This window comes from Pyrus communis, chromosome 6 (assembly GCF_963583255.1).
Source record: "Pyrus communis chromosome 6, drPyrComm1.1, whole genome shotgun sequence".
In the NCBI taxonomy this organism is placed as follows: Eukaryota; Viridiplantae; Streptophyta; class Magnoliopsida; order Rosales; family Rosaceae; genus Pyrus; species Pyrus communis.
In genome coordinates this window covers 17,705,030-17,775,871 of record NC_084808.1, presented here as the reverse complement: position 1 = coordinate 17,775,871, position 70,842 = coordinate 17,705,030, and the positions used below count along the sequence as shown (strand labels likewise).

General features: G+C 36.2%; 6 protein-coding genes across 7 annotated transcripts; 1 reads left to right on the top strand and 5 right to left on the bottom strand.

Annotated features, from left to right (window-relative positions):
* Positions 1–386: 386 nt before the first annotated feature.
* Positions 387–3,856, bottom strand: LOC137736146 (uncharacterized). The gene is made up of 7 exons (XM_068475473.1): positions 3,454–3,856; positions 3,268–3,362; positions 1,790–2,964; positions 1,582–1,683; positions 1,376–1,462; positions 1,182–1,287; positions 387–1,079 (listed from the first exon to the last, which is right to left on the bottom strand). The coding sequence occupies exons 1-7, from the start codon at positions 3,854–3,856 to the stop codon at positions 387–389; spliced, it is 2,661 nt and encodes an 886-aa protein (XP_068331574.1).
* Positions 3,857–7,143: 3,287 nt separating this feature from the next.
* Positions 7,144–9,977, bottom strand: LOC137738071 (uncharacterized protein C24B11.05-like). Its single transcript, XM_068477673.1, has 7 exons — positions 9,829–9,977; positions 9,664–9,729; positions 9,478–9,575; positions 9,244–9,369; positions 8,906–9,115; positions 8,722–8,787; positions 7,144–7,902 (listed from the first exon to the last, which is right to left on the bottom strand). Exons 1-7 carry the CDS (start codon positions 9,872–9,874, stop codon positions 7,714–7,716), a joined length of 801 nt encoding a protein of 266 aa, XP_068333774.1. The 5' UTR covers positions 9,875–9,977; the 3' UTR covers positions 7,144–7,713.
* A 10,167-nt stretch (positions 9,978–20,144) lies between these two features.
* Positions 20,145–23,276, bottom strand: LOC137738280 (thermospermine synthase ACAULIS5-like). Its single transcript, XM_068477908.1, has 10 exons — positions 23,038–23,276; positions 22,446–22,512; positions 22,252–22,346; positions 22,026–22,128; positions 21,676–21,764; positions 21,317–21,473; positions 21,133–21,208; positions 20,825–20,883; positions 20,569–20,705; positions 20,145–20,487 (listed from the first exon to the last, which is right to left on the bottom strand). Exons 1-10 carry the CDS (start codon positions 23,211–23,213, stop codon positions 20,400–20,402), a joined length of 1,047 nt encoding a protein of 348 aa, XP_068334009.1. The 5' UTR covers positions 23,214–23,276; the 3' UTR covers positions 20,145–20,399.
* Positions 23,277–41,583: 18,307 nt separating this feature from the next.
* On the top strand, positions 41,584–45,333 carry LOC137737748 (exosome complex component RRP41 homolog). Its single transcript, XM_068477301.1, has 13 exons — positions 41,584–41,654; positions 42,736–42,789; positions 42,887–42,933; positions 43,022–43,082; positions 43,226–43,264; positions 43,389–43,456; positions 43,594–43,672; positions 43,755–43,791; positions 44,254–44,370; positions 44,457–44,542; positions 44,674–44,763; positions 44,930–44,989; positions 45,099–45,333. The coding sequence occupies exons 2-12, from the start codon at positions 42,736–42,738 to the stop codon at positions 44,975–44,977; spliced, it is 726 nt and encodes a 241-aa protein (XP_068333402.1). The 5' UTR covers positions 41,584–41,654; the 3' UTR covers positions 44,978–44,989; positions 45,099–45,333.
* Positions 45,334–47,011: 1,678 nt separating this feature from the next.
* Positions 47,012–61,921, bottom strand: LOC137735988 (primary amine oxidase 1). The gene is made up of 4 exons (XM_068475338.1): positions 60,794–61,921; positions 60,585–60,698; positions 47,708–48,252; positions 47,012–47,430 (listed from the first exon to the last, which is right to left on the bottom strand). The coding sequence occupies exons 1-4, from the start codon at positions 61,919–61,921 to the stop codon at positions 47,277–47,279; spliced, it is 1,941 nt and encodes a 646-aa protein (XP_068331439.1). The 3' UTR covers positions 47,012–47,276.
* Positions 61,922–62,394: 473 nt separating this feature from the next.
* On the bottom strand, positions 62,395–67,343 carry LOC137735986 (uncharacterized). 2 transcript variants are annotated; one of them, XM_068475336.1, is made up of 10 exons: positions 67,131–67,343; positions 66,524–66,935; positions 66,226–66,426; positions 66,066–66,126; positions 65,668–65,715; positions 65,485–65,547; positions 65,073–65,215; positions 64,449–64,637; positions 64,256–64,359; positions 62,395–63,064 (listed from the first exon to the last, which is right to left on the bottom strand). In XM_068475336.1, the coding sequence occupies exons 3-8, from the start codon at positions 66,310–66,312 to the stop codon at positions 64,635–64,637; spliced, it is 405 nt and encodes a 134-aa protein (XP_068331437.1). In that variant the 5' UTR covers positions 66,313–66,426; positions 66,524–66,935; positions 67,131–67,343; the 3' UTR covers positions 62,395–63,064; positions 64,256–64,359; positions 64,449–64,634. The 2 variants fall into 2 exon arrangements, with proteins under 2 accessions (XP_068331437.1, XP_068331438.1); XM_068475337.1 differs by having other exon boundaries at positions 65,118–65,215.
* Positions 67,344–70,842: the final 3,499 nt, after the last annotated feature.

The window sequence follows — 70,842 nt, the reverse complement described above, 5'->3', positions numbered from 1 at the left end:
ATAATTATATATAATTATTATAGTTTTTAGGGGTATAAAACTGTTAAATTAATATATAATTATTATTATTAGGGGTATAAAACTACAAATAATAAAAAATAATCGTCCTTATTTCGCATTAATACATATGATTCACAACAGGTACCTTGCGTCGAAATAGCCTAATATTGCGTCGCATAAAACCGACGTAAGGTTAACATTGCGTCGAAATAGGCTAAGGTTGCGTCGGTTAAAACTGACGCCAAGTCTGACACACATGACATATGCCGTCGATTAAAAGCGACAGGAAACAAGAAAAAAAAAAACAGAAATATAATTTTATGAAACGATATCATAGCATACAAAATGAAACAGAGTCTAATTAATACAAAAAATAATTAATATATTTATTCCCTGTCATCATCTGTTAGCTCATCGTTGGCATTGGCATGATTAACGAACCCGGTAGGCAACGCTAATGATTCAAGAAAGGGAGTCTTTTCCACGCCAACCCTTGTATGAAAATTTTCATTATCAAGAATTCGATCATCCAAGTTCGGCATGGCATAATCATCAATAGCATCACTATCCTCTAATACGTCAAATAAATCTCTTGGTTGAGTTCGAACAACTACGTGCCAATCTTTTTTAATCGTGTCCTCCACGTAAAATGCCTGTAATGCTTGTGATGCTAGTATGAAAGGATCATCTTTAAATCCCAATTGATTGAAATTCACCATAGTAAATCCATATTGATCAGTCTTCATTCCTCGTGGACTTTCACTATTAACCCATTCGCACTTAAATAACATCATAGCTCGACCCCTATCTCCTGCTTCAGTAGGACCATAATATTTGACCTCGAACATATCTACAACTCTGCCATAACAATTCACTTGCCCAATTACTCCAGGAACATTTGCAGGTACAAAGACACCACAATTTTGATTCTTATGCTTATCATCCACAGATTTTATATGAAATCTAAATCCATGAACAATGTGACTTTTGTATCTACTCACAACCCTACTAGGATAATTAGCTAGCCAATGCAAGTCTTGAGATATCAATGTGTCATTAGCATCATATCTTGAATTCATCTGTAATAAGTATGAAGATAAAAATTGACAGAATAACTATAAACATGTTATAATTAAAATGCAAAACAATAAATAAATAATATGATTGTTATATCAACTCACATGTTGCTTGAACCATTCTGGAAATTCTTTCTTGCTTAGCTCCTTAATTTGTTGCATAGTTAACCTTTCTCGACGATGTTTAGTTTTCAAGAATTCTTCATGTTGCCTACACAATTATGTCTAATTTAGATAATTATTTTTTCAAAGTTAAGAAAACCAATAAAACATTAAGATGTATGATTAAACGTTCTTACCTTCTAAATGGGCTAACTTCATCACAATTATTTAGAATGTATCTATGGCACTGATCAAGAACATTAGATCGAGCTCCACATTTTCTCCTGAACCCATATAACATCATTTCGAGTCAAAAATTGATAACCCACCAGATACTCCACGTCCAATACCATCTTCATTTCGGCCTCTACGGGTACGACGAGACTCAACGTCTCTAAGATACATGGAACAAAAGGACAAGCACTCATCCACCAAATATGTTTCAGCAATAGAACCTTCAGGACGACCCTTATTACGAACATAACGCTTCAGTGTTTGCAAATACCTACAATTATAAAACGAAATACAAATTATTATAATTATTAATTAAAGTTATGACTACAATTGTAAAAAATTTATAAAAATTTATTCATTATAGTTCAATTGGATACATCCATCTATATTGAACAGGCCCTGCAAGAGCCGCTTCATCTGCCAAGTGAACTGGGAGGTGCACCATTATATCAAAAAATGCAGGAGGGAATATTTTTTCAAGTTGACATAATGTCAAGGCAATTCTTGAATTCAGTTGCTTAAATCCTTCCTCAGACTCCTTCTTACTACATAACTGTCTGAAAATTGCACTCAACTCTAATAAAACCATAGTAACAGCTTTAGGCAAAACCGGGCGTATTGCAAGCGGGAGTAACTGCTGCATTAAAACATGGTAATCATGACTTTTCAACCCATGTATTTTTCGTTCATTCACGTGCACACATCGTGACAGATTTGATGAATATCCATCGGGGACCCGAATAGTAGACAACACTTTACAAAACGCAGTTTTTTCTTCTCTTTTCAATGTGAACAATGCTGGAGGTCGAAATGTTCTATTTCCTTCTCTACGTGGTTGTTGACTATATCTTATGTTCAAGAATTCAAGATCTGCACGTGCAGCCAATCCATCTTTAGACTTTTCTATATCTAGCAATGTTCCCACCACACTGTCACATATATTCTTCTCGATATGCATAACATCAAGATTGTGTCTAATCAACAGATGCCTCCAATAAGGTAGTTCATAAAAAATAGATTTCTTCTTCCACTGACTGTTACTACTTGTACTGCTCGAAGTTCTTCTTCTGCGTTGCCCAACTGAAGCATCTTTGTTTGGTTTTCCAAAAGTAAATCTCAATGTAGAAAGTTCTTCGAGACATTGTAAACCAGTCCACTGCCTTAGTGCACTACGATGCTCTCGACGACCATTAAAAGTGATGGCTTGCCTTCGAAACCTATGATTATCTTCAAGAAAATGTTGATGCCCCATATAACAAATCTTACGACTCGCTGGCAAGTAAATAGATTCTTTATCATGCATGCAATGTGGACAAGCTTTATAGCCATGTGTACTCCATCCTGACAACATTCCATAAGCCGGAAAATCACTTATAGTCCATAACACGGCAGCCTTCATCGTAAAACTTTGGTTGGAATACGCATCATAAGTGGGAATGCCCACTTCCCACAACTCATTTAGCTCGTCAATCAATGGACGCATGTATACATCAATCTCTTTACCAGGACTGTGCGGTCCTAGTATTAACAGAGACAACAACAAATTTGGTTGCTTCATGCACATCCAAGGTGGCAAATTATAAACAGAAAGCACCACAGGCCATGTGCTATGATCATTCCTCATTTTCCCAAAAGGATTAAATCCATCATTGGCAAACCCTAATCAGACATTTCGAATTTCTGACGCAAAATCCGGATATAAATTATCCAAATGCTTCCATGCTGGAGAATCTGAAGGATGTCTCATAAACTCATCCTTAGGACATTCAGTTGCTTGCCACCTCATATGTTCAACCATATGCTTCGACATAAAAAATCGTTGCAATCGTGGTTTTAAAGGAAAATACCACATAACCTTAGATGCGACCTTTTTCCTCGAGCTATCCTCTGCATTGGTAATTTTATATCTTGATTTACCACAAACCGAGCACACGGTAAAATCTGAAGTATCTTTCCAATAGATCATGCAATCATTAGGACATGCATCAATTTTCACATAAGACAGACCCAAGTCATTTATAAGTTTTTTTTGCCTTATAACAGGATTCAGGCAAACAATCCCCTTCAGGCAACATTCTTTTAATTAACTCCAGTAAAGTGGTGAAGATCTCGTCAGGCATTCCCGATAAACACTTGATCTGATATAGTCTTACAACTGCTTCTAATTTCTTAAACTCCTTACAACCTGGCCACAAATCTTGATCTGCCTCTTCAAGCAACTTAAAAAAAGTCTGCACCTCTTCTGGACGCCCTTCCCCAATAGGGGGTTCAGTAAATGGCCCAACATTTTCTTCTGTTAATGGTTGGACAAATACATCATTAAGAAAATCATGCATGCCAATCACCTCATCTCCTGTTTCTTCTTCTCCAATTGCCACATTTTTCTCTCCAATGTTTTGCTCGCCATGATGTCGCCAACAAGCGTTTTTATAATCTTTATCCATATCATACAATATGAGATGTTCAACAATAGTGTTCCTAACAAAAGTATATCGATTACAACTTCTTTTGCAAGGACATCTAAACTTATCAGGACCAACACCATTTGCAACTGCTTGATCCAAAAACAAATTAATTCCAGTTGTATACGCTTCAAAATTTCAGGGTATTGTCAACCAACTCTTGTCCATGTTTTACCACTTTACGAAGACAAAATATTACGTTGACACTAATATGCCTACAATCTTTCAATCCCTATCAGAATTTTCAATTTCTATCTTTCACCCCTCGAACTCTATCACGATTGCAATTTTTTAATTTTCAACACCTATTATAGTAAAAACAAATTAAAATAACAACAAAAAGTTATCAAAATTATGCTCATCTAATCCATTCTAATAAATAACAACCAAAAGTTATCAAAGTTATCAAAATAACAACAAATTAAAATAACAATTACAGTGCAAAAAAAATTAACTAATATATTCTTATATTCCTAAATATTATAAGTTTAGGTTATATTTAATATCGTTAATTTAACATAAATGCTTATAAATATTATTCATTCCATTTTCTTATAACAATTCAAATTATGCTCATCTAATCCATACTAGTAAATAACAACCAAAAGTTATCAAAATAACAACAAATTAAAATAACAATTAGAGTGCAAAAAAAATTAATTTAACATAATATATTCTTATATTCCTAAATATTATAAGTTTAGGTTATATTTAATATTGTTAACTTAACATAAATGCTTATAAATATCATTCATTCCATTTTCTCATAGCAATTCAAATTATGCTCATCTAATCCATACTAGTAAATAACAACCAAAAGTTATCAAAATAACAATTAGAGTGCAAAAAAAATAATAATTTAACATAATATATTCTTATATTACTAAATATTATAAGTTTATGTTATATTTAATATTGTTAATTTAACATAAATGCTTATAAATATTATTCATTCCATTTTCTCATAACAATTCAAATTATGTTCATCTAATCCATTCTAGTAAATAACAACAAAAAATTATCAAAATAACAACAAATTAAAATAACAATTAGAGTGCAAAAAAAAAAAAAAAAATTTAACATAATATATTCTTATATTACTAAATATTATAAGTTTATGTTATATTTAATATTGTTAATTTAACATAAATGCTTATAAATATTATTCATTCCATTTTCTCATAACAATTCAAATTATGTTCATCTAATCCATTCTAGTAAATAACAACAAAAAATTATCAAAATAACAACAAATTAAAATAACAATTAGAGTGCAAAAAAAAAAAAAATTTAACATAATATATTCTTATATTAATCAATATTATAAGTTTATGTTATATTTAATATTGTTAAGTTAACATAAATGCTTATAAATATTATTCATTCCATTTTCTCATAACAATTCAAGTGACAAAATTAATTAATTCGACTAAATTTTTATTAATTTAACAAAAATAGTAGAATTTTATCTAAGTGCTTAAATTATAATTTTTAAATAAATAAACTTGTGTATTATACAATTTAAAAATTAAAGAAGTTAGTGATACAAACCTGATTTGTTGAAGAATTCCGACGTCAACAATTCTTTATGAACTCAACCAGCTCAAATAAATTTCCTACAAAAATAAATTGTAACTAAAAATTAAACATAAGAGGAGAAAATAAAAATATTATAAGCAAGAAAAACTTACTGTTGTGAAGAAGGAACAAATGAAGTTGGAAAACCAAATAAGAAAGGTGAAAGAGAGAGAACACGGGGAGGCTTTGTAAATTGGAAGAACGAATAAGAAAAGTGCAAGAGAAGAAAAAGAAAACACGGGGGAGAGGATATTTAAAAAACCGACACTGGGTTTCAAAATATTTTAAAAAATAAAATATATGTCGCTCAAAACCGACGCAAGCTTTAAAATATTTAAAAACAAGAATTAGTGTCGCCTAGAAGCGACACCCATAATTTATGTCGCTTTAAAGCGACACTATTTTATTTAAAGCGATGCCAGTACTTAAAAATATTAAAATATGTGTCAGTTATAAGTGACATTAAATTTTTACGTCGGTTTAAAAGCGACATAGAAATTTTATGATGCTTATAAGCGACAGTAAATACGACGTCATCTTCAGTGGGTGTCGCAAGTCTCTTTTTCGCCACTATATTATATTAAACCGACGCAACAACTGACACTATAAAGTCCTTTTGTAGTAGTGATCTACCATTTCTGTGTAGTGGCCACTTGAAACTGTTATATATAGAAGGTGCTGTTTATTCAAGTTGAAGGTAGGCTAGTTCAATACACGATTTCCTTTTAGTACATGTAATTCCCGTAACTTTAAATTGATCGACTTCCTGCTAGACCATCTGTCAAACTGGCCATGGTAACAGTTTAATTCAATTCATGAAAACCCAATTGTTTGATTCTTGGTTATGGTTAGAGTTTCGTCCTCTTATCATTTGACAAGTGATCATTTGATTCAACCTTACTTCTGTTTAAATTTATTTTATCTTCACCATACTGCTAACAATTAGGGTTGTGCAAAAGTGGAGTTGAGGTGGGTTTGAGTAGCTCAACTGTAACGAAGGAATGGGCCTGGTTAACCCGATAAAATTTTAGTCAAGTTGTATCATATTGGATGTTGGAACCTAATCATAATAAAGAAACTTTTGTCATTGAAAAAAAAAATCTATATCAAAGGAAAAGGCATATTGAAAGCGCAAAGTAGTCCAAAAAACTATAAAAAAATGCCCACTTACAAGGGTTGAACAAAAACTATCAAAGTTTATGGGTTGGTTTGAAATTGTTTTTAAAATAGTTGAATCAGCTTTAGATAAAAATATTTTTAGAATCAATCTTTAGTAAAAATACAAGTACATGGAGCACTTCAAGTGCTTTTGGAGCTCGAAATATTTTTGTAAAAACACTTTTAGTTATTATAAAATCACTTTCCAACGAATCATATGCATGTAGAAAGCACAATCAATTTGTTGTCACTAATTTTTTAGGGGAAAGTGATGAAGGCATTACAAAGAAAGAGAAGGAAGCTTAGTCTTCAATTATACTTAAAGGTGGCCATAGCTTTCAAGATGTAATAAACAAAAAAATAAAGTGACTTCATTTGCATCACAAGGGGAAGAAGCTACTTTGTTTATACAAACTTTTGCAAATAATACTTTATATTTGTTATTTATTAACATAAAAAAGTATTTGATGTGACTGACCCAAAATAATATAATGTGACGGTAACATTTTTGAATACGTTTTCTTTGTTATAATAATAGTGCCCAATCACAATGATCAGAATAATGAAATGTTTCTTGAAATATAATGAGGTGGCAAGTTCGATGTTGTAAGTCTAATACACACCATTTTAGCCAGTACAAACTACAAATAGTCTAATGCAAGCTTACACATAATTTCAACATCAACTCATATAATAAAATTGCCACTACAAACTGTCGATCGAATCACAAGCATTTTTATTTTAAATTTCAAAATAATGATTACGTTAAGGACGTGAAACTTGAGGCTGAATAAATTGGAAAAATAAAGGCCGCTCTAATAGTAGAACAACGCAATCCAGCACTCGCATCAATTTTTTTTGCTTAAGGGAACTATTATTTATTGGTACATTGCATAGATACACTTTGGATTTGGGAATATATACGTAAGGATGTGCTCATATGCACAACCATGCTGATATATAATTGACATATTATGCACATCTTGAGACATAACTGAGATAAATATGCACAAAAGCCTATCCCAAGCATAACAGGCTAACACAAATCCAACCAAAGCCAGCAGCAAAAACATCTGGAAAGGTGGATGAGGGAGTCAACTCCGTCAAGCTCCGACAGCTGTGGCAGTGAGGACGGAATCGCGATCGATGTCGCTTCTGGTGCGGCTGATCCGTTGGTTACTACCATCCTTTCCGCCACCTTCTCCTACCCATACCTCCGTTATTACTTGTGCCATGTTGTTCACGTTCTCTAATAAGTAATCTGCTTCCTTGCTTTTCACGGTCTTTCCAACCTAATTCACAAGACAAGATACACTTAGTACCTAATTAATTGACCATTATAAGAAAGCATTACAATATTCCAAGAAGTTACAATTTGACCAAACACAACAAGATATAAATTAGTACCAAATTGACCATTTTAAGAAAATTTTACAATACACCAGTTTAGGAGGATTTTTCTTGCCAAACAATTTACACGTTATTTTATCAAATACAACATTCTTAGCTAAGATGATGGCTTGATAAGGGCATTGACTTTATGAGTAATGTTCTAAAGAGAGCGAGCTGCCGTGTATTGAATCATAGTTTAATTAAACTTGTGATATGTTTCAACTTTAAAGAGGTACTGTTCACTAGATTAAGACAATTAGGCCAAGCATCATTTCATATCATTCTAAAGCAAAAAAAGTTGGAATCTTAATCTTTGTATTCGTTTTTGCTTTCTCATCCACATTTTTGGTAATAACCTTGGACCATATTGCGAGTATCCCATGTTATTAAGTGCCTTTTTGGGAGCATGTTTGCTAAAATGATCGAAAGCAAACTGTTCATAATATTTTTGAACAAAGTGATTAACTATGAAGGTTATCAATTTAATATCAATCAAATATTGAAAACTTACCAAAATTAATCATTTCAGTAATTATAACTTAAAGATTGTTATTTCGAGTAATTTTTGAAGAGTCGTGCTTTCATATGTAGAAGAAAATTCTAATCATAACAAATCAAAATGATGAGCGGGGATCAAAACCCAAATATTATAACAATATTTACACAACTAACAAAAAAAAATTTTATAGAAACAGAAAATTTAAATATTAGTTAATTACCAAAACGGTGCGAAGACCAACAGTCTTTCCCGCAGCGACGTTACGCACATTGTCATCGAGAAACAGCTGCAAGAAAGCAAAACCGCGTTGTCAAAATCTCCCAACAACTTCATAGTGTTCAATTTTATCACGCAACAAATCGACTACCCTCGAACGAAGTTATAATGCGCTTTCGCGGCCTTACCGTGCGGCGAGGATCGACATCCGCGGCCCGAAGTGCGATCTCCATGGCCTCTATGGACGGCTTCAGGACCACCGGGAACTCGTCCGGCCGCGTCGAACTCGGCAGGTTCGGGTTCATCGTCTCGAAACATATGATCTGATCGAAGCACTCCACCACTCCCAGACGTTCCAACACCTTCACTGCGTGCTTCCGGTCGGAATTAGTAAATATCTGCAACATCAATTCATTTTCTGTCATTTTATTTTTCAAACTTCGGTAAATTTTCGTGATTTTTTTTTTGAAGCAAAACGATATAATAATTCCACTAAAAATTATGGTTTTGTGGATTTTAAGCTTACAATTTTTCTCTGGGCGATGCTGCGGAGCAGGTTTCGGAGCTGAGGGTCGGGTTTGATCCGATCGTACGGCAGCCTTCCGTGCACGACACCGTGGTAATCGTCGGCGTCGATGTCGTATCCTAACGCCTACAAACAGAAGCAAAACAATATATTTCAGAAATTCATTTTTTAAAATTACGTGCAGATAAATTAAAATTAAAAAAATTAAAAACAAGGAGATTAATGATGAATTACTCGTAAGCCAGCGAGGGAGCTGCCGTATTTTTTGAAAAGCTCAACGCGGAGGCTGGAGGCCTTGCTCACCGGGAATCCACATTTTTCAACGAGAAAATCTGCAACCAAAGATAAAAATTAAACTAAATATTAAATCATAAGTTTAATGAAATTTGAATTATTGATTTTGTTATTTCTTTTTCGCACCATCGATGTTCTTCTTGCAAGCTTCACCGAGTCCAAGGTTGGAAGAGTACAGAGTGTCGTCCAAATCTGTGGCGTGGAAATTAAACAAATTAAGCGATTGTGATTATGGCCATTAAAGATTGATTAAGAGCTTCAAAAACGAGATGATCATCAATTAATGCGTACCGAAAATGATAGAATCAAAAGGAGAAGAGGAACTGAGGGAATCCATGGGATGCTAAGAGAGACGAGAGCTGAAATCAAATTTAAAAAAAAAAAACAAAAACAAGTATCTCAAGTAATAAAAAATCGTAAAAAATGTTTTAGTCACGAAATAAAATGAGAAGTAATGAGAACTCTTTGAAGAAGAGGGAGGGAAAGGTTTTTATAGGACGCAGAGAGGGAGGGAAAGGTTGGCAGGGACACGTGGGTGGTGCTGATAGGATAATTTTAATTATTTATTTACTTGAAAAAGATGAAGACTGTTGCTGACTGAGACCACCGCGTCCGGTGCCGACACGTCGTGTACACCCAGTAAAGTCGGAGAAACTTTTGTTGACGAATTGCCCTCGCCGTTCATCACGTTGTAAACATACTAGTAAACATTTTTTTTGCAAGAGAAATAGATTACTAAGCATTCATATTGTGATTATGCTACGTTGATCCAACTAAGTGCTAATTGAAATCAAGATACGTGATCTTTAGTTATGTCATGAAATCAATGAGGATAACTTAAAAAAAGAATAGTGACAATAATCTCTTTTTATTGAGAGGGGTTCTTTTGTATTTGACAAAGTTTCTTTTTTCAGTTGATGTCTTTCTTGATTCATAGCATAATCTTGAGTCACAAATCTATTTTCTAGTTCAATTGCTTCATCTATTGTAAACTAAACAAACTTTTAAGATCATGTTACGTACGCCAATGAATCATTTGAGCTTACATACATTTTGGTGTCACCAAACTTGATATTCTAATTGTATCTTTAATGAATAACTTGAGTCTTAATACATTTTAATGTCTGAAGTACAATTTTTTTTCCGCAATCCAGAAAGAGGGATGGTAGCAACCTTCTCACTTGAATCCTCTCGTTCTACATTTAAGCTCTCATTCTCATCATGCAATGTTGATTTGATGATCATAATCATATATTTTATAAATCACCACTTTAAATATCAACTCTACAAAAAATAAAAAATAAAATCAACCAAATCAGAATTGGTTTAACGGTTTATATGGAAAGAAGATTTACTTTATGGTCCGAGATGAAAACCTTAATTAACAATATGAAAAGAAGGACATTCAAGTAACTTTGTATAACACTCTCGCTTGGAAACTTCATCCACGCATGTGGAAAAGAAGGCAGGTTGTTTATTGCAGAACCTATTGGTGGGAGTCAGTCTTATCTAAAGCCAGTGGCCGAAGCATCCTTGGGTAACCAATTTAACACACGCTACTGATTTGTCCAAGTTCCATGTCATCCATGCATGTTTTTTGTTAATATTTATAGGCATCCAATTATTGGGTGCAAATTTAGGTAAAACATAGAACTGTTCAAAGTCCTTGTGATCCATGCAGGGCCGGTCCAAGGATTTTTGAGGTCCGAGACGACATTAAAAATGTTCCCTTGTTTCATATAAAAAACATACTTGTTTTCACACTGTTGACCCTAAAAACTACCAAGCCTACGTGGCACGTAGATCGAGTAATTAATAAGCTAACTACGTCATTTGATTGTGTGCAGGGCATGCCAACTCTTCGGCCAAGCTCAGTTAGGAAGTAAAATGTGTTGGTGTGCGTTGGGCGCGTTGCTGACTTCTTGATATCGTGACCGCGACCGAGGAAGGAACACGTCTCGGCCTTCGGGTTTTAGGGCCTGAAGACAAGACTGCTAGTTCTGCGAAATTCAATATCAAATTTGGCTTTCAATGTGCCGAATGTAGTAACCTGTAACACCTCACTTCACCTAGAAGGCTAATGAGATGATGTCTGCCAATAAGGATTCGGAAATCCTTCTCGACCGACACTTGGATAGATAACCAGTCGGCCTCGACGCAGTGCTGTTTATCCAAACTAAAGGTTCTCCGCGGTCGGCTGATTCTACGGCAACAATGCTATTTATCCAAACGGAAGATGTCAATGGTTGCCTTCACAGTGCTATTTATCCAAACTGAAGATGTGTTGGCAGAAAAAGAAAATAAAAAATCTCAAAGTTGTTGAGAGGTTTCGCGTAGAGCGAGAGTTTGCACAGGATAGTTTCTGTGTTGAATTGGAGAGGTTTTTCTCGTTGCCACTGTGTGACAACCCGTTCCAAATTTTACGTTTTTATTTTATTTTAAAAGCGTGAATTTACGAAAATGCCTTAGAGGCAAAGATTTTGACTTACGTTGACCATCGTCTAGAGAGACGTATGACTTATTCTTTTAACATATTCTCGTAGTACTCGTTGGTGTGAATGCATAGGCGAAAGCCGTTTGCGAGTCCGGATTATAACGGTATAGTTATGGACGTTTGAAAATGGTTATTTAAAGTTTAGTTATAAATTATTTGAATTCCCACCTTGTGGGAAAGTGGCCAATCATATTTTAGGCACAAATAGGAAGGACCAATCAAGTATATGGTCAAGGAACCAATTAGAATTAGAGGGAGAGGGTGAGACCCAATCAAAAAAAGAAAGGAAAAAAAAAAAACAATGGGAAAGCTTCCCCTGCACCCGTGCCCAACCCTGTGTGACCACCCATTTTCCAAGGCCGATTCTGGCCAACTCTGATGGAGTTTTTCGACGCCACCACCACCATCTTGAAGCTCTCATTCCCCTCTACAAAACTCACCCAAGAACCACCTTGATTAACTATGGTATATGGCGGTTGGAGGCCACGAAAGTCGACGAAAATCAACAGTGCTCCGGCCACTCTTTTCAATTTTCCGGCAAATCGGCAAAGCGATGGCCGATGCCACCACTTGGGCTTTGTAGCCCATCATCCCAGAGAAAAACCCAACCGACCTTGAACCCGTTGGACCACTGTAGAAGACAAATCGACACCGAGAAGTTTTAGGCACCCGCCAGCTTTGTGGGCAAAATTGACCATCTTTCATCCACTTTTGGACTTCGTGGCAGTTATGAAAGTTGCTCCACTCACTGAGATCTTCATTTCTGTGAAGTTTGAGAATTTTTGGAAATAGTTGGATTTTCCGGCGAGTCGGGGTGGCCGACCGCCACCCACGGTGGCGCGTGGCCATTGGGCCGCCAATGCTATTTTTAGGTTATGTTGAATGTCTTGAATTCAGTTTTGATATTTGAATGACGTAGGGTGATCGTTGGAACCTAAATTCATTACGATACGGTACTTGATAAAAATGTAAATCGACGATCCGACTGTTGGATCGTCACCAAAATTGGATACATTATAATACGTAATATTTAAAGATCATAGGAATTTATGGATCAGGAATCCGACGTATGGATCTTCCCGAATTGGATTTGTAAGTTAGTAAAATAAATGTTCACGGCCATTTGTTTTGGGCAACTGGCGGAGATCCGACCGTTGGATCGTAATGAAATTTTAATATGTTATTCTAGAAACATATTTTGGATCTTTGGGAGTTGTGGATTGTAAATCTGATATGCGGATCTTCTAGGTCGAGTTATACAGGGTGTAGACATTACCGTTAATCTTTGATCGACGGTTGACTTGTGGTCAATGGGTCTCGAACTATTTTAGAATGTCCTTGAGGATGTTTTTTACGTGAATTACGTATTCTATTGATAAGAGTTCTGAGATGTGATTCGATAATTGGTCACAGGCGCCAATCATTCGGGACGCCTCGATGTGTGCGCTAGGAATCATAGCGTGGACTCCAGGTGAGTGGATCTTTTCCTTTTATCGTACATATTATTGATAGTTCCATCGACACTTTTAAATTGATTAGGTATATTACCTTTATATAATTATTGTGAATGCTTGAAGTACTGTTATGAACTACAAATGGCTTAATCCCTGTTTAGGGCACGTAGGTAGTCTAACGAGACGTTAGATGCAGCCATAATATATTTGAGACAAAAGCCTTATTTGGGAAATTGAGTAATGCGAAGGAAATTGGTAAAGGCAAGTTTTAGTTTTGTGAATTAGTTAGTTAAATTAGTGTTAATTGGGTTTGTCATGGATAATTATCCCTGAAAATAAGTAGTTTGGGAGTAGGGTGTTATTGATTGTACATTTTACACCGTATTGTATATAATTAAAAATGCTACGACATGGTTGAGTATTAGATTGCATCATGGTATATCTATATGTATATTACTTGCCCATAATTATTGGGAATGCCTTCAAGTGCAAAGGTGAAAGCAGGACACCTAGGTAAGTTCAGGTGAGTTTATGGTATTAGTTGAATCGATGGAGTTATAGCATGACTACATTTATGTGTTAGGCAACTCTGATACTATCGTACTGGTTACCATGAGTTGTACATGTTATATTGAGATGTATTGAGAGCTCATAAACCTGCACCCCAGTATTAGTGCTCCTGCCTGTGGCCAGGGCACAGTCTTTCACGTGATGTTCACCTCCCGCACCTCCCGCATGTGGCCAGGGCACAGTCTTTCACGTGATGTTCACCTCCCACACCTTACGCTCACCTTGGACTCAAGGTAGGTGCACAGGCCTATCGTACAGACCACTATAGGTGGTTCCGACTCGTAGATGACCCGCGATTATTCGCCCAGTCTTCACGTGATCGTAGCACTTGAGCGTACTTATTTACACCCAATCCTATCGTACAGACCACTAGAGGTGGTTCCGACTCGTGTGCAGGGATGTTTGATGAGCTATAGATTAAGTCATACATGTCACTATAAGTGACTCCCGACTTGTATGCTAGCATTGATTGATGTGATATGGATACCTGCACCCCGGTGTTAGTGCTCCCGCCCGTGGCCAGGGCACAGTCATTCACGTAATGTTCACCTCCCGCACCTTACGCTCACCTTGGACTCAAGGTAGGTGCACAGGCCTGTCGTACAGAGCACTATAAGTAGTTCCGACTCGTAGGTGACCCGCGATTATTCGCACAGTCTTCACTTGATCATAGCACTTGAGTGTACTTATTTACACCCAGTCCTGTCGTACAGACCACTAGAGGTGGTTCCAACTCGTATACAGGGATGATTAATGAGATATGGATAAGTCGTACAGGTCACTAGAGATGACTCCCGACTTATATGCTAGCATTGATTGATGAGATATGAGTACAGTCGTACGAGTCATGTTAGGTGATTCCGGCTGATGTATCATTTTATATTGATTAAGTTCATTTGGCTTACTTGTTAATGCATTGTAGAGTCTATGGACATGGCATACCCGTGGTTTCGTCCATTTTTGAGCATGGGTGGATATATAGATATATATATATATATATATATGTATATGTGTGTGTGTGTGTGTGTGTGTAGTACTGTCCTATAGAAAATGATAAGGGAATTACAGTGAGGGGTTATTACTGTTAGAAAGGTAATAGTTGTGGGAAGCTTGGTTCTACTACTTACTCACACTTTCTATTTTGTACCCCTTTAGGTTTTAACTGATGAGTTCATATCGACGATGATATATGGCTAATCTTAGTATTGGTGGCTACTTTTAAGGGTATGATTCTTACCCACACTACTGTACTTTACTTATGCTTTGACATCGCGTGTGAAATGGGTTCGCTTCCACTCGTGGCGCATTCTGGTATTTAGACACTTTTAGGTTCAAATTTATTCACATTTTATATACTATCACACTTTATGGCTTCGTCACCTTCCAGGTATCGGCCAACATATCTTGACTTGGGGTCCTAGTGGACATTCCGGATCGAGGTGTGTCACACTGCCTCTGTATTTATAAGGACGTGATAACTTGATTCGATCAGTATTGCATTTGATCTTTAACGCGGTTTGGCATGGATCAAAACCAACTAAATGCATGGTGTTATCATGCAATTGTCCAACCAATTTAAAATCTCCATCATTATCTCTTTTTAATTGGCCACATCTGACCAAACAATGATGGCTTTATCCCATCATCATGTGATCCACGATCAAGAGATCACCACGTCATTATCCTTGTGCTAATTGACTTTCCTAATGTGTCCATAGGCTGGAGCCTACTCATTTGTTCAGATGTCATCCTAATCACATCACCATCTCATAATTTCACCTTTATCCCATGCATGGATTAATTGCACGAAATTAATCCAATAGTAATTGTGTTGCCGCGTGAATCTGTCAATACCAATATGTCGAATATCCCCAATTAATTCTGAATTCTAGATTAGAGATATTATTTGCACCACGTTTATCTTGTACAAGATAAATAATTATTATGATAAAACAAATCATAATAAAATTATCTTCATTTTTTATCTGACGGTGTGGAGCTATGCTTAATCAACGGCCTTGATTGCACAGGCCGATGGTGCAATTTTGTGTCCAAATACACATGTAAGACATCGATAAAATTATATTTAGAAAAACACTTCAAACTCAATAATTTAGAAACACGGAATAATTAATTTATTTTTTATCAAGAGAATAAAACTAAAAAACTTCTGGCTTACAAGTAGATGGATTACGAGTTTTGTTTTCCATCTGAACTTTTAAAGTGTTTTTGAATAAATCGTGAGTTATTTTTTCTTATTTACTAAGCTTGTCAATACAAGACTAAAAAAATAGTAATGTTTTTGAGTCTTTAAGGATATGTATAAGTAATGAATGAACACTAAATTAAACATTTTGATGACATGTAATATTATTTGCAAATTTGGTCTAAAAATTTAGTCTACGCATCACTCTTTGCTGAATATTAGACTTTAATTGGAACGGATATTTAAAAATAGCAACCCACATAACTACTAACTAGTAAATAAATTAACAACTAAACAAAAATTTGTAAAAATTGAAAAAAATAAACATGCACATAGCATTTTGAACTTAGGACCTCTCGTTAATTTAAAACAACAAAAACCATTGTTTCTAATTAAACTTCTTGATCATTTAGCCAAATTTTATAAATTTATACTGTTATGAAAAGAAATTTGTAAAAATTGGAATGTAAATAAGCACACATGGTGTTTTTAACCTAAGACCTCCTCATTCATTTTAAACAACAAAACCACCAGTTCTAGTTAAATTTCTTTGTCATTAAACCAAATTTTACAAATTTATACTTTTATAAAAACATATATAGATATATCACCCTAATAATTTTGGTGCTCCTAATTTTTTTGGACCCTGGATGGTCACCCTGCCCGTACTGAACCTCGGCCGGGCCTGGATCCATGCATGCTTTTCACCGTGTTTGCCTTGGTAAAGTTTGAAAGGGTTTTCGTTTACGCATTCCTCCTCATTTTCTACATTTTACGACTGTAGATAATGAATCCTTACAGTTGTGAAATGGAAAATATTTAGAAAGTATGTTAAATACATACATGTGTGTGAAAGTAGGCTTTCCTGTTTTTTCTCAAGACTAATTAAGGTCCTAAATGAATTGTCTAATTAAGGTCCTAAATGAATTGTCTTTGCACAAGAATATCTCGTTTTTTTGTATAAAATCTGGGTTAGGTTATTTTCGCAACCTAAAATATTGTTGTTGACCTTTACAATTTTGGGCGAGAGGGGCTGGTTACAGGCTGGTTTGGTATTGCTATACTTTGAAAAAAAACTGTTTCTGCTGTGCTGTGAGAATAAGCAGTTGTGAAATAAAGCAGCAGAATGTTTGGTAAACTTTTTTGTAAAAGTGCTTTTGAAAGAAAAAAAAATTGTATTATAGTGTTTGGTAAACTTTTATGTAAAACAGATGTGAAAAAAAAAACCGGTTTTTCAAAGCTGGGTTTTGCAGCTTCTTGTTTTTGGTTTTTTTCACCCAAAACTGTGAAAAAAAGCTGAAGCTGAATGTTTACCAAACACAAAAATAGCTTCCAGCTTTTTTTGATACCAGCTTTTTTCAAAATCACCTCAATACCAAATCAGGTCACGTCTTCTTATCTAAAGTCATCACGAGTAGGGTTCTGTTTGCATGGCTATCGAGATATTACGAAAGTAGACTATAAATTATTGATCAATTTAATATATAATATATTTTTTATCCAGAAAATAAAAGGCATAAATTTAACTACTAGAATTAAAGGCATAACTTTAATCTGATGCCTTTCAAGGTTCCTAAAAGGACATTGTTCATGTTTTGGACCCTCGTTAAAAAAAACTTGGATGCCGTTTTAAACAATAGACAGTAGGGACTTTTTCCTTGATTTCTTTTTGGCGTTCATACCATAATAAACTAGTGGTAAGGCTTCTAACTCTCATGATAAAATATTCTCTCCCTAGTTTTGAATAGAAATATAAGAGAATGGGTGTCACTTAAAAAACTATGGACTTTTCCTTTCCTAAAAATTCTAATGTACAACCCTATCAAGGAAACTGAAAAAAAAAGTTGAGATTCCATTACAAAATTAATTGGTAATATATAAAAAGTAGCTCAAAACTATTTATAAATACATGCAAGGTCCTTCATTTCTCAATGCGAGTTTAATTAATACTCTCAATACGCTTTGAGTGGTAAATTTTCAAACCAAACATGTTGAGTGACCTGGAGCACGTGTGGTCATTGGGCTTCAAACGCGGGATGACTAGCTTTGATATCATAAAAAAAGTTGAGGTTCCACCATAAAATCAATTGGCAATATGCGAAATAGCTCAAAATACTTAAAAACACATGCAAGGTTTTTCATTTTCTCAATGTAGAATTATTATTCTCAATAGAAGCAAACTCGTATTATTTATTTTGACACACTATTTCTGAAGGGAAGAATCAAACACATTCCTTTGAGTGCATGAATAAATGTTCTTGATCATTTGAGAAGCAAGTGATACTACAAACTCAAGTAGTTAAGCATATTCTACATTCACATATTCGAAAAAAGAAGAAAAATTATGAGTTGATAAAAAAAATTGATCGTGATCAGGAAAACTCGATAAGGAGGAGAAAAAAAGAAAAAAAAAAAACAGAAGAGCATCTGATATTTACTCACCAAACACCAATAACAAACAACCAAAAAAGTAGGCAATTAATTAGTTTAATAGGGAAATGATACCGCGGTCTGTGTCACGAGTCATGATCCTTGCAATTGATGAGGGTGGGTTGTGGAACCGGCCACAGTGCATGATGCAACATCGATGATCACCTCATCTAAATTCTATTATTTCAATAAATTAACACAACACAGAAGATAAACAGATTACTCAGCCCAACGTTTAATTCGATAATTGGTTGGAGAAAAGGAAAGTGACATCTGACTCCGCACAGGCCAACAAAATGTTAGTCATATATGCGGTTTAGGTCATTCTTACTGTTAATTATTGCATTGAATAATACTCGTTAAGATAATAATTGGAACTTTATAATTTGTATCGATCAACCTATTGAGCACGACGGATGTGCAACCGTTAGTCATCTACGCGCTCATGTTAATTCTGATTGCTAATGCATTGAGTAATACTTGTTGGGTGTTGTTGACTAGCATCACTTGCACATACACATGTTTATTCTTTCTGCTCGAGTAGAGAAAGAAACTCTAATATTTTAAGGAAAGATACTGTGTGATAAATAATATCTATTAGATGAATGGTGTACATTATGAATACGTAAAAAATATTGGACTTGTAATGCCTCTAAGACAATGTTTGCTTGAGTAGAAGACTTTTTTCCCTTTTTAAAAAAAAAATCTGGGACATTTAAAAAAAAAAAAAAAAATCTGGTATAAGCATGAACTAGAGGTAGAGACCTCAAGCACCAAACATACCAAAATTTTATTAGAAAAACTTAACATGGATTATATCGGTCACTTAATAATATAGTCTAGTGATATTTTTCTTCACTTATAAGTGAAATGTCTTAGGTTCGATTCTCACCAAAGATAAATTTCAACCACATTATTACTAGTTCATTGTAAGGTCGAGCCACCCCTCATTGTAGACATTATCCATTATTCAAAAAATAAAAAATAAATAAACATGGATCATATCATCAGTTTGGGATTGAGTTTTACCGCATCAAGTTAACACATAATTGGGTTACGTAGCCTTAGACAAATGGGCTTCTCAGAACCCTAGAAAACACAAATGGGCTGCACGCCTAATTTGGATTTCTAAATTGAGCACAAAATCAGCCGAAGGTTTTTGAATTTTATTTCCTAGGTAAATTTCGGAATCATGTAAACGTTTCTAGTGTAAAATGGTCTCATGGCAGATTATATAACTGCATGAGAAGTTTTAATCTAAAACAAAGTAGTACCTGAGTAGTTTTCTTGTCAAATTGTGAATCTGGAAATGTTTTATAAAATTATATAAATTATTATGCATATACAATCTGACAAAAGAACATTGCTCTTCAAATTGATAAATTGATAAAGTTTAAAGATAAAAAAACCGCTTATCGTATGAAGTTTTAATTTAGTCTTATAAAGTAGTTGCATCACCATTTTCATATTCATATAAATTCCCATACTTCATAGACATCTCAAGAAAGGCACAAACAAAGATTTATATCATAGTTTTTATAAGTTACTACACAAAAAAGAAAGAAGAAGGAAATACAGCTGAAAAAAAAAGACACAAGATTGTCTTCTACTTGCACTCTCATGTTTCTTGTGTTTTTTGGTCCAGCACTCTCATGTTTCAAAGTGCTAGCTTTTGGTAGTGGTTCTTCACTCTTCCATTTCTTGAAGCTTAATTGAGTTTGTAGGCACTCCCATGGCCATGGCCATATATAAACCTTGCCGTTCCTTCTGTATACACATGAGTTTCATTGACCATCCTGCCAACAACCCATAAACCTGGCTTAAATAAGTAGCTGCTTAATCAAGAGGAAAATCAACATATTAGGCACCCAACTTACGATTTCCGAACAGCTTTGCTCAAGGTAGAAGCTGATGAAAATGTTTTTCCATCTAGGTATCTGTTCTCCCCTGTGATCCTTTGTTTAATTCTGAGGTCTAGTTCCTCGGCACTAAGCTCAAAAGGGGTATCTGAAGCCTGTTATTTTAAACAATTACTAAGCCTCCTTAATGTCGATTAAAAATACAAAATGGTGTCACTTATACAAGTAATTAATTAAGAACAATGATTTTAGTATGTGGTGCTAGATTTTGTACCAGGATCCATCCCCAAGTATCAGCATAAGAAGGAATATGAGCTGAATAAGGCACAACATCTGCAGATGTACAAGTAAGTAATAAGGGCAGAGTTAAAAAGACAAGACACAAAACTGACGACCTCACTAATACAAGTGAGTCTCGCATACAACGATTAGGTCCACCTTTATTAGAGATATGGTTAGCAATGCAATCAGTTTTTTATTTTTGATTTTTGATTTTTGATTTTTTTATATTTTGTCTACTTCGCATTAAAAAAATTAAAAAAACACTAGAGATAAATCATTTTCTTAATCAAGTTCACTTACATTTGAAGACCTGCCTCAAAGTATTGTAAATGCAGGAGAATACTTCTGTGTGGCTGAAAATTCCAGCAGGACCTGCCTGCATGTATAAAAAAGAAAAAAGAAAAAAAGAAAAGAGAATTGGTTAATTCTGTCATTAGGGTTCTGTTTTTGTGGGTGATTGCACGCCTAAGCATGGTTAAGATACCTGTGTGACAAAAATGCCTTCTTTGGTGAGTCTTGGTTTGACAGTAAACTCATAGAAGGATTTGGTGTAGAGTTTATAACATGGGCCTCCTTCTATTGGGTCTGCTAGGTCACCAATGATCACATCGTACTGCTCTTCTCTGTGTTCTAGCTCAGCCCTGCAACACACAATAATTAGTGACAACTATATCAGAATTAAAAAAAATAGTGAAAGCAGTATGTAAATATTAATATATACACACGCACATAATTCTCTGCACACGATGTTTGTCCTTTAACAATTGTTGGATGCTATATCGATAAAGTTATAAACCCGGCATCATTGAGACACACACACAAACATATATATGTAATAATAACCTGGCATCATTGATGATGAGCTCCAGTCTTGGATCACAGAAAGCTTCACTGTTTACAGTCAAATATGACTTGCAGAACTCTACCACCTCCTGCATTAGTATTGCAGCTTCTAGTGAAAATTTTTATATTATGTGCAGTGTGTTGTAACTTGTAAGCCAGTTAAAATCCAAAACAGTGATTTGGAAAAATTGAAAATTTCCCCTTTTTTTTTTTTTTTTTTTTTTTTTTAACTTCCACGACTAATTCTCATTTTTGTCTTTTTTTCAAATAACAAGAGACAAATGAAAAGTACCTTTTGGTAAAAGCAGCTCAAAAACTAGACAAAGTGTGACTTATAGAGGGAAATATACCTCATCAATGTCACACATGACAACCTTCTCCACAGTCCTGTGCCTCAGAAGTTCTCTTGCAGTTGAGCCTTCACCTCCTCCCATGATGAAGATGCTCTTTGGACTGAACTTGACATTAATTACAGAGTTATTAACAACATTGCCCTTAACATCCAATGTATACACATATATATAAACCTCGTCGCAGTACGAGAGAAATTTTTTTGATATGGAAAAGAGAGTTTACTTTGAATGATGGAGAAGTGATGGGTGGACAAGACATTCGTGGTAGATAAATTCATCCGTCTCAGCGCTTTGAAGCTTTCCATCAATTACTAAAGCCTGCCCAATACATAAGGGAAAATTGAATTAATTAGTCATTTGCTGCAGTTTGTCATAATTGATTACTTTACTTAATTAAATAGTAGGATTGATCAAAACCTTTCCAAATGGCTTTGTGTCCAGCAATGCAATGTCTTGAAATGGAGTTGCTCCTGTATGCAATATACTGCAACCAAAATTAATTAATTAAAGAAATCATGACACTAAACTTTATGGTTGGAACACTAACACTATTCTAACATTATTATGTCTTGTCTGACCTTTTCATGACCATGATTTTTGGGGGTAAGGAGGGTGTTTCACTTTTAGGAATTCTTTTATTTTTCTGACGTAGGAATTTTGACACTAAGATTATAAAATAAGTCAGAAAAGGTATTACCATTTCTACGTAAAAAACTCAAGGGGGACGACGAAGACTTTAGAAGAAATGGTGAAAATTTCCTAATGATTTTGTCTGTGGACATTCTCATAAATTTACAATCAAAATGAGAAACCACGAAGTCAGAATTTGGTAGCACATGAGATTGACATATGTAATTAACTGTATAATTAGATGAAATGAGAAATCATCAAATAAAAGAAACAAAAAAACATTGTAGTAAAAAAGTTACAGCGCCCAAAAAGAACTGAAAACATGTTTGAAAATTGAGTTGACAGCAGATGGTAAAAGATAGTGACAGTTAATATGCACCTATTAAGAGCAAAGCTCCATCTCAAATTTTCTTCAATTTCTTCCTCATACCAACAGCTCTTCCTGTATCCATTCAGCACTGAATGGCCCTTGCCATTCACTCCATTTCCATTCACATGCACATTCCCATTCCCATTCCCGTTGTTGGTTCCATTGGAATACGAAATATCACCCATTTTTCTGACCTGGCTATCCAAAAATACTTCACCAAACAGGACAAGTGTCTCTGAGTGTGTGTAGAGAGGGAGGGAGGGAGGTAAGTGATGTAGAAGTGAGGAGGGTTCTCAGAATATAAGAAGGAAAAAGATGGCAGCCAAATCGAAGGGTACCATGATTTAGGGTTGGATTAAAAACTAGAGAAATGATGGCCAAAAAAATATTAAAAAAAGAAAAAGAAAAAAGAAGAAGGGAAATGTTGAAGTGGTTGTGCTTGAGAACAGACACAAAAGCATGCAGCCTCAAGATATCTTCATTGGAATTCGGAAAGTAATGGAAAAATGGGACTAATTTAGATTTTTGTTGCATGGGTTTAATATCTTGTCCGTAAAACAGTATCATCAATTTTTTTTGAAAAATACTAAGGAGATTGCTCAAAAATTATCTACTATCGCAAAGTTTAATGCCAATTCTTATACTAATATTACAAATATTGTGCAAAAAAACAGATGGTAACAAAGAGTACTACTTGTGAAAGAATCTTCTTATCATTTCTCATTGATTGAGGTTTTAGGCATGCAAGTTGTTCCTTGAAACTACTCAATGTGCTTTGACATGTTGCTAACATACTGACACTGTTGTATATGCACATGTTAATGATGTCATGGTCGTCATTGCATGTAAGCATGTATGATAATGATGATATTAATTTTATTTTGTACCCAAATGGTATTCTAAACATCCCAATTTATATTCAAAAACTTTGAGTTCATTTGTAATAAGACGGACTGTCTTAACTAATTGATTTTACTTATAAATGTGTGATGGCATTATTTTAAGAAAAGAAAAAAATGGGTATTGGAGGAGGGAAGAAAGAGGGGATAAGGATAAAAGATGATGATGGAGGAGGTGACAACAAGCGAAAATTCTGGTTATTTTATTTCCTTCAAGAATGTGTGCAAATCTTGGTTGGAATTGAAGAGAGAAGAAGAGAGAAGCAGAGAGAGAGAGGAGCGTGCACTGGAAACCATCATAACATTCTCTTTGCTTCAAAAGATTTAGAGGGCGTGCTATGGCAGGCGCACTCATCATAACTCTCACCATTAACGGATCAATTATCTCCCCCCAAACAGGAAGTATTTAACTTCAACCCCATACCCACCGTACGTAAAATGTATAAGAAATTAAAAATGATAATGAAGGACATTAGTTGTAGCCCTTCACTAGCACTTAGCTATTTAGTTTTTTATTTATTTATTTATTTTCTTTCTTTTGTGACATTCTATTTGAAAATTAGCTTTTAGGTTCTAGCTAGTATTTTCACTTGTCCAGCGTTGCTTGTAAGATCATGGTAATGTGAGTTAAAGAAAGTTAGGATTTCACTATAAAATCAATTGGTAATATGGGAAGTAATTCAACTTACTTATAAGTCCAAGTAAGGTCTCTTCTCTCATCAAATTGAGATTTATTCTCAACACGCCCCCTCATGTGTGGCAAATTTTCAAGCCTAACACGTGAACAAGACATCCTGGGTGGCGTGGGGCGCGTGTGGCCGTTTGGCTTCACAAGTGGGATAACTTGCCCTGATACCATGAAAAAAGTTAGGATTCCACCATAAAATCAATTGGCAATGTGGGGAGTATCAATGTGGGATTCATTCTCAACAGCTACATGTTTGCTGAAAAATGAATTTTTTGTTGATAGTTAAACAAACTATAGTCTTGCATTAGATCTAGTTTGATAATCCTCCTCTTTGTTCGAATAGTTTTATATGTAAAGATCGACTTCAGATGTCCAAGCGTAGGCTTATAGCAATCCAGCTATTACCCAAAAGGCAGTGCAAGGGCTGCCAAATTGCCCTTTAGTCCCAAAAACTCACTTTCATCGGTCCATTTTGTGGAGAGCAATTGGTGGTACAACACAAGCTTGCATCAACGGGCAAGGCTGATGTTAGCATGACATCAGCTACGTGTTTTTTTTTTGTTTTTGGTATGGCGTGCGAATTGGGCGAGTGGGTCGACAAATTCTGCTATCATGGGCTCGCTGCTACAGATTCAAATTTTCTGCCAACTGTCGCTTGAGTGGTAGATGAGAGCTTTTGGATTTCAACAACCTGATGATCCAAATCGTTGGATTTCCAATGGTAAAACAAATTGAAAAATTATTGTTGTGCTACCTGGCACGTTTTGGATCGTTGAATTCAATAATAATAAAATCAAATGGTCAAGATTATTCTAATCATTAAAAAAAAATTTAAAAAGTTTTATTGTATAAATATCCAACCACCTTCTTCATTTGCCTTTTATTTTTGATTAATTATGCTTGTTTGTGATGTTATGCTTTGCTTTGCTTTGTATTTAAAATTAAATTATCGGAGGTAAAAAATGAGTTTTATTTTCAAAGAACAAACTTACAACGTACACAATTTTTTTTTTTTTTTTTAACAAACGATATTATCTACACTAAGGGGAAGGGAGTAAGCTTAGCCTGACAAGGGACTAGCAATAACGTGATTCAAATTTACCTTTGCAAGAATCGAACCTAAGACCTCTCACTTACAAGTGAAAAGGAATATCACTAGACCGTAGTACTAAATGGCCACAAAATATGCACTTAAACACACTTACAAGGCATAAAAAATAAAAATATTTGTTAATAGTAATCGCCCTTACCCTTGCCATACGGATAGACTTGCACAACAATCACTTTTTAGAAGCAATTACATTTCCTTGCCCTCCTAAAACAATTGGACATGCTGTTATAATTGTTTAATTTTGTTTGAGCTATTAACCCCTTTTCAATCAAATCAAAAATATATTTATCTCCAATTTAAAATTTTAAGTGACAGTGGTAGTCATATTTACACACAAAAATCACTCCACATATCATATGCTTTGTTTTGCAAGAGCATGTCAACACATTATCCAATCTATTCAACAAATAATGGATCTAATTAACGGGGTCCAAAGTGTCCATTGGTGGCGTAAGATTGGCATCAGAATGATGCGTGAAATATTAAATATAAGTAACAAAAGAAAGGAAGAACAAGATAAAAATCTATGTGCCCACAGAATTACTATGGTGGAGGAGGGCTAAGAGAGAGGGCCCGAGTATTGGAGAAGTGGTGGCGTTCTATTTGATGCAGGCCAGCTATGAAAACCAAGGAAATCATTCTTGTTACTTGCAGTGTGTTTTGGTTTGGGGGTGATGATGGATTCGCCAAACTCTTGTTTTAGAAAGGTTATGATGACCTCAAAGGCCTGAAGCTCCAACTCGAAGGTCCCCAGGATACTATTGTGTTCCCCTAATCTTTTACTTGCCTCCTTCTCCTTCTCAATGACCTGTAAAAATCATTGCACTGCCCTAAGCTTTGTCACCCAGCAAATCATATGACATGATTTTATAGATTTCTTGCCTTGCTGCACATAAAATGATGTCTCTTCTTCATGTCCCATAATGAATCATGTCATCACAAGGCAATACACTAAGTATCTCATGTCTTTGCTTTGTCGTATTATACTTTTCTTCTTCATCTCTAATCAACTGGAAAGTTTGAACTTAAATGTGACGTTCGGACCCGATCAAAATATAACATTTCCCCCACTCCATGCATCGAAAAGTTAAAACTCATATATAACTTTTGAGGCCAATTAAAAGTCATGTCTTTTTTATAAGTAACTAAACTTATAAATTTGAATTCCAAAAAATGTTTGAGTCTAAGGTGAATGTCGTGACAAAGAGAAAAAACTTCATTAAATAATGTTTGAGTTTTGATTTTGATGTACATACTCACATAATCACATGTAAATTTATAATTTGGAATTTAACATTTGGGCAAAAGGAGAAAATAAGAAAACTCAAACTCACCACTACATTTGAACTCAAATATAAAAATATAGGTATAAATTTTATTTTTTTTAACAAAATATAGGTATAAAATTTTAAGTCTTGCATTTGATCATTTCATTTAGGAGAGGAATAAAACAAGAAAGATGCCCTTTTTGAAATATTTATGGTTGTTATTAATCCAAGAAGATCTCATAAATGGTTACATTTTCTGACAATTAAGAGTCGAATTAACTATTCTTTGATAAAAAAGAATTTAAGTCTTTTTGAATCGTGAAAACACATTTTGAAGAAGCAAATATCAATATTCTTATGATCATAAAGTATCTCTATGTTGTAGGCATAATTTACTATACAATTATGAAGGCCAGAGAGAGAGGGGGTGCAACACATAGAGAAAGAAGAGAAAGATATGTAATTGTGAGATGTGTGTTATCTAATCCTATTATGCCTTTATTTATAGTAGTAGAGATGGTAATTCCTTACGCCAATAGGATTACAAATCTATCAGGATAATATATAGCCTAAGAGATATGGTAGAATTCCATAAGGATATCCTAGATATGATAGGATTTACACGATCACATTCTTAATCTAATAGGACTGCAACACTCCCCCTTGAGTGTGTAAATACTCAAACAAATGACGCATCAGGTCTTCAGCAATGAAGTAAGTTCAGTTGATGAAGTTGTTGGTACAATGAGCGAATGCGAGTCTCAGATTAACAGAAGAATGCATAAAAGGTAAAACTCACAAAACCTCGCTATGGTAAAATCCAAGGTGGGATAAAAACCCACAAGTTAAGGAGAAAAGTAAGAAGTTGCATTAAGTCAAAACTATGTCTTCTGGACTCAAGTAGAAAAGTTCACAAGGGTATGACCAACTCAGGATGACTGCCTCGTCAAAACTTAGTTAGGTAGCAAAAACCCAGTGGGGCTCCTAATCGTAGGAAAAAAAGTACATTAAGATCAAGTGAGTATACTTCTGGATACTCCCCCTGAGTTTGACAAAACTTCCAAATGAGAACTATAAGCATTGCATATGAATAGTTAGGCATACCAATTCCTCGAACTAGCTTTTGGAAGGTTAACTTCGGCAATGACGTTGTGTAGAGGTCGGCAAGGTTGTTTAGGATCGGCTTGCATGACTCCAATCTTCTGATGCTTTGCTGATGTAGACGCAATATGTCTTGGCGTTGACTTCGTTGATGTATCATGTCTTGATCGGGTTGATACATGCTGCATAATCTTCATGGATCGTCAATAGGACTCAACGATAGATGAAAACAGCAAGTACTTCGAATATTTTCACCAAGAGATCTCAACCATGTCTCACGTATGGTGTAGTGAAGTGAGGTGAGTCTTAGAATGATTTGAAGATTTTGCAACTAAGGTCATATCGTTGACCTCCAAGATATTGCGATATCCCTTAACTGTAAAGATATAACCATTCAGAGATTTGCCTTGCGTGGGTTTAATAAGTAACTAACATCAACCTAACAAATAAGGCAAACATCATTCCGAGGATCAAAGGGGTTAGATCCGCTAGGGATGCGTTGATATTAGCCCAAATTTGTAGTACTTTAAGGGTAGCGGAAAAACGTCTTTAATACCAATTCAGTGGATGTACGTAGGCGCGATGCTGCATCTTTACCAATAGATCAATAGCGAATGAGATGTCTTATCTAACGCAATGTGCTAAGTACAACAAAGCACAAAGTTGAACTCAGATATGGTACTTCAGATTCCATAACCTTTTCAAGGGTCTCATTTGTAAATAACGTATGAAAGATCATAGGTATACTCAAAAGGTAACACCTTCGGGGTGTAGTTCGACTGGTAAACCAAAGTACTGTTAGAACAACACTTAAACTTCAGGTCAACATATAAACAAGTTTTCCCAAGATCCATCATCTCAAATTCCATCTTTAGATGCGAGACAGTTTTCTCAAGCTCTTTTAGAGTCTTAGTGAGATGCATGCCATCAACATAAACTGTAACTCTAGCAATTTGGAATAAGAGTTCATAGTTTAACACATAAGAGCATAATTCATATCCCTAATTGATCAAATAATCACTTAGACAGGTATACCACATCCACCAGATTGTTTCAATCCTTAAGTGAACGCCTCAAACAAGTTGAGAGGGTGTTCCATGGTTTGAAACTATTTGAACCAGCCCATGTAATTATTTGGGAACTTATATGTCAATCTTCGTATTAATATCCCCATGGAAAAATACTAACCACATTATAGCTGCAGTCAATCACATGGCATTTAAGAGAAACCTTGCGCCGTAAGGCATGCATCATATTGCACTATTTCATTCATCTTATTACACCTCATTTCCCACTTGTAACACAATAAGGTTACCTTGGGTAGTGTAGGAACTACGAGTCCAAACACATTTTGGTAATGAATTTAACTTGGATTGTGATTTCAATTATCCAATTAGTTCTACGTTGTCACTAATTAACATAACACAGTTCAATATCATCGCTTTTCATTTATATCAGTAGCTTCTATATAAGTGAAAAAATCATTGATGATAATTTCATTCCAATTCCATTATCTCATCCAAACTAGTATACTGGACTAAGAACTTCAAGTCTTGAGAGTAATCTAGATTATTCTCATGAGATGAAAATGATCTGAGACAACAATCAAGTATGGATTCATATTGTGTCGTGACCTTCCTCTTCTAGGGAAGTAAATCATATGAACTGAGTGATCTATCTTATTTTAGGTTGAGACATATTGATTGGCTATTCGCCAGTGTACCGAACCGTCTAACAAAGGCGGCCAAACCAGCCACTAAGGGCGAGCACACCCTTCAGGAATGTTGACTCGACGTCTGTTAAGTACGTTTATCCTTGCAGGTATGTTTGCAGCTGGTATATGGTCTCGTCACTTTAGCTAGATCAGAGGAATGCGTCTGGAGCAACATTTTGAAAGTTAGAATTCATCACACTTGTTTATCACACTTGTGCGGTACAGGGATCAAGATGAGACATAGTGGGCAATGTCCACGGAAATTCACGCGTTCTACAAAAACATTAACGTTTTTATCTCCCCTTAATGGTGGGAAGACTCTCTCATTGAAGTGACAATCCGCAAATAAGTGGTAAAAAGAACATATGCAAGGGCTCTAAGAGAGCTAGTGTGAAGGAGAATCGTAATTAAAAAAGATTCACATCCTTATATGAGGACCCATATTGGTATGTTGCGGCGGCGCAACTTGGCACATGGAATGTACACCCAAATGCGTAAATACCAAACATCAGGTTCGTATCCAGTAACCAACTGTAACGTCGAAATGGTTGGGTGGCAATGGGCCTCAAGACGGACCAACATAGCTGCGTATAAGATTGTATAACCCTAGGCAGAAACTGAAAGCTTAGTGCGTTCATCAAGTTCGGGTGATCATTTAAATTGCGTTTTATGATCACTTTGCAAGGCTATTTTGGGGTGAACATGAGAATTCGATGTCCAATTCTAAAACCAAAAGACATGCAATTCTTTATCAAAAATCGTCGAAATAAACTCTCCAACATTATGAGATAAATAGGGTGGTGAACCCTTAAAATCGGCTAGAAAGTTTAGCAGCAATGTGTCATGTGACCAGTTTGTCGATTCATCAACCAAAACCATAAGTATTTATATGGTCCGCATTTTGGTTGGATTAGTCCACATATATTTCCTTAAATCCACAATGAAAAAAGTCGTTTTGTATCTTTGCTAGGGATGATTTAGAAAATCAATTTCCCCAAAGAGCATGCTTGGTAAAGTGTGCTTGTAAGCAGATGATCTTTACTTAGGGTTAGGAGATATGTCATGGCATCATTATTCGCCCTAAGTGTCCCAAAAGGTCGTGCCAAGGCAAGTAAACTGGTTAATCATCAAGCTATAGGCTGGCCACATGTGGTGTGTTCCCAATTGGGAGGCAGCCCATTAGCCCCAAAACAAAGCTTCATGCTCATTTTTGAAGGTGGTGCAAAGATATTACTATCTATTTTCTTCAGTAGTTTCATTCATGATCATTGTCATCTTGAATATCCTTAAAACTCAACGACATTCTTTTGGAACGAGGAGAATATAAGGTCTCTTAAATGGTAATTTAGTACCATTCATACAATGAGGAGCGTGCCAATGCTCTTAATCATGTTGGATAGACCTGAAGTCGTTGTTATTCATCTAGACGACTAACTTTCCCACATTCATACCTAATCACATGTTTAATTGAATCCCGTCACATGTATACAAAAAACATGATTCAATTAACTCATATTCGAGGACAATATCAATAAAGATTATCCATAACGAAAAACAAACACTAAACTTAAATCCAAGAACATGGAAAAATGTTCACAAAGTAAATGGTTTACTAAGGGGATTCGGCCTACAAGGTCATCCATGTCAAAAGTCTGCTCTTCTAATGGTGTTTGGTAAAGCAAAATTAGTCTCATTTATTAACAACTAGAATGGTACCCATCAATGCCATTGGTAGGGGCACAAACAGGTGCATAACCAATGATCTATTCCATTAAGACGAAAGTAGATTATGCAGGGTTGAGGTTTAGGAACAATATCCCTTATTCTTGAAGCTTTAGGTCTTAGGTGCCAAAGATCACACTTCACATGTGATGCCACTCCTTGGTAGGCCCTTATTCTACCATATGTTGTAAAAACAAACTTGAAATTGGATGTGAGATAAACAGACCCAGACTTGGGTTCAGTAGGCTTCAGCCTAAGCTATAAGAGTTTGTTCGGTAAGCCTTTGCCGAAATAAAGCAATATTATTCAGTGCACCTCTGTCGAAGCAGAGTATGCCCTTCGGTGCATCCATGTCGAAGCAAGGCACCACCATTCATTAGACTATAGCCGAAGTCTGAGTCTATACCTTTTTCTCACATTTATGGTAGTAATCAGATCTGAGAATTTGGTAAACTTCTACTCTCTATATTGCTGCTTCAGGAGCTAGTTAGAAACATGAAAGGACGAGAAAAGTATTCTTTAGTCAAAATTCGATCGGATTTATAAACTTTAGAATGGTACTTATTCATGGAAGTAATCATGGTGTGTTTCAAGCAATATCTTTCATGATTAGACAGTCTGTATGAGCGAGCCAATGAGCTATGAAATCATCGTTAGGGAGGTACTTCTGTTTGTAATGCTTCGGGCATAAGTCTTCAAATGAAGATCATGGCGGAGGCTTATTCAGCTATTCCATGCCATTGTTGGCTACAATGATTTCTCAGCATCTTGATAGTCAAGTGGAGATTCACATCTTGTACCCACATAAAGTGATTTCTGTCAAGAAAAGTCCAAATTAGTGAAATCAAACTTGTTACAGTTCGACAATCCACTGAATGGAGGGAACAAGATTGTGATCGGTGCTTATGGAAATAAGATATCCATAAGCATGAAAGTTAGAACATTCGGGGTTCTAAGACATGGTTTACATGAAAAAACTTTGAGTTTCTGTGGGTGTATTGTTTATGAAAACTTCGGGTTTTAAAGGCACTTAATTTGAAACTACAGGTTCGAGTTTAGTTATGAACTTCCGGTTCATAAAAGGAGGTACCTGTAAGAGCACATAATACAATATATAACTAAGTGTAGTGGATTTGGGTTGCTTCAGGAACTCAAGTATGAGTGCTTCGAGACTATGAAAGGGAGTCAGCGGTTCAAGGAAAAGAAATAAAATAAAATATTGAATCGTTAATATCCAAAAGTGGGCTTCAGGCCAATAATTTTGGATGTCATGTTAGATTAATAAACTGTTGGTCACTTTAATTAATTCAATAAATCAAGACCATTTGGGATTAATCGTAGAAGTAAAATAATATAAAGATTCAGGCTTATGCACAGAAATCATGTCCAATTAGGAGGCAGCCCCAATCGAACTTGGTCCGTGAAAAGAAGCAGCCTATGCTGTTGGTTAGACAACCAGTGTGAGTTGGTATGGGCTTTAGGGAAAAAGCAGCCCAGTTGCAGGTAAGAGGGTTGGATAAAGCAAAGAAAAAATAACAGGCTATTGGGCTCTTGGGGACATGGGCTGCGCAGCAACCTAGATGGCTGCAAGTGGCAGCGGGCCGAGATGGAGCCAGGCCGAGCAACGCAAGCCTACTGGCGATGGGCTAAGGCACGGGACGAAGCCCAGCAGCCACTCGCTTTGGTTTTTGGGCCTCACAGACGACGACCCAATTTTGTTTTGGGAAGACGACGGCAAAGTCGTCGCTCTAGAGGTCTGTTGCTGAGCATTGAAGGCTTGGCTCATATGGCGTGGCTTTAGGCCGCAACTCAGCCATATTTTCCCCTTTTTTTTCTTTTTTTTTATAGATTTTTATTATTTAGGATTTTCAGAACCCATAAAGTTAATAAAATCATACTTCTATTTTATTTTATTTAGATTCTTTGACTCACAAATTCCACATAGCGAATTTCTAATTACGTTATGCATGAACACACACATATATATATATATATATATTGACAAATATATGAACATATACAATATATATATCGGTAGGAAAATATAAATCTAGGAGGTTCATGTATCATGGGGAATGTTTTCATGCTTTATGGTCATTTCAAATATCTTAATTTATTTTAAAAGAACATGATTGGCAGAAAACAATTGAGCATTTGAATTTGTAAAAGATCTTTCTAGGAAAGCCAGAATTGCATATCCAATGAATTGTATCATGTTTAACAAGAAAAATTAAATTGAATCAATAACATGCAGATCAATGTAATAAAATAATAAATTAATCATTAAAAATGATTAAAATGTAATACTCCCTTTAATGCAAGATGTCACATCCCGGCCCGGACCCCACCACATTCCAGGCTCAACTCCACTGTAGTACGATATTGTCCGCTTTGGGCCCCTATTATGCCCTCACAGTTTTGTTTCTGGGAACTCATGAGCAACTTCTCAATGGGTCACCCATTATGGGAGTGCTCTCGCATGAACTAGCTTAACTTCGGAGTTCGGATAGAACCCGAAACCAGTGAGTTCCCAAAAGGCCTCGTGCTAGGTAGAGATGGGAATATATGTATAAGGCTTATAGGATCCACTCCCCAGGATGATGTGGGATGTAACAATCCATCCCCCTTAGGGGCCCAACGTCCTTGTTGGCACACTACCGGCCAGGGATTGGCTCTGATACCAAATTGTCACACCCGACCTGAGCCCCACCACATCCCGGGCTCGACTCCGCTGTAACATGATATTGTCCCCTTTGGGCCCTAACCACGCCCTCACGATTTTGTTTCTAGGAACTCACGAGCAACTTCTCAGTGGATCACCCATCATAGGAGTGCTCTCGCACGAACTCGCTTAACTTTGAAGTTCCGATAGAATCCGAAGCCAGTGAGCTCCTAAAAGGTCTTGTGCTAGGTAGAGATGAGAATATACGTATAAGGCTTACAGGATCCACTCCCCTGGACGATGTGGGATGTAACACAAGAGCGTGCTAATAACACATAGAGAGTCTCACTTTTGACGTCGGCCACCGCTGCTATCGTCGGATTCTGGGAAAATTTCAAACCTTGATATCTCATCCATTTCTCAACCACAATTCATGAAATTTGTACCAAAATGAAGCTTAGGATGAAAGGAACACATCCTTACCACTTTTAGGACCTAAAACCAAAGTAATCTGGCCAGAAAAATTCGTGAAAACCAGCCAAACCCTGGAACTCGATAAACCCAACTGTTCCTACATCAAAACTATTCTAAAATTGATCCAAAGTGCTAGAAAAGCAAGAATAGAACCTTCTTAAGTCTCAAAACTACCTGAAACCTTCGCGATCACGTCGGAGAAATTTTCACCCTTCACTGGAGATCGGATAACTCGAGTTCTACAAGTCCTCACGTCCAATCAAAACTATAGCTCGACTCTTGAGCTTGCAAGGAGCATGAAAACGACTTCCACAACTTTGATCCGTGAGTGATGAAGTTGGTTGAGAGGTTGTTTGTACAGTTGTACGGAAATGGAAGAAAAATCTGAGAAGGAGAAAGAGAAAAAGGGTCAACAGGTGTGTGTGTGGTCCAAGTTGGCAACCAAACAAAACAAACCAAAATCTTAACTTCCAATTGGGTCCAAATATTTAGGAAGGGAATTGGTCCTAAACCTAAGCTCCATTACACCATCATAACTTAACGTTCAAGGGCATACTAATTATTCCATGCTATCAAGGATAAAATATTCCATATATCGGGACGGGTTGTCATAAATTAGATATTTTAAATTGGTTAGTTCAGCAATTAGATATTGTAGAATCACTAAAACAACTATTTTATTTTAGTATGTGGTATGTATTTTATTTTACCTAATATTTTGCATGCAATTTAATGTTTAGGGTCTAGTTGAATAACCATTTTGTTTTTATTTTGTAGTTTTTATTATATTGTTTGAAATAACGGGGACATAGAAGAAACGAGAGCTTTAGAAGAGTGAAGAAAGATGGAGGGAGAGCTGAAGACAAAAATGTACAAGGAATATAAGAAAATACATACAAAATGAAAACTAAAAACAAAATGCTTTTTAGCCAAAATGGTCCCTAAGATTTGCATAACACATCACTTTGGTCTCTGAGATTGAAAATCAATAGAGATGGTTCCTGAGATTGTCCACCATCCATTATTTTGGTCATTCCGTTAAAAAGTCCGTTAAGTGTCTTGGAGCTCTTAGTCAGAAGTTTGGGCAATTTTCAAAGCTTCATAACTCAATCGTTTCTTAACCAAATTTAACGCATAATATATCAAAATGAAGATAATAACAAGATTATACCTATTTGGAAGCCCAATGGTTGCCAGAGATGGTCGGAAAATAGCCTGAAAGGTGGCTGGTCCGTGGGAAAACTAGAAAACTCGCCGAAAACTAGGTAAACTTTAAATGTTCATAACTTCTTCAATACTCAACGAAGTTTTTAACAGAATGATCAAAATAATGGATGGTGGACAATCTCGAGGACCATTTCTATTGATTTTCAATCTTAGGGACCAAAGTGATGTGTTATGCAAATCTAAAGGACCATTTTAGCTAAAAAGGCAAAACAAAAAAAAATCATTTTAAGGTGTTTTCACTTTCAATATTTTCTTTTTCATTTTTTTTTTTGTCCTTCTCTCCCACCATTCTTCTCATATCACAAGTAAAAAATGTAAAAACCAAAAACTAAAAGCTAAAAGGTTGTCAAACGTGCTCTCATATTTCTTAGGTGTTTTTTTTTGCTTCAAGAGGTGCTAATTTTTAGAGTTGAAATTAGGGGTGATTTTTAGAAAGATTGGACCATAGATGCATTAAGGGACTTGGGTGGTTCTAGGACCACCTAGAAGCTTGGATAAATGGTGTGAGGACCTCTGGATCGTCCAAATTTGGGCATATGGTAGAGGAGAAGAATGCAACGGCAAATTGCCAGTCACATGGTCTGCAAATGATTAACAAATGAGAAGAAAATATTTTGTTTTTAAAAGACTTGGCCAAAACGACTTCATTTTGAGCCAAGTCATTTCAAATAAATTATTTAAAAGCAAGTCTTTTTATTAAGCCATGTGAGAGAGTCACTTTTTAATTATAAATAAATAAAGAGAATCTATTATCTTTCTTCCTACCCGAGATCTCCACCTATTCACATTTTGCATTCACTTTTTCCAATTGCATTATGGATAATGTTAGGGAGGCCAAAATTTTAAACCAAATTTGCAAACCAAATGATGCGTCACTAATTGGAAATAAGCATGTTAATCGACATTTAATTAATAATTCAACCATCTACAACCACATCATTTATTTTACACAGTTTGATTTAAAAATTTGGTCTCTCTACAATTCTCAATTCCAATTCCCTTTTTGCTCTAACCCCCACCCAACTAATCCCTAGGGCACCACCAGTTGCTCCATGCCATCACCTGTTTCACCTCCATTACCACCATCTCGTTCACTTCTCTTAATTTCCACCACCACCTAATCCCCTAAATTTCTGAATTTAAGTAATTTTTCTATTTTAGCCTAAACTAATCATATACGATGTTAAAATCGATGTGCACTGCATGGAAAATTTAATTTCATAATAGATTATAGTTATTGTTAATTAGTTATGATTTGACTTCATAATTGATTTCTTGGACAAATTTAGTCTTTGTAGTTTATAATGTTGTTTGTACAAAGATTATGAATGAAAAGTTTTGTACAAAGATTATGAATGAAAAGTTTATAGTTTATCGTTTAAATTTTTAATGTTATTTTTGTCTAATTTGTTTGGGAGCTTTTATATTGGGATCACCCGATGTTAAAATCTTGAACCTGCCACTGATTGGGGGCATGTTTATTAATAAAGAATGCATGGAATGAAAGTCATTCACATTCTAGATTACCCCCTTGTTTACTAACTTAAGGGGGAATTATAATATGCGTGGGTTTCGCATGAAATGAGAACTAGATTCCTAGTTTTGGAGGAACGACATTTTTCATGGAGAGATGGGATTGGAGAATGGGGAATGAAGAAAGTGGAGGTTCCATTATAAAATCAATTAGCAATATGGGGAGTAGTTCAACTTACTTATAAGCTCATGCAAGGTCCCTCCTCCCATCAAGGGATTTATTCTCAGTACTCCCCCTCACGTGTGTCAAATTCTCAAGCCTAGTATTTGGACAACACAACGGGGTGGGGTGGAGTGCATGTGGCCATTGAGTTTCACACGTATGACAACCTAGCTCTGATATCACGAAGAAAGTTAAGGTTCCACTATAATGAAGAAAGTTAGGATTTTACTATAAAACCAATTGGCAATATAAGAGTACACATGCAAGGTTCCTCCTCCCATTAATATGGGATTTATTCTAAAAAACGCCATCTTACGTGTGGCGGATTTTCAAGCTAAACACGTGGATAACATAAATCGGGTGATGTAGAACACGTGTGGCCGTTAAGCTTCAAACGTGAGACAACTTGCTCTGATACTATGAAAAAAAATTGAGGTTCTACCATAAAACCAATTAACGATATAAGGAATAGTCTAACTTATTTATAAACCCATGCAAGATCCGTCCCTTCTCCCATTAATGTGGATTTATTCTCAACAAGGAATGAGAACAAACTTTTTAAACCAAATTATGCTAAATTCTTTTAATGATGAAAAGTAAAATGTAAAGGGTATTTGTGACAGCCCGTTCCGGACTTTTCGTACCGTATGGGTGAAATGACGGTTTTGCCCCTAGTATGGTTGTTTCGTTGTGTGGTTGTTTTTGGGTTTTGATTGGTTGATTTTGGACCACACACACACCATACTCATTTCTTTCTTTCTACCCTGTCCCGAGACCCTCTCTCTCCCATTTTCTTATCCTTTTCGCACGGACAAAACCACAAACCCTTGGATTCGTCATGGATCGAGGAAACAAACCATATATTTGTGCTCGTGAGGTCTTTAGGAGTTCAACCATACCCATTTCAGGTAAGGATACATTCGTTTTCACGTTGAACTCAAGATCCCCGATTTGGTCATTGTTCATGCACACGTTAATTCTTATGTTTTTGGGAATTTCAAGCTTGTAAGAAGCTTGGTGAGGTTCTTAGGAGGCTCGGGGTGGTTCGTTTGAAGGTTTTGGACTTCAGGATCGTGAGTTGCAGATTTGGCTGGAGTTGGTGGTGTTTTCCCGACGAGATTCCGTGGGTTTTGGTGCTTAAAAGTGGTATGGATTTGTTCCTCTTATTGTAAGCTTCATTTTGGTACCAATTTTGTGAAATTTGGATGAAAAACGAAGGAGATATCAAGTTTTGAAATTTTCCCGGTTTTCCAGCGCCGGCGACGGCGTTGGAGGTTGGCCGAAGAAGATGACGGAATATTCCGTTAGTTTGGACAGAATATTCCTGACGGCGTTAACGGAATCAGTTAAACTTAACAGAATATTCCTGACGGCGTTAACTGACGTCGTCAGTGTGCCAGGCACGTGCCTGCGCGTGTGGCTATGCCTTGGCCGGCGCGTGCAGCGTCGGAAAATTATTTTAAAAATATGGGGATGTTCGTGAGGTTGAGTAGATCACGTTGGTGTATTCATACACCCCATTTGAGCATTGTATAAGAAGTTATTTCGTAATGTTGGTTATGTGCTTTAAAATTAACGTTTTTATAGTTGTTTCGCATATAGGTGAGACCTATCCCAAGGACGAGCGTAGTCACTTGAGGCAAGGGGGTTACGACCCTTCTACATACCAGTGAGTGAGCTTTTGGTTTTCCGTATATACCTATATACTTGTGTTTCTCCCAGAAAGTGAAATGAAACGTTTATACGTTTATAAGCCATGCATATTGTTTGCCCGTTTAATTATGCATTATTAGTTGCATATATATATATATATATGTTTGGTGCTGCGGACGCACAGGTAAGTGCCATGTAAATTATGGTTTATGTTTATATTTAGTAGTGATTTAAGATGCATAGAGAGCTCATAACATGCACCCCCGGTGTTAGTGCTCTCGCCCAGAGTTGGGCACAGTCCTTCACGTGATGTTCATCTCCCTCACCGCACGCTCATCTTGGATCCAAGTTAGGTGCACAGTCCTATCGTACAGACCACTTTAGGTGGTTCCGACTCGTAGGTGACCCGCGATTATTCGCCCAGTCTTCACGTGATCGTAGCACTTGAGCGTACTTATTTTACACCTAGTCCTGTCGTACAGACCACTTTAGGTGGTTCCAACTCGTGTGCAGGTATAGTTAGTGAGTTGTGGATTTAAGCTCTAGATTCAGCTGTACAGATCACGTTAGGTGACTCCGGCTGACAGATTACATGGCATGGTTTGACATTACCTGAGTACTTGCATTTTATTTAGAGGCATTTGACATGACATATTTCTAAGCATGACTTATATATATATATATATATATGTATATTCTATTTTTCTGGGAAGTATACAGGTTTTACGGTGAGGGGTTAGAATTTTGTTTATGAAATAGTTTTTGAAAAGCTTGTTTTTGCCCACTCACGTTTTCTGTTTTGCGCCCCTCCAGGTTCTAGTTTGGCTAGCACTCTTGGTGGCTCCCCAGAGGATTTTCCCTGCTTATCTGACAGATTATCACCAGTGTAGGACCACCTTTGGGTATTTTTATTTAGTGTTGTTTCTCCCGGACTGCACTAGGTCTTCCGTGCTCTGAACTTGGTTTTTCACACTTACGCTTGCACATGTATGTTATTACTTTGTGTATTGCTAGGTTTGTATTTTATTGTACTCTTATTATTATTTATTAGCTTCCGCACTGTGCACATAGTTACGTCACTTCCGCGTGACGGCCAGCATGCCTTGATCTAGGTCGGGGTGTGTCAGTATTTCAGTAATCTAATTAGCTTTTATTATGATTATTAGTAGTTAATAAACACATTACTAGGCTTTAGCTTTTTTTCTTATTTCGATTCATGATAGTTTGTAAGCATTTCAAAGAGGGTGCTTTGTTTTTCGTTTCATGCCTACTCTAATTTTTTCACGAACAGATTAGGGTGCAAGCTGGAATGATGTTTCCGACTACGATTGTAGAATTTTCGAATTTGAATATTTTCTGAAAATTTATAATGGACATGGAAATGCATATAAGGATTTCGAGAATTCTGAATTTTCTCGAAGTGTTCCGTATTTATTCCGATATTTAATATATATATGAATTTTTGTAGTTACTCAAATTTATGGATTTTGCAATCAACTTTTGTATTTTATTGTTAGTTTTGGCTACTTTTTGTTCATTTTTTTTATATCATACTAGCATTTGCCTACACACACTTTGTGTCTATGAACACATTTTTTTAGAAAATGAGAAGAAGAGAGGGAGACAGAGGAGGGGAGAGAGAGAGAGAACATGGGGGGAGTGAGAGGTTTTTGTTTTTTTTTTTGTTTTAAAAAAAAAAATAATATTGGAAGTATTTTAACATCACCTGTAGGTGAGGCTTCAATAAAAAACAGTAAAATTTGGACCTGTAAAATTACATGATTGCCCTTCATTTTTTTGTGTGATAGAAGACTAAGTAGTTTTTTTTAACCTCTTTTGGTTGACAAAGAAGGTTTCATTAATTAATAGAAATTACTAGTATATCTCAAATACCACAAACTTTAATTGAATTTATACATGAACATGTATCAAATATTATGAAAGAACAATAAATTGCATGTACAAAAAACTTCGAGAATATTCAAAAGCCGACAAAATTTATGAATTATGTTTTAAAATTTCAGAGTTACTTTGATTCCAAAAATTACAAAAAATAAAAATTCAAAAATTAGGATCCCAATCCTATTTGATTTTTAAATTTTAAAAATGAAAATTAGAAGCATTATTTCGAATCCGATCCGTTCAAAATTACCTCTTGACCCAGTTCATGTTAATCCCTGTTTCATTCACATTGATATTGTGATTCTAATTTCTACGTACGTAAACAGACCTTAGACATTGTTTGACCCGAATAAAAAAAGCCCATCCTTTTAAAATAGGCCCAGGTTTCAGCCCAATGCTTCCACCCTTTGTAAAACCCCAGGCGGCACTCTCTAAACCCTCCACTGTATTCTGAATCTCAACTCTTCTCCTTGTAAAATCTGCAGTTGTTCTTCTCAGTTCTCACCCAGGTCTTCCCGCTTCCTTTCATTTTCTATCTTAATTTTACTATTTAGGATTTAACTAAGCTTATAATAATGAGAAATTTCGCTTTTTTTTTTTCAATGAAAAATCACACCTTTTTTTTTCTATTTTTTTTTTCTGATTTTTTTTTTCTGAAACCCATTGCAATTTCACGCACCCTCTTCACTCTCTTGCCTAAACTCGCTTAAGTTTTGTAATTTTACTAATTTCTGGCTTTTATTTTTTCATGGAAGTTTAAAACCTTGTTTAATATGTTGATTTTTCTATTGGGGTTTTGGGGTGAGAGCCATGAGGGAAGCTAGGGTTTGTTTGTGTGTGTCTTTGAGGCCTACGTAGTAAAATCTTGGGTTAAAATCAGAGGAATTGGAGTTGTGGGTTTTGATTAGGGTTTAGATTAACTATATGGGATTGTTGTTGATTGATTATGTTTTAGATTTTGAAATTTTGCTCAAAAAAAAAAAAGATTTTGAAATTTTTTAATATTTGCATTGAAGTTTGGTAGGCAAGGATGTGTCACAGAAATGGGACAATTGAGATGAGCCTCGAATGGAAATGCCCATAACAGATTAACATTATTGTGGGTTTTATTCTGCATTATTGTGGGTTCCAATGATTTGAGTATTCCACCATACCCGTTCATTGTCTTAATTGAGAACGGTTTCTGCTGTAATGGGTTTCATGATTAAAAGACAAAAGGTGGTCCTTTCGTTACTGATTTTTTCGTACAAGTGTAAGAGTTGTTGAGGGTGTTGAAGGGAAGGTGAAAACAAAGTTAGCTTCTTCTCTGAGAGTTAGCCTTCTTTATTTGAATTACTCCCTTTTGGTTAGTTAAGTGTTTTTTTTCTTGATTTACTTCCGTCTTGTTTGTCTAATTTTTTGATAAGTATAGGCATGAACCATGATAGAGTAGTCATATTGTTGCTGAAACAAAGCCATTATGCATTAATTTATGGAACTTTGCAGTTTGGTTGTCATGGCGTTTAAATTTTAGACAGTGATTGCTTTAGCTACTATTTGTTCTTGTTATCTATGGGGTTTCCTAAGTTGGTTGTTACGAAGTTCTAACAGATGGAGTACGTGAGCCCAGAAGGTCTTCGCTTAGATGGTCGGCGGCCCATGGAAGTATTTTTCCATCTCTCAATTTTCCATTTTATTCAATCGTAATCGTTATAAGTTTTCAATTATATTTATGAACTAAATATATTTTCTTTGATCCCAGATGAGACAAATTCGAGGAGAGATTGGTGTTGTGGACAAAGCTGACGGGTTTGAATTACTAAGGCCTTGATTCTTCTTTTCTAATCCTTGTAATTTAAAAAAAAAAAAAAAATTGATCTTTCATATCAAATTTCAGTTCTGCTGTGTTTGAGATGGGGAACACCAAAGTCATTGCTGCAGTATATGGCCCTAGAGAGGTTAGCCAACACTTTCTCTTCATTCTATAATTTCGAGCTAAAATTTTAATGATCTTGTGCATGGTACTCATTATTATTTAAAAGGTCTTGTACAATTTTCAATTTTAATTCATTCAAGCTGTTAATATACTTTTGTTTTCTAGGTCCAAAATAGGAGCCAACAGATGAATGACAGGGCACTGGTAATAGTTCTCATCTAAGTCTCTGTGTGTTAAACTTATCTATGTTGTGGTTAGTATGATAAACCTGACAGGCATTGGTAATGTTTGTAAATGTAATGTCGTTTGCAATTGTTAATAAGTTTAGGTGCGATGTGAGTACACCATGGCAAATTTTAGTACTGGAGATCGCATGAGGAAACCAAAGGGTGATAGGTGATATATTCTATTCTATTTCATATTCATACATACATGCTTTGGATCATCATCAATATAAAATTCAACATAAGAGTGTTGTATCCATAACTAAATTATAGTATAGCATTAAAATGTGTATCTTTGATGCTCCCCAGACGATCCACAGAGATTTCTCTTGTTATTCGGCAAACCATGGAAGCATGCATTATGACACATTTAATGCCTCGGACTCAGGTTCTACTGATGCATCTTGGGAACTTTTCTTCGATGAATGTCTAGTTTGTTCTTTTCTGAGCCTTGTATCTGTTTACTGCAGATTGATATTTTTGTGCAAGTTCTCCAAGCAGATGGAGGTAAATCCCGATGTTTCTTAGCAGCCATAGGTCCTATATGATATGTTTCCTTTGTGTGTGTGAATGTTTGGTCCTGTTTGAGTCAAGATATTTGTAGATCCAGGCTTATTTTCTGAAAAACGAAGCCTCCTCAATTCATTTCATGTACGTTAACCACTTGTATTTGAATTTAAAGATGTTAATTTTTTAACTACTATTGAGGTAGTTCGTGTCTATGCTGCAGGCAGTTCATTAACAGTTATTGCTATTGTTGCATCGTATGGAAATAGAGATGTGAACGATAGTGTTCACTGTTCACAAAGTACCATGGTTGTCCCTGTTATATGTGTATCAGTTAGAATGTTAACTATTTACTATTTAGCAAATACTTTTGGATTTGAACAGGTTGCTTCACTGTTTTAACTGAAGAACGGAAAGATCTATCCTTGAGTTCGATTATTTTATTTATTTTATCTTTGGCAGGTACTAGATCTGCATGTATCAATGCTGCAACCCTGGCCCTTTCAGATGCTGGAATTCCAATGCGTGACCTTGTTACTTCCTGTAGTGCTGGCTACCTTAATAGCACACCTCTACTTGGTAAACTTTTACATTACCTTATGCTTGTATGGCTCCTGTAAGGCCATTGTAATATTCATGTGAGCTTATTGTTGCTGGTTTGGCAGATTTAAACTATGTAGAAGATAGTGCTGGAGGCGCTGATGTCACTTTAGGCATTATGCCAAAGTTGGACAAAGTGACTCTTCTTCAGGTAATTGTCATATTTGTTTCTCAATCTGTTCTCACAATGGTAAGTTACAATTGTTGTGTTAGTTGGCATCTACAGTGTCTTCTTTGTAGCGCCTTTTGTAAACCACTTATTCGTGATGATCGTTGATGCAGATGGATGCTAAATTACCATTGGACATTTTTGAAAATGTAATGCAACTTGCAATCGAGGGCTGCAAGGCAGTTGCAACATATATTCGAGAAGTAAGCACTTTTTTGCTCTATTTTTCCGCCCCCGCAGTGATAAGTTCTGCCTTGACATGTGGCCTCTGTATTTGGACAGTGCTTGTTGCTCAATGAGAGTTTGCTTCATTTCTTGTTGCAGTATTGCCATCTTTATTGGAATTTTAATATGGGTTTTCTATGATAGGTATTACTAGAGAATACAAAGCAATTGGAGTATCGCCGAGGCACGTAGTTTCAAATCATGGTAAGGCCAAGTACATTGTTTATTGTTATGGAAGTCTGATAAGTTCTAACAGTCACGGACAGTCACCCACCTACTCTGCTTTCAAAGTTTTGTTTTCTGCTGCCCGTAGGTTTGTAGCTGTTCTTATGAAGTTTGACGGCAGTTATATCATGGAGACGGTGTTTGATGGAGGAAGTAGGCTTAAAATTAAACACATTCAGTCGAGTATCCCCAACCAGAGAGCTGTTTTTAGATTCTGAAAATTGTATCTGTAACATCTACGACATGGCTCTTCTAGTAAATGAATATTCTGAGTAACAGATTTTATATCAAAGAAGATCCGTTTATTTCAAAGATGGACAATAAATTAATTATGTGTAAACAAGGAAAATCCATAACTAGGGTTACATTGGTTGAGAAATGTTCACTTGGTGACCAGAAAATACATGGTCACTCACTATTAGTTTCGATATTAGGGTGGAGAATGAATATTGTGTTTTATGTTAAAACTTCAACCCGTGATTCACTATCATTACATCACAAACCCAGAAATGCTATAGAAAGTGTCCCATAGCATTTTCTCAATTTTTTTTTTTTTTTTTCATTTCGAAACAATAGATTTTGTTAAATTAAATATTAACCGACAAGGTTCGAATTCACGTCATCATGCAAGAGCACAATACTTTTCTACCACTGTGAAAAAAGACCGCTTGCTTCTTCATGCTATATTAGGCCATGATATAGAAAGTGTAAAATGTTATAATCACCCTTTATAGCTTGTAAATGCTATGAAAAATTTACTATATCAATTCCAAAATGCTATAATAAATTTTTTCCATAGCATTTTTCAAATGCTGTAGGAGTTTTTTGTAGCATTTTTATACAATTCATAGCATCTGGGATCATATAGCAAGCATCTAGAGCAGTTTTTGAATCGTTATACAACCTACCAGCCACTGCACCATAACAGCTAAAATGTACTCCATGGAGGCCAACTTTTAGCTACAGGGATAAAAGTTCTCTCACTGATCAAATCAGATGCCTATATCCATCCGATCACACAGTGTGCTTATGCAAATTGCAATCAAGTCTATTATTGAAATCCAATAAACAGATAAACTAATAATAACCCACAATCAAAAAATGAAACTTTTAATCAGAGATATTAAGTTTTGATAGCTTACTGCTTAGAAACACTATATTAAGTTATCAAAATGGTGTTAAATGTTGTAACATAACATTTGATAGCATTTTCATTAAACATGCTATAAAAACATGCTATCAAAGGTAGTTTTTGGTGTAGTGGTCTCGCTTAGCAAATACTGTGGCCTCACTTGTCAACAACTGTTTTTGTATGTATGGAAAATCCGCGGCGCTTCACTAAGTACAATGCGTGGGTTACATCATACAACAAGTCTGAAAAATGGGCAGGAGGAATACACGTTGATCAAAGTAGAGGAGATGACACATTCGATGTGTGGACCAATAGGTGATAAATTGTGATTAAATTTGGTTAATGCAAACAAAAAGAGTTTACAGAATGCTTGTGATTCTTGTTCTTTTTTGTTGACTGGTGTGAATGGTGATTATTTTGTGTGCGCAGGAATAGGAAAATTGAGAACAACGACAGTGTTTTCATCCCATTACAGTTTGTTTTAATTTATTTCAAATTTTCCATTACAAATTGAATACCTAGTCTCATTCCAATCCATGTCACCATGAACAAACAAGTGTTATTACTTGGGAAATCAATATCTTGGTGGGGTTCGTAGTCTATGTGGTTAAGAGAATTTACATTACTCCCAAACATAGCTAGTAGCGGACTGAGATGTTGGTTGTTACAAAACTTTAAAAGAATCGCTACACTAAGAACCTTCTTCTTGCCCACCCAATATTGCTAGTATCTTTTTTTTTTTAAATTATTATTGTTAAGGAGAGAAGAGAGTTCAAAACTATTATTGCTAGTATATAATAACATATTTATAGGAGAAAGTATTGCAATGCATAAGAATATGAGACGAATGATAAATTAAACTTTCATTGATTGTATTATGTTTCAGTTTTACAAACTTAAAAAGAGTCAAACTAATCTCTGCAGATGTGATTTGCTGAAGTCCTTCCCAGCCACCAGTCAGTCCAGATTTATGAACACAAACTTATAACTATGCAGAGAAGTGAAGCAACCCAACGTATGTATACAACACCTTGTCCCTTTCACAACAAACCTTGATTAATTAAACTTTTGAAGAATGGTGTTATAGAGTATTTCCGTCATAACTAAGAACTTCCCTTCAAAAGGGCAGCTTTGTTAGAGCAATGGGTTGGATTCGAAGAAATTTGCAGGGCGTAGCTCGAATCCGCCATTAAGGGTGGCCATAGCTGGGAAATCTTCTTGGTATGGAATGTGATGAAATCCCACTGTGTACCACAATACTATATCTTTGTTTTCAATAGCTCTATTCCTGCACATGAAAATGTTTCCTCTTAAATCAAGTTTGACGCAAAATCAACACTACACAACACGGATGTTCATACATGAGGTTTGCTACGACAGAGATTGAGCAATATTCGGCAATTGATGCATGTGAGTCTCACAAGACATCAAAAGTAAATTAAAATTCGTTTGCACGCGGTGAGCCACTGATCTTACTATTAACTTTACAAATATTGATGACCTCTTTACTAGTAATCTAAAAGAGCAAAAGATAAAGGGAAAAGAAGGTGAAAGCAGAAAGGTACCTCTGGCTCCAAACAGCTAAGCCATCATCTCCATGGCTCCTATCAGCATAGAACCCTCCAGCCCACTTCTCTGACTTATTATAGGCAGTCACCCAAACTTGATACTTAGTATAAGAAGCCCTAATCTGTGGGTAATCATCATCAGCCAGAAGAGAAGTTACTGGCTGTCCTGTAATCAGCCGGTAACCAACCTGATTTCCAAGCCTAGTCTTACTATTAGGGTTCACAATCAACAACTCGGCAGGCTCCAAGCCGAGCCGAATTCTCGCCTCGGCTTCAGTCCTGACGGTTTCCCAAAAGACCTTCCAGTAACTCTTTCTTGGTGATGTTGGGTTAACGGTACTTGCTCTTGCCGTTTGGAACTTGGCCTTGACAAAGGAGTTGGCGTTACCATCGACGTCTAGGTCTAGCATATATGTGAGGAAGTGGTCGTGGTTAACGGCGACGGTGTTTTCTGATACCAAGGTTCCGTAAACGTTTTTCGTTATTTGGTCGTTGCTTGTGTATGAAGTTGCCTTTACCTCCAAGACACCTGTTAAACCCACCTGGCAACAAAGTGGATAATTCAAAGTTGATTCTCTAAAACAGTTTTATTTTTTCTTTAAGTCTCTAAAACAAGTTTAGAGCAGCTTAGGTTTAACATCTCATACTAAGATCACCGGGGTTAAGCCTGAGAGTGGATAAAACCGTAAAATGATGAGTAAGAGAAAGCCAGGTTCACGATTGAAAACATTTTAAGACAAAAACAAAATCATAAACTAATTAGCAAGGTGCTACTTTTTCTATCAACATAGAGAATTAGAGATTCAAACATGCAGATTTCTTTCGGCTTTCCAAAGAGAAGCACCTTCACTTATATTTTTACTTTACAAAAATGCTATCTACCTCTATTTATATTTCCATCCCCCTCGTTGGATTCGTCCAAGCACTTTGGCTATATCCAAATGACCATCTTCAGAGAAGGCAGCATGCCATCTTAGAAATTCTGGTCTAACTAGAAAGCATCAAACTCAGTGTCGAAGCTTTCTTCATAAATAAAATACAATAAATAAATAAAACAACTCCATTCTCTCTCACAACCAAGCATCCATGATAAAACCAATTCAATTGCTTTTGGTTTTTCCTCACTAACTGGAGTCTTAGAAATTCAAATTAGATTTGTACATGCTACAACCCATTTGAGCTTTTCTTCAAGATGGTAAAGGACATTCAGAGAGAGAGAGAGAGAGAGAGAGAGAGAGAGAGAGAGAGAGAGAGAGAGAGAGAGAGAGAGAGAGAGAGAGAGAGAGAGAGAGAGAGAGAGAAATGGGGGTGGGGAAGGGAAAAGGTTGCTAATGTTGACATATGTTCTAATACATATTATGATTGTGTAAATCCTAAGTAGAAATAGATTAGGAATCCTTTGGGATCTAGAAGATCTTTCATAATAGACTTTTTATTACTTGAAGAGCAAGTTTCTATCCTCTTTATTACTATAAATAAAGGCACAAAGACAAGTGGATTAACACACAATTCCTCAAGCCTATTCTTCACTCTTTTTCTCTCTATGCCACACCCCTCAATTAAATATAAGCCACAATACGTTATCAGCACGCTCCTCCGCTGCGCTAAGGAATCTAACGTGGTTATTCTTCAATCAGGGGAGTATTACATTTAAATTAATCTTAATTGATTAAATTTTGGTTTTCTTGAATTCATATACTTTTATTGATTCAATTTATTTTTCTTATGTTGAACGTGATACAAGCTTTGGAGATAGAAAGCCGAAATTGAAGAAATAATTTTTTGCTTCAAACCAATTCATCAATATCATCACGCAATCAGTCTTCCAAAACAACGGTTTTTACCTCGATATTTTTGCAACCCTGATAGCATGAACATTCACCATAATGCATGTCCCAACTTTACGTTTTTCGAATTTTAGATTCTACATAAATTATGTATGCATTATATCCATAATTGTGGAATTATGTGAATTGATATTGCATGAAATTATATATAGATTAGTATTAAATTATATATGCATATAATTGAATCTGAAAAAGAAAAAAAAAACAAAATTAGGGTTTTAAACCCAAACGAGCTGTAGCTTCAAGCTGCCTAACCTTGAGTAGCCAAGCCGCAGCCTACCAGGCCAACAGCCTGAGCCGCTGCAGCCGAGCCAACCTACGAGCCAAGCCACGGAGCCATGATGGCTTATGCACCCAGAACCCACCTCGACTTTCCATGGCGCCGCCACCACCAAAACTAACTCAAGCATGGCCTGCAGTCATGCCCAGACATCATGGCTGCCTCCTTGACGATCTAAAGTCATCCCCATCTTGGTGTTTGGCCAAGATTCAGATGAATCTAGCCGGATTTTGAAAAAAAAATGATTTTCAAATCTGAAGGTTCCCTAGGTTTGTAGACGTCGAGTTCTTCATCACTCTAATGATGGCCTAGTTTCTCTGATGAACCCCAACTCGATCGAAAAGCCATCTCTGTCCTTGAACACAACCATCAGCAGCGGTGATGCTAGGTTTTCTTCCCCAACAACTATACCCAGCTTGGGCTGGGGTGTTCTTGAATTGACCCAAATCCCTCATGAGCTTTACTTGTTACAACTCGCAGCAAAACAAATTTTTGTATTTGTTTTTGGGCTTGCCTGCAACAGCCCGTTGTCTTTCCCTGCTTGGCCCATATAACACAAGCTTGTAAGGCCATGATGTCTCTGTGACAACCCGTTCCGAATTTTTACGGAAGAAAAAGGGTTTTTACCTAAACTGTTACTTCAGGACTTTTATTTTGAAATGGAGACTTGTTGACTCTTAAATTGGGAGCCACTAGAGCCCATATGTCCCTTCCTTATTCCCCCTTGCACCCGTGACCCTATTATTCTTCTTTTTTGACAAAAGAAAACTCTCTCTCTCTCTCTCTCTCTCTCTCTCTCATTTTTCTCCCTCACTCTCGGCCCTCTCATTTCTATCTCAAAAACCAAACCTCCTAGAGGGATTTCACTCAAACAACAACACATAAAAACAACCTAGACTACACCACAACCTTCCCTCATTGTCCCTACGAGTTCTTAAACCAAGAAAATAGAAGAAATATCATTCGAAAACTCACCCTCGAGCTGCACTGTTCAAGGAACTTCTCCGGTGATTTCTCGCCATTTCTGACAAAGGTAAGCCTCGAAATTGGTCCCTATCATTGTAGGTCATGTCTAGGTTCACGGTTAGTAAGTTTTTGGGTGGTTTTGGTGGTGTAAGAACTCAGAAAAGCTCAAGGAAAGTCAATGTGCAAAACCAGAAATTTCCAAGTCGTGGAAATTTCTAGGCCATGGTCATTTGGCCATCTTTCAGCCCACTTGGTATGAATCTCTTGTCCACATTCCTATCTACATTTTGTCTTTTGAATCACTCAATTTTGTTGAGTATTGACAATGTTATGGACGTTTAAAGTTTACCCAGAAATTCCGGCAAGTTAACAATTTTCTTGCAGACAATCACCTTTCAAGGCGTTTTCTAGCCAAAAAAGGCGAGTTAGCCATCGTACAAGGTACCATTCTCTTCGTCTCATTGAGTACTACAACTTTTGTTTTTGAATCACTTGATTTGGTTGAGTAACAAATAAGTTATCGGTGTTTGAAGTGGTGCCCAGAAATCGGCCAATTCATTTGCCTGAAAACGGGTCAACCCGACCCAAGTCATTTGAACCTAGCCCAAAACCCACGGGCCTTCAGCCCAAGCCGTGACCTTTGTGACCTAAACCCATGGACCTTGTAACTCAGCCCTAACCCGGGCCCAATCTTAAACCTGTTAACCTTTTAACCCAAAACCCAACCCACCTAAACCTAACCCTAACCCAAGTCCAAACCCTAAGCCCTAAACCCGATGACCCAACTCGTTGACTTCGGTCAATTATGACTGTTGACTATTAATTGTTGACCGTCAACATTGACTTTTTCAGGTTTTGTCTGGGACCCCTCCTAGGCTAATTTCGACATCCTGGATCCGTTTTTGATGTCCGTTTTCCCAAATTCAATCGTTTTGATAGAGTTTTGTTAATTGTACCCTTTATGTACTTAGGTGCAATTATTAGCGGCGATTCCATCATTCCTATTTTGTACGGCTCTTCGACAACGGAGTATCTGTCAGTGGACCCCTTCTAAAATGCATGTTTTAATAGTAGAAAGGCATACATAAAGATCATGATTTAATGGTTACATTTTATGAGACGTTTTATGAGTAAATTAGATTTACACTTATGATATATCATGCTTTACCGTGAATATTTTAGAATACCATATTTTATTGAACTTATGTTCGTTGTAGTATATATGATGGATGAATATACACTATTTATGAACATGTTTTCTTTACACTTCTTTATAGTATATATGATGGATGACTATATGATATGAAGATGATTTTGAGATATATGTACTTATGTTTGGAAAGAGTATATTCAAGGTTTTGTGTGCGTCTAGTGGTCATTGTTCTGCCTACGGGCAATGATACTTATACTGATCTTCGGGTTGGGTGATGTAGGAGCCTATTGGTGATGATACTTGTATTGACCTACGGGTTGGGTGTTATAGGAGTGTACGGGCGATTGATACTTGTGAAGGAAGTGTTCTGAAGGAAAAGTTCTATAAGCCTTCGGGCGATACTGATACCACTAGTTAGCACACTATATGCGACATATGTTTTATGAAAGTTTTTATGGCATGCTAGGGTTTCGGAAAACCTATCACCTATTATGTTATTAGTTTTCATAAAACTTTGGGGGGTTAGTATGTTGATAACTGTTTTAGTATTATAGATATATCAGCTTGGTCCACTCATGTTTGTTTTGCAGCCCCTCAAGACTTAGAATCGAGGCGTATAATCCCGACTTCAAGGCACTTCCGCATTAGCATCTTCGAGTGCTTTCAGTGTAGGACCCACTCCTTTGCTCATTCAATTTTATATTATTTCTTTTTAGTGTTCTAGTTAGATTGTATACTCTGAACACGTTCTTCATTTGCATATTTATTACAATTAAATTTATAAGTCTTATTCATATTCATAGTTCTCATGCATCCTAATATGGTTTCGTCACCTTCGGGTGTTGGCTAGCACATGCCTACCCTGGTATTTGAGGAATATCAGGGTCGAGTGTGTCAGTCTCAGTGCACAACAAATCACATGATCACATCCCCGTATGGCTGTGGTGTTCCTATACATCGCGACACACCAGATCACAGCCACACGCTGGTGCATCCGTGCCTGCGAAACACACGATCGCTGCCCCATTTTGGCTGCTGGACCTTACCCAGTTTTAGGTCTGCTTCTTGACTCTTGGCCTATGGCCATTCTAGCCCTCTTTGTTTTTTTTTTTTGGCTTGGATCCCATTCCTTTTCACGGTTTTTAAAAGCCTATTAGGATTTTGGTCCCTTGTGCCACTGATTATATTGCCGTTTTTTTTTTAGGCCTTATGGGTTTTAATTTTTTTGCCCAACTTTTAATTTTGGTCCAAACAATTAAATTATAATTCTAGACTTAAAGATCTATTTGCATACTTTTGTATATATTGCATTTGTTTGCAGGTCTTATGAACTTGAAGTTCATATTTCCAAACCCGAAGTTTTGGAAAAATGCCATAGAAATCTGAAGTTTCTTAACGCTCAACACTCATGTTGAGACCCGAAGTTCTCCATGCTTAAATTCATTTAAATCAAACCATGTCTTAGAACCTACATGTTCTAACTTTGCTGTTTATGGAAATTTTATTTCCTAAAACACCAACCACATTCTTGTTTCCGCTATTCAACGTATTGTCAAACCTTAACAAGTTCGATTTCACTGATTAGGAAATTCCGAACAAGAAACTACTTTATGTGGATATAAGATGTGACACCCAACTTGACTACGACTAGTTGTGAAATTATTGTAGCCAGTTATGGTGTGGAAGTGCTGAATAAGCCTTCGTCATGATCTTGATTTGAGGACTTATGCCTGAAGCATATCAAATGGAAGTACCTCATTGCCGAGGACCCCATGGTTATTTGACTTGCTATGGATCGTTTCAAATCATGCAAAGATGAATTCTTGCCCAAAGCAAAACATGATTGAAACTTTTACATCCACGAATATGTACAATTCTAAAGTTTATAGCTGACCAAATTTTGACTAGAAGAAAATCTTTCTTATCCTTCTATATCTAAATAGCTCATAAAGTAGCAGTATAGAAAGCATAAGTTTACCAAAATTTCGAATCTGATTACTACCACACATGTGAGAGAAAGGTACCCCAACAATTCGGCTGAGAGGCATTTAACGATATAGACCCAGTTTCGATTGGAGTCTACCAAATAGTGGTGCCCTGTTTCGACAGGAATGCATCAACCGGTTCGGCAAAGGATACCCAACAGACCCCTACAATTTCGGCTGAAGCTTACCGAACCCAAGTCTGGGTCTGTCTCTCTCACATACAATCTAATTTCGAGTTTGTTTTACAACCTATGGTAGAATTTGAGCCTGCCAAGAGGTGGTATCATGCCCAAAGCATGATCCTTGGCACCTAAGACCTAAAAACTTCAAGAATACGAGATAGTATTCCCGAACCTCAACCCTGCAGAATCTAACTTATTTTTGACGAACTAAATCATTGGTTATGCACTTTTCTGTGCATTTACCAATATTGTTGAGGAGTACCATTCCCATAGTCAATCTATGAAACTAATTTTGCTCCACCTAACACATTTGGCGAGCGAAATTTGACATGGAAGGCCGTACTGGCTGAACCCCCTTGTATATTTTGTTTACTTTGTGAATAATTTATTTTGTTCTTGGATTTAAGATTGGTGTTTAGATGTCACTATTATTCTTGATTAAGAGTTAATTGACGAAAATTTCCACATGTGACCAATACAATTAACTCATGCTTAAATATGTTTTGTGGGGAAGTTAGCAGTCTGGTTCTATGCTAACTTCATACCTAATCATCCCCTGACAACCTTTTAGGCTTATCCAACCTAATTGTGATGCATGACACTACCCTATATTGTCCAGTGGTGCTACTTTTACCATAAAGGGAAGCCTTATACTCACTTGTTCCTAAAGAACGCCTTTTAAGCTTTAAGGATATTCGAGAACATTATGACCATATTGAAACCAATGTAGAAAATGGAGTAAAATTCCTTGGTTTATTACCATATTGCACTTCCTACAAATATAGCCAGAAGCATATTCTAGAGAAGATGGAACGCTTAACGAATAGATTACACCCATTCAGGCCCATTATTTGGCCGGCTATAAGCCCGATATTCCAAAGGAATTTTCGCTATGGATGTACATTTAAGATATCTAGGATGATCAGTGATGTGCCGTTTTGGGCATCCTCTTACCAGAATTAAAAACATCATACCTGGAAGCGTATCATGCCTTAACACCCTCCATCTTTTCTACAAAGGATTCAAGGGGACATTTGTGGACTAATTGAACCACCCTACAGACCATTTAGATACCTTACGGTATTGGTTGATGTTTCTACACGTTGGTCACACGTGTGGCTGTTGTCCACAAGCTACATTCTCCACATTGGTGGCTCAGATTAACAAGCTCAAGGCTTACCACCCTGATTATTTGATCAAATCTATTCAATTAGATAAGTTAGAGAATTTACATCGAAAACTTTCAATGGATATTGCATGTTGGTTGGGTTTTGAAGTTGAACATTCAGCACCCCATGTTCATACCCAAAACAACCTAGCAGAAGCATTCATTAAACGTCTTCAAATGATTGAGCAATTGATTGGTCATACATACCAAGTTCTCGATCTCTGCTTAGAGCCATGTAATATTGCGAGCAACCATGTTGGTCCGCCTGAGGCTCGTCACGACCCAACCATATAAAGCGTGTGTTAGTTGGTTACCAGATACAAACTTGACATATCATATTTGCATGTCTTTGGTTGTGTGGTTTATGTGCTATTTATGTCGCCCTTACATACAAAAGAAAAAAATAGGTCCTCAAAGAAGGATAAAAATCTATATCGGTTATGATTCTCCTTCTAATATTTCTTACTTGGAACCTTTGACAGACGATCTCTACACCCCTTATTTTGCGAATTGTAATTTTTATGAGACAGTCTTCCCACTGGTAGCTTGAGATAAGAACGTCAACATTCCTAAAGAACGATGCGAAGTATCGTGGATGCTTTTACTATATCTCATCTCGATCCCAATCTAGATCGTCATAGTATAACTAGATGCTTCCTCTGATCTAGCAAAAGTGACAAGATCACATATACCAACGACAAATGTGCCTAGAAAGATGGGTACCAAATGTACGATGAACCTTCGTTCCGAAAGCAGGAACGCCACTACTATGGCTGAACCTCATACATTGGTGGCTAGCCAATCAATCTGTCATGCGCCAGAAGCGCGGCAGATCACTTGGTTCGAAGGATTCGTCTCCCCAAAAAGTGGAGGAACGTGGCACGAACGAATCCGCCCCTCGATCGTTGTCTCAATCTTTTTCATCTCATAAGATTAAATCCGGATTACTCCCGAGACCTGAAACTCTTGGTCCGGTATACTAGTTTGGATGAGATATGGAATTGGAATGAGATTATCATAGATGATGTTTCATTTATATGGTAACTACCAACATAAATAAAAAGAAATGACAGCGAACTGCGTTCTGTTGATTAGTTTCAACATAGAACTGATTGGTCAACTAGAAGAATCAATTGATGACAAATAAGATGAATGAAATAGTGCGATATAACGCCTTGTGGCACAAGGTTTCTCTCATACGCTATGTGATTGATTACAGCATTACAAAAGTGGCTATAGTACCTCTGGGATCTTGATACGAAACCTACATGGAGTTTCCAAAAGACTTACATGTACTGATTCAAATAGTTCTAGACCACAAAAACACCCTCTCGGTTTTCAAGTGCAGAACTATCCGAGCAGATGTGGTATACTCGTCTAAGTAAATATTTGATCAGTTAGGGATATATACCTATGTGTATACAAGATCCAAAATTTCTAGAGTTAAGAAAACTGACTCGCACCTAAAGTCAGACTTTTAAGATGAATGAGCTTGGGAAAACTCGACATTACCTCGACCTAAAGTTTCGAGCTAGTTTTAATGGTATTCTAGTCCACCACTCAAACTAGACCCATAAGATGTTGTGTCCGAGTATATCCTGATCGTCTGTACGTTAGATACAAATGTGACCTTTACGGAGGATATGGAGCATAAGGTTCCATATTGGAATGTGAGGCAACCATATCTAAGGACAATTAGAGTTCGTTGTATTTAGCTCAATGCACTAAAATTGGACATCTTATGTACTAATAATCTTTTGGTATAAAGCAGCACTGCGCCTACACGCCATCACCAAATTGGAGTTAAAGACATTTTTCCATTAATACAAATTTGGGCTTATCTATCCTTATGCATCTCAGAATAGATCATTCCCCCTTGATCTTCGAAATGATGCCTACCTCGTGGGATTTGCTAAATCAGACTATTTATCTTACCGCACAAGGTACGTTCCCGAATGGTCATGTCTTCACCATTAAGGAACACTGTAATATCTTGGAGGTCCGTGATATAGATCTTTAGTTGCGAAACCTTTGAATCGTTCCAAGATTCACTATATCTGATCACGTGAAAGATATGGTCGAGAACTCTTGTGGAGCATATTCGAACTCTCAACGATTTTCATCCATTGTTGAGTTCCAATAACAATCCATGAAGACAACGCTATATGTATCGACCATATCATGATACATCCAACAAGTCAACACCAAGCATATTTTGCCTACATTAGCATAAGCATCAGAAAATTGAAGTCAAGCAGTCCGATCCCAAACAACCTTGCTGACCTCTACACGACGTCACTATCGAAGTCTACTTTCCAAAAACTTGTCCAAGGAATTGGTATGCGTAACTTTCTCACTTGCGATGCTTGTAGTTTCATTTGGAAGTTTTGTCAAACTCAAGGAGAGCATCCAAAAGTATACTCACTTAACCTTAATGTACTCTTTTTCCCTATGATTATGAGCATTTTTCTTGCTGGGTTTTTGCTACCTGACTAGGTTTTGACGAGGCACCCATCCTGGGTTGGTCATAGCCTTGTGTACGTTCTACTTGTGTCCCGAATATGCATAGTTTTGACTTAATGCAACTTTTCACTTTTCTCCTTTGACTATGGGCTTTTGTCCCACCTTGGGATTTGCCATAGCAAGGTTTTGTGGGTTTTACCACTCATGCATTCTTCTGTTTGTTTTGAGACTCGTATTCGCTACTTGTGCCAATTAGACAAGACAACTTCATTAACTGCTTCTACATTTGCCTGAAGATCTGATGCACCATCTACTTGAGTATTTGCACACTCAAGGGGAAATGTTGTGACCTTTTATATATACTAAAACCCAAACTCGGGTGGTACTATTCTAAGGCAGTGTGCAGACCAAAATGCCCCTCAATTCGTTTGTTAAGCCACTTTTTTGCCATATTTTCTATGGTAAAATGACTTCCTTGCCCTCCGAGGCCACGCATTTATCCTTTCCGGTTTCGACCTTTTGGTTCTACGTGTCTTTCATCTTCCTTTGCTTTGGCTTTTGATTGTTCGAGATGTCTTTCATCACTACGTGTCTTTCATCGTTGTTTTGCTTTGGCTTTTGATTGTTCGAGATGTCTTTCATCACTACGTGTCTTTCATCGTTGTTTTGCCCTTTTGTGCTTGTCTATATTTTCCCCTTTCTTTCCGTTCCTTTCTCTTTTTATCTCCCCATTCTCAGCTTTTGCTTCTTCTGGAACCTAGGGTTTTTTCCTTTCCACGTGGTCGTTGTTCTTGCTGCCCATCGTTCTCAGCCGCTGTCGGGTTTTTCTCTCCAATTAAGTACGGCAATTTTCTTGCTTTACATCGCTCTTACCCATGGTCGTTTTATTACTAGAAAATTTTCCATCCTCTACTTTTCCTTCTATTTATGGACTCTGTGATTTTCGTTGTGGTTGTCGATCTGGGTTAAATTTGAATCGTTTTTTTGCCTATAAGATCTAAAGTTCTTTGGTGAGTTATTTGGTTTTCTTTCCACATGGGATTTTAATATTATTTTTTTTCCGTGGTTTATTTGTGGTTCTCTGATGTGTTTTGATTTTTGATTTTAGGAAAAGTTAAGGATACGATCAAACATTTACTGGTGAGTTTTCTATTTTTCTAATTGTGTGTGATTTAATTTTTTTTTTTTTTTTTTTCTAAGTTTTGGGTGTACTTTTCTGATCTGCTTTGATTTTTAGTTTGGTGGGTGAGAAAATGTGATTCCATGTTTTGATTGAGTTAAATAATTAAAAAAATAGAAGACAAGTGGAGAATTATCGTCGAAAGGAGTGGGTGCAAAAAGGGAAGAAAAAAAAGCATGAATCTGGAGGATGGAACAAATGGGTTTTCTGTTCAAATCCCTCACCCAAATTAAATATATAAATTAATTTCTTAATTTCCTTTTATTGGTTTGGAAATCAAGCATTTTGTTTTGTGCATTTTCAGTGTTATTTCTTCCCGAGTTGGAAAGTAGAAGCTTCAACTTTTAGCTCAGACCTTAAAGCGTCAAAATTTTCACTTTATCAATCCAGTTATTCCGGGGAAGCATAACCTTTATCAACATCCTGTTTATAGAAGAATAAAAGTCATTCTCATGGTCCTTCTCTGGTAAGTGGATTATTGAGAGCCAATTGTTGGAGCTTAGTGCTCAATCAGGTGAATTCCAAGTGCAAGGTCCTCTAATTTCATCTTTTGTGGTTTCAGCAAGGATAATGAATCTTCTTAAAGTATCTTTTTTTTTTTTCAGCATAATTCAGCTTCTTAGTTCATTTCTCAGGAATAGGTTATCCTCATGTTCCAGTTACATCAGGACTACAGGTGTTTAATTTGGTTCCATATGTCTTTCTTCAGTTCTAAGTCCTTCGCATGAATGTGTGCTGAAATGTAATGTACAAAATTGGTATGTGCTACTTCTCAGTTTTCTATTTATATGTTTTTGGAATTTTCGGGTGATGGAAATCAATGCGATTTCATGTTAAAACAGTATCATAATTTTCGTTATGGTAAGAACTCAGAACTTAGAACCTTTTTTTCTTTATCTTTCCCCTTTTGAAGTTAAGGAATTGAATTACTTTTCTATACATTTTTTCTGATCATTCACTAATAATTTGTTAATTGTTTTAATATATATGAGGTTGGATTTCTACTTTCTAAGATACATTATCATCTTCAGAGATTGTTTGATTTCATATTGTCAAATAGTTTATGAATTTCCATATTGAGTGCATGAATATGTTCTTGCGGTAATTTAATTAAATGTGATATAACTTTAGGTGTATATACCTTTGAAATACAATTTTTCACACAATTTCTAATCCCGCAGCAATGCACGGGCAAAATCTTTCTAGTATGTTCTAATACATATTGTGATGTTGTAAATCCTAAGTAGAGATAGATTAGGAATCCTTTGGGATCTAGAAGATCTTTCCTAATAGACTTTGTATTACTTGGAAAGCAAGTTTCTCTCATCCTTGGGGAATTAACACACAATTCCTATGGCCTATTCTCCACTCTCTTTCTTTCTATGCCACACTCCTCAGTTAAATATAGGCCACAACAGCTAAGCTTTTTCAATTTTTTTAGTCGTTTTCTATTTTTTAGATAAGAATATTATATGAATTTATAAATAGGAGTCTAAAAGATTTTTTTTTAAAGAAAGGATAAATCGTTAATATGTGTTTTAAAATATGGGTGAAGAAATAAGAGCACTATCTATTTAAGGTTTTGAGGCTTCAATTTGTTAAGAGCATTTATCATTATACAAAAGAAAGAGAGAAACAAAAGAATCTTACCCCAACTTTGATGGTGCCACTTTGCTGGAATTCCCAGTCAAGAACGTAATCATAGTTGCCAACAGTAGCCACCATTCTAACCACCAAACTCTTGTCCTGCTGCCCACTTGTTATCTACAAAATCAGCCAATTTAAATTACATGAACACCTTTTATTTTTCCTGGTACACAAGCAGGTTAATATTCAAGCTCAAAACCCTAAACCCTTACCAATTTGCCTGGAACGTTAATTTCAGTATGTCTCATTGCAACATCACCCGAGTACCTCTCAAAGATGCAAATGGCCCTTTCTACCTTTTGTGGCTGACCATCAGCCCCAGCCATAAACCCGTCAACATATTCAGCATTTTCCGGGCAATCAATCAGAGGCTGCAAACTATCAGCTGATCTCCCGAACCCAAATTCACCAATGTCCATAAATGTCCTGAAATACCATTCACTTGTAGGATCCATATATGGCACGAACGTCTCGGACACGTGCCCTTTGTACAGCACACTCCTGTACTTCTTCTTCCTGGAGTCAAATACAGAAGCCGTAGAGATCACACTTCCTGCCCTAGCATTGAACCCAACATGAAAAACCCAATTTTCCCATTTGACCTCGTGGCCTGAGACGGTGAAGCCACTTTTCGTTTTGTCGCAAGGGGCAGAATTGGAATTTTCTTTTGGGGTTTGGAAGTCAGTGCCTTGAGCTTTGGGCAAAGGAGCTCTGAACCTATCAGTGTACACTGTAATTTTCATCAAATCAAGGTCAACTAGCATTGTTATTTCCTCAATAGGCCTTGCAAAAACATTGACTGATCCTCCTCTATAGAAGCACTGGATTTTCACGGCTCTCTTGGTAATTTCTTCCCCATACCATCCAATTGAAAAGGGTAGGCATGAAACTTCAGATAAATTCAATCCCCTTGCTGAAATTGAGTTTATGAATTTGGAGTGACTGAGAGGAAGCTTACTAGCTAGGAAAAGCTCGGTAAAGGTGAGAGGAGGGTTTCCATGACCTGTGTGGACATGATCGGATATGACAGAGCCGGTGGCCAAGTCCACAATGAGCTCGTGGGTCTGACCACCGGCTCGAGCCACCACCTTGGCCTGGCGGGGAGGGGTGGACCTTTTTTGATTGCTTGAAGATAACCATTTAAGGACTTCAGCTTTCTCTGGCTCTTCAGTGTCAACAAAATGAAAGGTGAGGTTAGGAAGATTTCCAATGTGAGACTTCTGAATTGTGAGCCTAGCTGTATTGATCTCAGTTGGGGTTAGAGGGTCTAGGGGGTGGGATGAGGTAGCTGTGAAGCAGCATTGTAGGATCAAAACTAAGGGTATAAATAGGGCAGTCATGAATTTGCTTTGCAAATTCCTAATAAAGGAATCAATTTGTGTAGATTTGGTTCTGGATATCCAACTGTTTGGGATTACACAATACAAAAGGAGCAATTATATAGAGGGTTATCCTGACTTTAATGAGACAACTCACACTTTTCTTGCATTTCACTAGTCCTTTGCCTTGCACTCAGAGCAAGCATATTTAATTCTGACTGCTTTTCTTTGCTTTGCTTTGCTTTTGATTCTTTGATAATTAAGTGAAGGGGACCATGAGCCATCATTTTACACATCTGTCTTTGCAATTGCGACCGTATTTTCTTAAATGTCACATGCTACAAGTTGAAGAATACGTGTGCAAAGGCCCACAAAGATTTAACAATAATAGTGATATTGTATTGAATAACTTAAATCATGTGGAAGGGAAAATTGAATACACGACTTTGGTACAAGGATAAACGTTCTTAATGAGCACTTGAATGAGAAACTCCTTACAATAAAATTTCAACTTTCTTTTAATAAAAACGCTTTTACAAACAGTGGTTTTTACAAAATGAAAACAATTAACAAAATTAAAGGGAATGTGCAGTGTTTCTTACATAACAATCCCAAACAAGAATACAGAATGAGCTATATACAGGGGTGTCTTCAACGGCTGAATTAAAAATTTCTTAGCCTTCCATTCTCAGTTTCTCCCAACCTTTTATGGGGTATCTTTCTTGCATTAAGAGCAAGGAGAATGAATTGATGAAAACCTTCTCGGTATGGAACATGATGAAAGCCCATTGTGTACCATAACACAATGTCCTTATTTTCAATGTCCCTAATCAGATAACTTTGAGTCACTCACTCTAGTTGTTTGCGATGTGTGTCTATATATTGTAAGCCCTAGATGATGAATAAAATAACGAAGTAATAGACATATTTCATTTTGGTATCAGAGCCTGAGAGCGGCTTCGTACTGTCACATGATAGGTGGGTTCCCTTTGCCCCGCACAATGATTGTGGTTCACTTGCCCCCGCATGTTTGCTGAGTTCTCTTCGCTCCATGTGGTTGTTGATGTGTGAATCTTCTACGTGTAATTCACTAATTGGGTCCCACGTGAGAGAGCGTGTTGAAATATCCCACCATAAGATTTTTACTTAAACAAAGCTCATTGCCTAGATTTCACATCAGCAAATTCATTAATTATGCTTGACTTTACACATTTAAAAGTTTTTGGATGCCTAAACTACCCCTATTTTAATGCTTGATGTACACAATTAATTCCATGCTGATTGTAAGGGAGAATTAATGATTTTGCACAAAAAAAAAAAAATATTGGTATAAATTCATTGCCTAATATGTAATAACAATAAAACATGCCTAATATATGTAATAATACATGCTTAATAAGGTCAATAAAAAAATATTATACTAATTAATTTACCTATATGTAAATTTATGATTAGCAAATAACTTATATTTTGTAGGTAAATTAATATTGAATCAAATAACATTCCTTCATTTGTAGGCAATTTACTAGCAAGTGTACCCGCGCGTTGCTGTGGTGTTTGAAAACATAATTGAATATGCAGAAGTCTCAAAAAATATATGCACCAAAGAGTGGTGTTTATATACATATATTACATCCATGTCCATGTGTTAAGGAAGTGCTATTTACATTCATATATTACATGACAAAAATTGGAAATATGGGTGTGCCATTCTTAAGGATTGTTTTTCAAAATCTATGGCTCTACCCCAGAGATTGTTTTATGTGTACAATTTTACCAAGTTAAAACAATCCAGTTTTGTTTCACTAAAGACACCCAAATTCGTAACTTTGTTAATGATGTCTCTTTCGTTTTCTACAACGTATAAGTAAAAATTAAGAGAAGGAAATTAAAAACAGAATTGGATCACTTATGAATTGAATCACACTAAGTTGCACATGAATTGTATTGAATGAAAATCTAAAGATGAATGAGAATTTTTCATAATCTAACTATACAAAATTTCAATATGCCAGATTTCATTTGTAGGCACCAAATCAAATTGACAAAATTAAGTTGGGTTTTTCATATTCTCTATTGGTTTTCAGTATGCCAGATTTCTAAATTTTACTTCAGGCAGGATTAATATGCACATCTCTACCAGTATATAGTTCCGCTAAATTGATTTTTACTCAAATGTTTCACAGTATTAATGTAACTAGGGGAAAACATAACAAACATCCTTAGTCACAAACAGAGCATAACTGAATGTCATGTATGTCACAACGCAGAATTCGTCCAACTGAATTGTGTTTCTAGTTGATTATATATCAAAACTAAATAAAACTATCAAGCATATGAAGATAAAATACACACCTGGGATATCAGTCTCACAAAATCGCAGCATAAGGAAGCAGATGGAAGTACTCAACGACTGTTGTAACTGCCCAGCTGTTGAAACTCTTTTGTACCGAAGGACCCTGCAGCAAAGTCCAATTGTTAAACAGGCAGGAGAACTTAGAAAAAAGTATAATAAAGATAGAAAACTAAGAAAAATTCCATGATATACCAGAGCATAAGGAAGATTCAACCACCAAGGATCAATATCATTCTTTGATCGATTGCCACTAACTTTGTTAGCCACTGATTCCTTTTCAGCTTCTTGGAATAATACTTAATTTCTGGTGCAAGGAAGGGAAAGAATAATCTATACGAATGCCGACTTATTTCCAACTCCAACACCAACCATTCTGCATCACTGTTGAAAAAAAAAAACGTATTATAGGTTGATCAAATACTGCTATGTAGTAGTGTAATTTCATATTAAGAGCTTTTTGTCTCCTGTAATTTGTTAAGCTTTTGTTTAGATTCAGTTGGCAAAAGCTTTATTGTATCGCACACAGAATTTTGAAGAAAGCATCAGAAAGATGAGCAAAATTGAAGTCATTGTTACTCATATCGGATAAGTCTATTACATGCTGCATTTTCTTTTTATGCATGCCTGATCATTTTATATTTGTGAATCTCACGTCATAGTGAAGCTTAATGAACAGCTCAAAGAAACAAAATTGTAACAAAGTTTAAAAAGAAAATGCAGCATGCAAACACCAACAAAAAGTAACGCGTTTAATAGACTTATCCAATATGAGTACATAAATTCTTAGAATGATATCAATATGAAGACGTCTCATACGTGAAAAATTGCAGAATGTTCTGAATCAGCAGGAAGAATTTTTACATTATGCTTGGGGGCAAGAGGAAGAACGATAGGGCCTCCAGCAATCAGGGTCTCTTTATTGGCTAATGCTATGTCTGTCCCTGCTTCTATTGCAACCACTGTAGGCAAAGAAAAAAAGGTAACATGAGAAATTTCAGTCTCTTGATTTATGTTCATTTTTAAGTCAAATACTGTTTTTCTTTTCTGAAAATATTTTTTTTCAATTTCATTATAAATCATCAGTCGTTATGATTTGTCAGTCAACTTTGCTATCCCATCTACCTTCCCTTGTCTTTCAGTTCTTATATTATGTATTTCAAAAGTTATATGTATCGCTTCTATTCAATAGAAAAATTGACATTTATAACTTCACTGACAAAGCAATTACCGTCAGTCCAGCACAACCTACAATTCCTGTAACTACTGTGACCGCATCTGGGTGGCGGGAAACCTGAGAAGAGAAAAATGAGCAATTCCTTGAAGATTAACAAAACAAAATTCATCAACCAAAGGCGATTGGATGATAGGCTACCTCAAAGCTTGAACACAAACCAAGACATAAGATACTCACCAAACTTTTTAAATGGCTCAATTGTTTGCTTAACTTGACAACTTTTTCCTGCAATTCATAAATAAGATCATTAGATGTAGTAAATAAAAATTATAAAAGAAAAATTCTCACCTCAGGTATGCAACAGAGGTTAAATTTCTAATATAAAAAATAAAACTCTTGCATCTAGTGAACCTAGTTAGTCCTCAACGCGAAACAAACAGATTTTAAGCAGTTAAATGCACATCCAGCTAGCCAGCTACAAAGAAACCAATTCGAGGTTTAAACCTAGCTTATGACTACATTGAAATGACAAAGAAAATCCATATTAACAAACTAATAGAAACTTGTTTCCCCACTACTAATATAGAAAATCTTACTAATGGCCAGGCCGAAACGAATATGAAAAAAAAAATCACCTGAGCAGAGCCTAATCCAAATACATATTTCTCCATTGAACTCAAACCTTTCAACAGAAACCTAATAAAGGCAAACCACAGTCTTGTTAATTTCCTTATCGTAATTGGGACCAAGCATAATATTCCTTGCAGACGGCGTGCTTCTCAGCTTCGGAAGAACCACATTGTTCGGCGTTGTGCTCTCAATTGGTTGCTTCTTCTCTGTGCTTGATTTGATTGTTGCCTTCATGGCCTTAGCTTGGTTCATTGGAGGGGTTGATAGATTGGGGTTCTGATTTTCACCATCTTCCTTGAATGTTGAATTATTGGTCGGGTAAATCGAAGATTGATTTAGTCCCCCCTTCTCTTTAACGTCACATCTCTGAGTCAGCAAACAAATAAAAAGAAGGTTAAACAGTGCCGAATTTGAATTAAAATTGTACAGTGAAAGAAGAGGATTCATGGGTTTTTCTTGTTACCTCTGTATTTTATCACGGTTTGGTCAGTGTGATTTCTTCACGTTTATCATCCAATCTGAGACCAGTAGGTTCCTTCTTGGGAGATTGAGGCCCCTCCTTGCTTGTTTTAACATTTCGACTCTCCGATTCATCGTTCACTGGGCTTGACTTCGACACCGTGTTGCTCTCCGGCCTAATTGACTCCTGCTGAGCCTCCAGCGATGCCGGAACAGTTTGAGAGTGGGGCAAATCATACGAAGACCCGCCATTTTCAGCTGGAGATCCTGGGTTTTTTTTTCCAAATTCGGACGGGAAGTCTCAACTTTAGCAGGCCGATCAGCCACCACTTTGGCCGTAGAAGAAATGGGACTGTTTTGAACCACCGGGTTCTCGTCGTCATACTTCACGGGTCGCGGTCTTTTCCTCTTGGGTGCTGCAGATTCGAACCAAAGACACCAAATTTCCATCATTCACGATAAAAACACAAAAGAACCCAGCTCTGTTTGCTCACAGAAAAACCAAGCGATTCAATGCCTTTTTCTCAGTCTCTCAGCAACCAAACGGAGCATTTGGGGTACCAAAAAAGAAATGAACAAAACCGAGAGCTCCGTGAGCTTATAATACCCACCGACGGCGGACATGGAAGTGACAGAGGAGCTAGGAAATGAGTCGTTTTCATCAAGAAAGTGAAAGAGAGAAGGCAGCGGCGAGGGAGTTCTAGAGAGAGAAACTGGTTTGAAGGAGAAGAGATGAAATTTTGGAGAGAGATTGAATTTTAGAGAGAGAACTCGAGAAACCTGAACAGGAAGGAAACGGAAAGGTTTACCGGAGGGGTGTGCATACATCCTATTTTCCTTCTCACATATCTCTTGATAATTTCTATTCGTTGATCTTCTTCAATTCATCCGATCCGACAGCCAAAAATTAGAAAGGTGTGTGAAAAGTAAAATAGGGTGTATGGATATCACATTCCTTAGTGAAATCTTCGAGAGAGAGGTCGAGAAATCTGAGAGAGAACACGCGTCCACCATCAGCAACTCGTGTCCATCACTGACAAAACAAGAGTAAAAACGGAATCAAAATGTATAATAAACAGTGATCACAGAAACAAAGAAGGGGCAAAAACAGAAGAATACTGACAAATGAACAGTGTTTCAAGCGTTTTTCTCTTTTAGTATATACTAAAAAGTTTGCCCGCGCGTTGTTGCGGGATTGTCAAATATATTGCAAGTATTGTATATAAATGTTACATAAGGGAACAAATATGTTGCAAGAATTGTGTGTAGAATTTATAAAACATGTACCAAGTATTTGCATAAAATATATGGTTGTTACTTGTTCAAATTATAACAGCTTGTACAAACATGAGTTCGAAATTCACCTGCCTTAACTTCTCCACACTTTACACATAGAGACCCTTATCTTTTTTGGTGGTTTAAAAGCTTGCAAATCACGGGAGGTTGTCTATTCTGTTACAAAGATGCAGAACCAAAATATATATTTTATCAATTTTCGAGAGCATAAATGGACATATTAAATTGTATGTAAAGAATGTATAGCAAAATATCAAATAGCAAAAGAAATCTCACATAACTCTACCACAACAATAAGAAATCTCAAATAGAAAAAATCTACCAACTACCATACGGATGATTTTTAAAATGAATAAAAGACTATCCTATTATGGAGAGCTTATACCTTTCACTTGTTTACTGTTCTTATGAGTTGCAAAACACAACCAACAAAAGAAAATCAAACAAACATCAAAAGAAAGGTCATGCCTAATAAGAAGGTTTCATTTATAATTATTTCCATTTCCACATAAATACTAATAAATTAAGCTCCCAATGATCTGCATAAACATTAGCAGGGCCCTCTTTTCCGTAGACGGAAATGACTGAAACAGATTCGACCTATGTCTTAATTACATCAGTTATGTGTTAAACCACCTAAATCGACTCAAATCACAAAAGAAAGGCAGTCATCAGCGTTCAAGCAAGTGAAGCAAAAAAGAAAAGGTAGGACATATGAACATTGAGATTTTGTACCATCACCTGGACAGTCTTGCCAACATAAGGGCAGAAGACAGAAATGAATGAACTCAATTCCAATACGCTAAACGTTTAAGGTATATACATCATGAAAGTCTTATGAATAACCAAATTATTTGAAGTTCAAGATATTAGATTAGCTACATACAGATTTGGAGACAAAACAAACATATCCAGGCCTATATAGCTTGCAATGAATAATGTTATCAATTGTTCCAACAGTGTCACCAATCTTAAAAGCTCTAGCTTGAATTCCTCCAACAGTAGCTAGGCCAATGACAACCTGCAAAAGATACGATAATTAAAGTTAGTATCGCCAGTTCATTTTCCCAAGTTAGTGAAATTAAGATGACTTTGCATCAATCGTGTAACCTTGTTGTTTGCTAGTGCATATGCGATCAATTGCTTAGTGTCTGACTCAGGTACACCTTCAACAATGATTGCCACAACTTTAATGGTTGGTTGCTTGAGTGCAGCCATGGAAGAAGCAGTAGCACTTCAGATATGTCAACATACATTCATTGTTAGGTACAACCATAGAAGTTTTGCACTCCAAAACACTACTCATAGAATAATCACTGACCTTCTGTATGAAGCAAAGTTGATTAAGACATCAGCAGTAGGATGTGCGACGCATGATGCTTTAATGCTGCAATAGTTATCAACCCAAAGGTCAGACAATCTCGAAACAACAGATCAAGAATGGTAATCTGACTAATAACATGATTTGAATATATTGGATATGGAAAATTAAGATTAACCAAGCATACATGCATATACATAACTATACAAAAGGTGGCTTGCATCCACGAAAGACGAAATCTAGGAAGAGGATGAGGGAATGGCAACTTACTTTGAGTGCGTATGGCGATTTCCTCTTGACCGAAAAATAGCTTTTGGAATCCCTTAGAACCGGGGTTAATGATTCCAGCAAATGATGGTGTCTCCCTCCCTATTACAAACCTCAGTTATTACATTTACATCTTTTTCAAAAACTAAAAACTATAAGTAAGATCCAGTTTGAAGTCAAAATTAGGAAATGAAACACACCGCAAAGGAAGTCAAAATCAAGTTAGAAGCATCTGATATATCTTGCCAGTGGTAATGTTGTTATCCCTATTAAGAGTCACATCTAGGAAGCATTCATAGTTGCCCAGGTCCAAATCAATCTACAATTACAATTAAAGTTTAAACAAACTCAGCAGCATAAAGTTTAAAGATAAGACTAACACTCAACATGATACCAAGATAGAATCCAAAAATAAATTAAAGATATGATTAAAATTATTTTTTCTAATCGAACATATTTTCTAGTTTTCTTATCCAATTATACAATTGCAGTTCCTAAAACAAAAAATAATTTGCAGAAAGAAAATTAGAAAATTCAAACTTGATAACAGTGTACCTTAAGAAACCCCATGACCGAGTAACAGCAACAACAACATTGAGACATAATTTGGTAAATATATATGGTGGACAAATTTAACAACTCTAGTACTGTTAACAAAGCTTTAACCAATACAACATAAATCAAATCAATATATACCTGCATATCCTGAGTCCGAATTATACCCTCGTGCCCCGCAATGTCTTGGTGGGTGACTCTTGCTTAAAATCCAAACAAAACACAATCTGTAATTTCAGTTTCCAACACATTTAACTTTTACAACACACAAAAAATCAAAATTCTCATCATTAGAAAACCAAAAGGAAAACTTGAAATTATATAACTGAAGCACAAATGGTTTGCAAACGCATATACAAAATTTCCAAAAAACAAAGACAAACATTTCCTAAAATGAAACGAAAAGCAAATCATAGAGCCAAACCGAGAATCCAAGCACAGAAATAAAACCCCCAAAGTTATGATAACAAAATTTAAATGCAAGATACATCTGCAAACAGAAGACTACCCCAAAAAAATTTAAATATTGTTTGACAAAAAGCCCAAAAGAAAAAGTAGATTTTATATACACACATTGAACACAAAGGGCTTGCAAAGTTGCACATGAAAGCCCCAAAATTAGGACATGAGCGTTTCCTGAAACCAAATAAGTGCACATATCAAACCCCCAAAATGAAAAAGAAAATAAAATTAAAGACAAAATCCATTAAATCAGATACACTGGAAAAAACGCAAAACTCATTGGAACAACACTGTCGTGGAAGAGAAAAAAAAGTTAGGTTCGAAAATAAGCAGAAGGTGAGAATGGAGAGAAAGAAGCAAATGGAAAGAAAAAGCTAAGAAGAGGTTGGAAACGGAACAATAGAAAAGCAGAAATGGATATG

What these genes read in the sequence shown, in the direction of transcription:
- LOC137735988 (XM_068475338.1), bottom strand. Translation starts at nt 61,921, where the DNA reads ATGACTGCCCTATTTATACCCTTAGTTTTGATCCTACAATGCTGCTTC. An exon ending in TTAACGTTCCAGGCAAATTG is followed by an intron (nt 60,699 to 60,793) that starts GTAAGGGTTTAG and finishes CTGATTTTGTAG; the next exon opens with ATAACAAGTGGGCAGCAGGA. An exon ending in GTGGCACCATCAAAGTTGGG is followed by an intron (nt 48,253 to 60,584) that starts GTAAGATTCTTT and finishes CTTTGTTGCCAG; the next exon opens with GTGGGTTTAACAGGTGTCTT.
- LOC137738071 (XM_068477673.1), bottom strand. Translation starts at nt 9,874, where the DNA reads ATGGATTCCCTCAGTTCCTCTTCTCCTTTTGATTCTATCATTTTCG. An exon ending in TTTTGATTCTATCATTTTCG is followed by an intron (nt 9,730 to 9,828) that starts GTACGCATTAAT and finishes TCCACGCCACAG; the next exon opens with ATTTGGACGACACTCTGTAC. An exon ending in TTGCAAGAAGAACATCGATG is followed by an intron (nt 9,576 to 9,663) that starts GTGCGAAAAAGA and finishes CTTTGGTTGCAG; the next exon opens with ATTTTCTCGTTGAAAAATGT.
- LOC137738280 (XM_068477908.1), bottom strand. Translation starts at nt 23,213, where the DNA reads ATGGGTGATATTTCGTATTCCAATGGAACCAACAACGGGAATGGGAAT. An exon ending in TCACTTCTCCATCATTCAAA is followed by an intron (nt 22,129 to 22,251) that starts GTAAACTCTCTT and finishes TGTCAAGTTCAG; the next exon opens with TCCAAAGAGCATCTTCATCA. An exon ending in TCATGTGTGACATTGATGAG is followed by an intron (nt 21,765 to 22,025) that starts GTATATTTCCCT and finishes ATACTAATGCAG; the next exon opens with GAGGTGGTAGAGTTCTGCAA.
- LOC137736146 (XM_068475473.1), bottom strand. Translation starts at nt 3,856, where the DNA reads ATGGATAAAGATTATAAAAACGCTTGTTGGCGACATCATGGCGAGCAA. An exon ending in CCTGTTCAATATAGATGGAT is followed by an intron (nt 1,684 to 1,789) that starts GTATCCAATTGA and finishes TTATAATTGTAG; the next exon opens with GTATTTGCAAACACTGAAGC. An exon ending in GAAGTTAGCCCATTTAGAAG is followed by an intron (nt 1,288 to 1,375) that starts GTAAGAACGTTT and finishes ATAATTGTGTAG; the next exon opens with GCAACATGAAGAATTCTTGA.
- LOC137735986 (XM_068475336.1), bottom strand. Translation starts at nt 66,312, where the DNA reads ATGAACCAAGCTAAGGCCATGAAGGCAACAATCAAATCAAGCACAGAG. An exon ending in GCACAACGCCGAACAATGTG is followed by an intron (nt 66,127 to 66,225) that starts GTTCTTCCGAAG and finishes TGCCTTTATTAG; the next exon opens with GTTTCTGTTGAAAGGTTTGA. An exon ending in TTGGATTAGGCTCTGCTCAG is followed by an intron (nt 65,716 to 66,065) that starts GTGATTTTTTTT and finishes TATGAATTGCAG; the next exon opens with GAAAAAGTTGTCAAGTTAAG.
- LOC137737748 (XM_068477301.1), top strand. Translation starts at nt 42,736, where the DNA reads ATGGAGTACGTGAGCCCAGAAGGTCTTCGCTTAGATGGTCGGCGGCCC. An exon ending in AGTTCTCCAAGCAGATGGAG is followed by an intron (nt 43,792 to 44,253) that starts GTAAATCCCGAT and finishes TATCTTTGGCAG; the next exon opens with GTACTAGATCTGCATGTATC. An exon ending in TAATAGCACACCTCTACTTG is followed by an intron (nt 44,371 to 44,456) that starts GTAAACTTTTAC and finishes CTGGTTTGGCAG; the next exon opens with ATTTAAACTATGTAGAAGAT.